The sequence below is a fragment of the Paramormyrops kingsleyae genome, chromosome 5, assembly GCF_048594095.1.
Source record: "Paramormyrops kingsleyae isolate MSU_618 chromosome 5, PKINGS_0.4, whole genome shotgun sequence".
Taxonomy (NCBI): domain Eukaryota; kingdom Metazoa; phylum Chordata; class Actinopteri; order Osteoglossiformes; family Mormyridae; genus Paramormyrops; species Paramormyrops kingsleyae.
Window position 1 is genome coordinate 1,200,147 of NC_132801.1, and position 70,869 is coordinate 1,271,015.

At 45.4% G+C, this 70,869-nt stretch overlaps 5 protein-coding genes across 11 annotated transcripts in view; all 5 read left to right on the top strand.

The window, feature by feature from the left end:
* dennd1c (DENN domain containing 1C) overlaps positions 1-3,899 on the top strand; it is a 19,943-nt gene extending 16,044 nt beyond the window's left edge. For 2 of the 5 annotated variants that reach the window (XM_072711802.1, XM_072711805.1), the window contains 2 exons: positions 23-227; positions 348-3,899. In XM_072711802.1, coding sequence (XP_072567903.1) covers positions 23-227; positions 348-1,202 — 1,060 coding nt within the window. In that variant the 3' untranslated portion in view covers positions 1,203-3,899. The remainder of the gene's footprint in view (positions 1-22; positions 228-347) is intronic. The other 3 variants (XR_011991648.1, XR_011991649.1, XM_072711804.1) reach the window with 3 other exon arrangements.
* Positions 3,900-10,851: 6,952 nt separating this feature from the next.
* c3a.1 (complement C3a, tandem duplicate 1) lies at positions 10,852-39,737 on the top strand. The gene is made up of 41 exons (XM_072711806.1): positions 10,852-10,965; positions 13,638-13,833; positions 14,139-14,301; positions 14,524-14,594; positions 14,794-14,882; positions 14,961-15,043; positions 15,158-15,245; positions 15,351-15,456; positions 15,749-15,869; positions 16,212-16,327; positions 16,587-16,733; positions 18,892-19,101; positions 19,348-19,542; positions 19,911-20,060; positions 20,165-20,294; positions 20,469-20,540; positions 20,954-21,151; positions 21,554-21,671; positions 22,022-22,110; positions 22,206-22,345; positions 22,425-22,637; positions 23,702-23,762; positions 23,857-23,943; positions 25,971-26,174; positions 26,331-26,406; positions 26,496-26,655; positions 27,095-27,193; positions 31,481-31,631; positions 32,230-32,393; positions 32,529-32,687; positions 32,895-32,954; positions 33,861-33,945; positions 35,240-35,288; positions 35,958-36,048; positions 36,929-37,018; positions 37,115-37,220; positions 37,388-37,477; positions 37,631-37,711; positions 38,438-38,521; positions 38,838-38,976; positions 39,230-39,737. The coding sequence occupies exons 1-41, from the start codon at positions 10,889-10,891 to the stop codon at positions 39,366-39,368; spliced, it is 4,947 nt and encodes a 1,648-aa protein (XP_072567907.1). The 5' UTR covers positions 10,852-10,888; the 3' UTR covers positions 39,369-39,737.
* Positions 39,738-42,952: 3,215 nt separating this feature from the next.
* On the top strand, positions 42,953-65,792 carry LOC111840961 (cAMP-dependent protein kinase catalytic subunit alpha-like). Of its 3 annotated transcripts, XM_023806345.2 has the most exons (11): positions 42,954-43,709; positions 46,521-46,582; positions 46,671-46,843; positions 48,341-48,469; positions 51,269-51,367; positions 51,453-51,535; positions 52,674-52,800; positions 58,989-59,084; positions 59,437-59,559; positions 59,898-60,062; positions 64,120-65,792. In XM_023806345.2, the coding sequence occupies exons 4-11, from the start codon at positions 48,407-48,409 to the stop codon at positions 64,243-64,245; spliced, it is 882 nt and encodes a 293-aa protein (XP_023662113.2). In that variant the 5' UTR covers positions 42,954-43,709; positions 46,521-46,582; positions 46,671-46,843; positions 48,341-48,406; the 3' UTR covers positions 64,246-65,792. The 3 variants fall into 3 exon arrangements, with proteins under 3 accessions (XP_023662111.2, XP_023662113.2, XP_023662114.2); XM_023806343.2 differs by lacking the exon at positions 46,671-46,843 and having other exon boundaries at positions 42,953-43,709; XM_023806346.2 differs by lacking the exon at positions 46,671-46,843 and having other exon boundaries at positions 46,521-46,607.
* LOC140590962 (uncharacterized) lies at positions 54,976-56,768 on the top strand. The gene is made up of 2 exons (XM_072712793.1): positions 54,976-55,906; positions 56,006-56,768. The coding sequence occupies exons 1-2, from the start codon at positions 55,134-55,136 to the stop codon at positions 56,469-56,471; spliced, it is 1,239 nt and encodes a 412-aa protein (XP_072568894.1). The 5' UTR covers positions 54,976-55,133; the 3' UTR covers positions 56,472-56,768.
* A 132-nt stretch (positions 65,793-65,924) lies between the features above and the next one.
* LOC111840960 (sterile alpha motif domain-containing protein 1-like) overlaps positions 65,925-70,869 on the top strand; it is a 12,209-nt gene continuing 7,264 nt past the window's right edge. Inside the window, exons 1-2 of the mRNA XM_023806342.2 lie at positions 65,925-68,190; positions 68,896-69,268. Of these exons, the coding sequence (XP_023662110.2) occupies positions 67,114-68,190; positions 68,896-69,268 (1,450 nt within the window). The 5' untranslated portion in view covers positions 65,925-67,113. The remainder of the gene's footprint in view (positions 68,191-68,895; positions 69,269-70,869) is intronic.

Consider the following 70,869-nt stretch of genomic DNA (forward strand, 5'->3'; position numbering starts at 1 on the left):
TGCGTGTGTGGGCATCATTCAGTACACCAGATACTCAGCAGAGCGTGACAGATGGCGCCCAGCCAGATGATTTGGACAGCGAGCTGGTGCCAGACCCAGAGGAGATGGACCTCCTGGGGGAGATCTTTGACACCCTTAGCCTAAGGAGCTCCCATGATCGAGGTCTGATCTATGCCACCCGCAGCCTAGACCTCTTTGGCTCCGACACCACCGACTTCATCACACGGGTAGAGTATCTGAAGCGTGGAGGCCCAGAATGCATTGCCTGCGATGAAACCCTCACACGCAAAGGTACAGTCTAATGGTGGTCAGGCTTCTGAACTTTTCTGTGCTCATACTTGTTGCAGCACAAGATGACGACCCCAAGCCAGGAGAGTCTGAGCCCCTCCACTGGCAGGAGCGAGAGTTTGCAGAGCTGGGGGCAGGACGGGGACTTAGAGGAGGGGGAGGAGCATGAAATGGAGGAGGGGCAGGATGGGGACTTAGAGGAGGGGCTGGATAACAGTCTCGGGAAGATGGGGAAGGGAGATGAGCTTGCTGAGGGGACAGAATGGGAGGCTGCTCCTGCAGGCAGTTTGGGGGTCGCCTGGGAAACAGGCACCAGCACCGAGTGGTGTGAACCCTGCAGGGGGTGTGGGGAGGGACAGGACTCACTCTCAAAGCCAGAGACTTATCAAACGGAAGGCTGTCCCTTAGCGCAGGAAGTGGAGGCAGAGACCAGCAAAATCTCTGCAAGGATGCTGAAGCAGCCAGTCCCTCCAAGTCCACAGGGGGAGCCAGTCTCTTCAAGAGCACAGCAGGAGGAGCCAGTCACTCATGTTGTACAGGGGGAAGAGCCAGTACCTTCAAGTCCATGGGGGGAGGAGCCTGTCACTTCAAATGTACTGGGGGAGGAGCCAGTACCTTCCATCCTACAGGAAGAATCAGTCCCTCTAAGCCCACAGGGGGAGGAGCCAGTGTCCCCAATACCCAGGGTACAGGAGACAGTGGCTCTGTTCCAGGTAAAGGCCATGAAAAAGCCAGTTGATATGTGGAGAAACACCTGTAATGCTTCTCCCAATGGGAGGCCGGAGATGGCAGCCAACCTTGAGGCTGCCGATGATATGGCAGCACCAACCAGGAGTGAGACAGGGACTCTGGGGGAGAGTGAAAGCTTGCCTCTGCTCAAGGTGTCAGAGCTGAAGAAGAGGTTTGAGGCCTAACATTGTGCCTGTGGCCTGATCCCATAACCAAGGCCTGACACCACAACCAAGGCCTGACATTGCGCCTGTGGCCTGATCCCATAACCAAGGCCTGACACCACAACCAAGGCCTGACACCACAACCAAGGCCTGACATTGTGCCTGTGGCCTGATCCCATAACCAAGGCCTGGCATTGTGCCTGTGGCCTGATCCCATAACCAAGGCCTGACACCACAACCAAGGCCTGACACCACAACCAAGGCCTGACACCACAACCAAGGCCTGACATTGCGCCTGTGGCCTGATCCCATAACCAAGGCCTGACACCACAACCAAGGCCTGACATTGCGCCTGTGGCCTGATCCCATAACCAAGGCCTGATACCATAACCAAGGCCTGACACCACAACCAAGGCCTGACATTGTGCCTGTGGCCTGATCCCATAACCAAGGCCTGACACCACAACCAAGGCCTGACATTGCGCCTGTGGCCTGATCCCATAACCAAGGCCTGATACCATAACCAAGGCCTGACATTGTGCCTGTGGCCTGATCCCATAACCAAGGCCTGACACCACAACCAAGGCCTGACACCACAATCAGAGCCAAAACCTGTCCCCAGACAGTAGGCATTTTCCTGCAGATTTTCCAGTGTCATTGGTGATGAATACTGTTGGCATTAAACCATTAAGTATTGGGAAGGGTCTCTGGCTGGCTGTCTCTCTGCAGAGAACCATGGATCAGACATGATCTGCTGGATTCAGCTCTGCACGATGCGCAAAAAGCAGTGACACCTGTTTACCGATCATTCTTGACTTAATAAAAATATGTTTTTATATAGGAATAAAGGTTAAAAGTTCTGACTGACTGTCTGGTAGTTCGTAAAAATCTCTGACATCTGACCGCCATCTGATTGGGTTAAACATACAGTCACTGCTCTCATAATCTGCCCTTTCTTGCATAGTTTTGTACTTCATGTTAAATAAATAAATGTATGTAATTTTCTATTACATGCTTTATGTTAGATCACATTAGAATGATTGTTAAATCATTTAATCTTGATCATAATTGAAGAACTTGCTTTGATATGGTACATGACAATCTTCCTGCAACAGGAAAATCCTATAGGCATTTTTTAAGGATCATTATGGGAAGGTTTCCTAAATTAACGAGGCCCGATATTGTTAGAGGTAACAAAATAGTGAAAACCAACTGTAGTTATTTCTATACCTACTTTACTGAAAATTTTAGTGAAGTCATTTAAAGACCAAGCAACTATTAATTTCATGATGCTTCAGGTTTGTGGTGTTACCATCCACTATTGACGCTCCGCATGGTTTGCACTGAATCTTGTTTTCTTTCACATTTATCCATGTCGGTAAGGTCTTTTCTTGCCTAACGCTGACTGGTACAGATTAGGCCAAGGGCAGTGTCAAATTTTTCATACCATCACACTGTCCAGACCTGTCCAGAATACTATAGTATTCAATTTTTTAATAGTAATTTCAAAGGCAAAGATATTCCAGTATTTCAAAATCTTGCTGATGAAACTCACTGAGCAAAGGGGTTTCAGGGTCAGCACCAGTTTGTCCCAGTCTTTTGTGTGCCCTCCCCATTTGGCCAGCAGGTGTCGCTGGCCATCCTGTCCTCCCTGTTGTCAGCCTTTGTGTTTTCCCTGCTCCCTGTTGGCTGCATGGCTCGAGCATGCAGCTACCTGTTAACCCCTCTGTTGTGTGTTCGAGTCCCACCTCCTCTGCTTTTGTATTTTGTTCCCTAGTGTTTTCTCCCTGATTGGTTTATTGTTTCACTCCTGCTGTGTCGTTACTCAGTTTAGTTTCTGTATTTAAGTCCCTGCCTTAGTTCAGTTCCCCAGTGGTTCATTGTATGAATGTCTGTATGCCAGTGATGTTGAATGTTGTGGTTTTTTTCTTGTATCCTACCTACCTGCCCGCCCGCCCCTTGTTGCCCTAACCCATTTGTAATTAGTCTTTCTTTATCCCCTTTTATTATTGACCCCTCGTGGTCTTATTTTGTTTTGTAGTGTTTTCCCTCATATTCAGTTCTGTTAATAAACTCTTGTTGTCCTGTGAGTTGCAAGTGGGTCGTCCACCTTTCTGCCTGCACCGTGCCTTGTTCTCGCACCAGAACTACCCGGGTCCGTGACATTATCCAATCATGCACAGCTGCGATCAGCATTAGGGTTTCAATACTTTTACGGCACCGAATGAATCACTTACATACCATTGAGTTTCAAAAAATGCCTTGTCATTGAGTACCAAATTTTTACACCTAAAGAGTAAATCTCATCCACATCAGTGAATCAACATCTGTCTAGAGAGGGTGAAGGAGCTGGAATTCATACCAGTATTAACACACTCATTCATCAGATTTGATATTTCTGCTCAACTTAACTGTGTGCTTTTTGTTTGTGGTACTGATTGTTTTTTTACTTTTCATCTTGTTAGCACAGGTGCCACCATTTAAAGTACTGTAAGCATATGGCCCTGACACAGAACACAGGGTGGTACCACCGGACTACCGAAAAGTGTATCCAGTCTAAAAGATTCGGAAATCTGGTGGCCCAGTGGACCACCATATGCATTCACAATTTGTAAGTCCCAGAACTTAAGTTAAATATTTTTATATATTATGATACTGTGCTGAGTGTGTAAAAAAAAACCAAGAAACTGAAAAATAAACTGAAGATTTGTGTTGTAATATGCAAATGTAATTTTCTTTTTGTTAAAATTAATTTTGAAAAGTGGTATTGAAAAAAGTATCATCCAGGAACTGGTATCGAAGTTAGGGTGTCAGCACTTGGACCAGTATCAAAAACATTTGAAGTACATCCAGTCCTAATCAACACTAACTAAAGATACTACTTCTGATTGGATCTGTTTCAGATTCTCCTCTTCCTGACATTCTCATTTTTTATTTGTTAAGTTTTATTATCTTCTGTTTTTAATCGACAACAACAACAACATTAATAATAATAATCATCATTTACATAGCACTTTTCATACATAAACAATCTCTATTAAGAAGAAAAAAAATTTTTTCATGGTTTTTTCAATGAAATTAATTTTGTCTGGGATAGATCAATGCAATCCTGCACTATAAAAGTGACTATGTATGACAACACCCACTAAGGAGTGGTATTGGTAAGTCTCCTAAATTTCAGAGCCCGAAAAGAGTTATATGGGCCCACCCTCCTATGAGCCCCCCACCTTCAGGGGGAACCATTGGGATTGGGTGCAAGGTAAATCAGGTGGCAGTCAAAGGCAGGGGCCTCAACGCACCAATCGTCGGCTGCCAGATTTGACTTTAGGGAAATGGAATGTAACCTCTGGTGGGAAAGGAGCCAGAGCTGGTGCAGGAGGTACAACCCACGGACCGGGCTTGGAACCAAACCCCTGCAGAGGGGTTGGACTCCATTCCACCCCGGAGTTGCCCATTGTGAGAGACACCGGGCAGGTGTGAATCTACTCATGGTCTGACTTTTATCTGTGCTTATGCATCGAACAACAATTCAAAGTATTCAGTCTTCTTGGAGACCTTGGATAAGGTGCTGGGATAGAGGCTTGGGGGTACAGCTGCAGCAGGGCCTCAGAGGCCAACATCACATATGAGACGCTGGTGCTCAGCACTGATATATCCAGTCTTCTTAGAGACCTTGGATAAGGTGCTGGGATAGGGGCTTGGGGGTACAGCTGCAGCAGGGCCTCAGAGGCCAACATCACATATGAGACGCTGGTGCTCAGCACTGATATATCCAGTCTTCTTAGAGACCTTGGATAAGGTGCTGGGATAGGGGCTTGGGGGTACAGCTGCAGCAGGGCCTCAGGGGCCAACATCACATATGAGACGCTGGTGCTCAGCACTGATATATCCAGTCTTCTTGGAGACCTTGGATAAGGTGCTGGGATAGGGGCTTGGGGGTACAGCTGCAGCAGGACCTCAGGGGCCAACATCACATATGAGACGCTGGTGCTCAGCACTGATATATCCAGTCTTCTTGGAGACCTTGGATAAGGTGCTGGGATAGGGGCTTGGGGGTACAGCTGCAGCAGGGCCTCAGGGGCCAACATCACATATGAGACGCTGGTGCTCAGCACTGATATATCCAGTCTTCTTGGAGACCTTGGATAAGGTGCTGGGATAGGGGCTTGGGGGTACAGCTGCAGCAGGGCCTCAGAGGCCAACATCACATATGAGACGCTGGTGCTCAGCACTGATATATCCAGTCTTCTTAGAGACCTTGGATAAGGTGCTGGGATAGGGGCTTGGGGGTACAGCTGCAGCAGGGCCTCAGGGGCCAACATCACATATGAGACGCTGGTGCTCAGCACTGATATATTCCTTTGGGTCACTCTTCCCAAACCAGTCTTCTTGACCCCCAGAAGGTCAGTGCATCATTGGGTCTGTCCCATGGTTGATCTCGTTCTGTCTTTATAATACAGTAATATCAAACTCCATCAGAAGTCTGAGGTTCTCTTGTTTGGAGGAAAGAGCACGGATAAGTCTGCTATAATCTCTGCGCTCTGCTCTGCGAGGCTGAACACAGCTTTCCTTGTTGTTCCACCTATAAATAAAGTTTCAGTTTAAAATACCCAGAACCTACATAGACATAACACAACATGGCTACGGCTGCTGGTGAGGCTGTACATGCCATTTTTATCTGCTATGCTTGTCCATTAATGTGTCGATGCATGTTCGGACCACCCATGCTCTCTGCCTTCCTTCCCACATGTCTGGATTGTGCCCATCCAGAGTCCTAATTCAGTCCCATTGCAGGTGAGACGTTACAGGAAACACCTGTGTGAAGAGCAGTGAATACCTTTTTGCTTGTGTCTCCATACTTATGCATCAGAAAATTCAATCAATAACCAATATTCTTCTAACACTGGTAGTGACACTTGCCAGCGCCTCTTAGCCAGTCAGAGCTATAATGCAAAACAAAGTGATCATCATGAAACGTATCCATTGGGTTCTCCCAGTCGCAGAACACTGTTCTTAGGATGCATTGTTTGTCTTCTTTTATTGCCATTTTGTGGCTAACAACCTTAAGTTGTTTTCTTTACTTGGTTGTAAGGTCTTTTGTGCAATTGTTTGCCAAACTTGGGATTCATTAAGTATAAGCCCAAGATAAGGGGAAAAAGTCAAATGCTGAAGTGAAACATTAAGGAAAAATCTTGAGTGTTTTGTGCAACTGGTTTTATTTTAAAGAAACCTAAAGTCTGACTTTAAGGAAAATCTCAACTCAACGTGACTTGTGCAACCAGCCCCTGGTCTTTATGAGCTGTTTGCTGGTTTTCATTCCAGCTGTGGTGATTATTAATTAGATTTAATCATCTTGCTATTGATTGACTTCTTTTCATTTTTGATGATCAGAACATCAACAGAACACTAAATGTAATGAGGCAAACAAGTCAACTAACCTCAAAAATATAGTGTCCCTCCCCAAATCATCAACCAGAACACAAAACGCAATCATGAGATTACCAGACACCAGTACATCTACCCTAACAACAGACAGCTTAGACAAACAGTGACTGTGATGAAGAGCTGGAATCCCAGAAAGCTTCAGAGCTACAGTGTTAAACTATTTTGAGTGTGAACCAGTCGCTACGTTTGAGGTGCTACTTAATTTAGGTGGCTTTGTCACCAGTGGCTTCATTCCATGATGACCTTTTGAGCTTTGTCTCTGTGTAACTCCTGTGGTCTGCCATTGGGCTCCCGTCAATTAATCATTTCCACAGTAATCTTGGACCCAAGCATTTTGTGGGTAAAAGCCAGCCTTGCGCAAGGTGTTGTGCAGAAAGGGGGTTTCCAGCTGGAATTGAATTTTGGGTATTGAGAAACAGAGCACTTATCTCAGCAAGCTCAAACAAATCAATAGAAAGCATGAACAATTTGGGAACATTCTGAAAAACAGCTTGGTTCCCAAAAAATCCGCTAAGTTTTGGAAGTCTGACCAGGCCATAACTGAAGGGAATGTAAATGTATCTACATATATATATATAGGAACCCACACTACAGGATAGCACAGAAAGAGGAGAACTTGTGACTGGACAAATGGGGACCGGGGTGCTGGGGGGCGGTGGGGCACGGGGTTGGTCAGTTTTCACACACCACTGAGGTACATGTGTGGCTCTGTGAGTTAGCAAAGAACAAACAAGAGGAAGTCACACTTTGCATGTTCAGCTTCATATTTATTACTTTTCAAACAACCCCACAGAGATGCGTTTTGGTGGAGTGCCTTCTTCATTGTGTCATTTACAGTGTGTGTATTTTTGGTGTAGTGCCTTCTTCAGTGTGTTATTTACAGCATGTGTATTTTTGGTGTAGTGCCTTCTTCAGTGTGTTATTTACAGCGTGTGTATTTTTGGTGTAATGCCTTCTTCAGTGTGTTATTTACAGTGTGTGTATTTTTGGTGTAGTACCTTGTTCAGTGTGTTATTTACAGTGTGTGTATTTTTGGTGTAATGCCTTCTTCAGTGTGTTATTTACAGTGTGTGTATTTTTGATGCAGTACCTTCTTCAGTGTGTTATTTACAGTGTGTGTATTTTTGGTGTAGTACCTTGTTCAGTGTGTTATTTACAGTGTGTGTATTTTTGGTGTAATGCCTTCTTCAGTGTGTTATTTACAGTGTGTGTATTTTTGGTGTAGTACCTTGTTCAGTGTGTTATTTACAGTGTGTGTATTTTTGATGCAGTACCTTCTTCAGTGTGTTATTTACAGTGTGTGTATTTTTGGTGTAGTACCTTGTTCAGTGTGTTATTTACCGTGTGTGTATTTTTGGTGTAGTACCTTGTTCAGTGTGTTATTTACAACGTGTGTATTTTTGGTGTAATGCCTTGTTCAGTGTGTTATTTACAGTGTGTGTATTTTTGGTGTAGTACCTTGTTCAGTGTGTTATTTACAGTGTGTGTATTTTTGGTGTAGTACCTTGTTCAGTGTGTTATTTACAGTGTGTGTATTTTTGGTGTAGTACCTTGTTCAGTGTGTTATTTACAGTGTGTGTATTTTTGGTGTAGTGCCTTCTTCAGTGTGTTATTTACAGCATGTGTATTTTTGGTGTAATACCTTCTTCAGTGTGTTATTTACAGCATGTGTATTTTTGGTGTAATGCCTTCTTCAGTGTGTTATTTACAGTGTGTGTATTTTTGATGCAGTACCTTCTTCGGTGTGTTATTTACAGTGTGTCTATTCAAACCTTAAATAACCACACTCATAATCCCAGCCCCTGTACTTCACTGGCCCTTTAAGACATCTGAGCGTAATTGCAAATGCTATAATAATGCTGTCAATATGCTGAGAAAAATGTTTTATACAACCTTTTACACAATACCAAAAGCTTTAAGGTATGGGCACAGTCACATGTTTATCCACATTTGTTGGTTACCTGTTGACGTGTCCTTGTGGTTTATATTATGTAGGGCAAGCAAAGCGACAACTTAAAACAAGAATTTGTGTACATAAATATGCCATTAGGGACAAAAATTAATTGTCTTCACTGGCAAGACATTTTAATGCAACTCACTGAGAGTCATGAGTTTGGAGATTAACCAGACTGCCAGAGAACTGCATTCTGAAAAGGAAGGTTTGGTATATTATGGTGGTGCCCTAATGATTAGGGAAGCATGCTTGTGATTGGAAGGTTGCTGGTTTGAATCACAGACCAGCAAGGTACCCTGCACATGGTACCACCCCCATGCACTGCTCCCCGGGGACTGAATTAGCTGCCCCTTGCTATGTCACAAAGTTACACATGGGACATATGCAGATGACACATTTCATTGCTGTGTGCTGCGGTGTCAACAATGACATTTAATCACTTTCACTTCATTTTTCCCCCAAATACAGCCACACTGAACATAAGAAATTTACAAAGGAGAGGAGGCCATTTGGCCCATCAAGATCATTTGGGGAAAACTTAACTAATAGCTCAGAGTTATTAAAATCTTATCTAGCTCTGATTTAAAGGAATCTAGGGTTCTAGCTTGCACTACACTAGCAGGAGGACTATTCCATACTCTGACTACATGCTGTGTAAGAAATGCTTTCTCAAATCCATTTTAAAATGGCATGAACGAGGCCTTTTACCTTACCTGCTTCTTGTGATGTTAATCTTTTTTCATCAGATGTGTAGCAGTAACATTATTATTGTGGTATTTTTGTGTGAAGATGAACTGTCATAAAGGTATCTGTCTTAATGTTATGTGTTGATGTCATTATGCTGATTTTGTGTAGGTACGATTCCCTACAGCACTGGCTGTTTGTAGGACTCTGCACAGATTATGCCCAGTATTACACTTCTTGAATTGACATTGGCTGTTTTGGTTTTTAAGTGTGGATATTTAAGGTTTGAATGCAGACATTGTAAATTACACACTGAGGAAGGCACTACGCCTAATTGCATTTGTACGGAGACATATTGAAAGTAATAAACATAAACCCAATCATGCAAAGTGCAGCCAATTTTTGTTTTTTATTTTACTGACTTAATTATGGTGCAGCATTCTGAAAGTTGAAAAAGACTGGGAGTGAAGCCCATCTTTATTTTTGAATTACAGTGGGCTACAACACTATGCCTGTCATCAGAAGGTTGGCAATTCAAACCCTGTGGTTGGCAGAGTGATGTGACCATTGGGCGCCTGGGCACGGCTCCCACCTGTTGAGTGCTCCACGAGGGCCTGGCTGACCCTGCATTCTCAAAAAACTGATTATTAAGAATGTGATGTTACTGTTCTGTAGACAATGCAAAACCTCTCCTGCGGGTTATTCAGTAACATTGAGGTGATATTTGCTTTGCACAAAAGGTTCATCTAAGTAACTAAATGTAAGAAACTTTGATTTGAAGGCATGTATTTGTATAAATGGATTAAATCACTTCTGATCTGTATTATTTACAGAGAAAAAAGAAAGAGATAAGATAAGAGGCTCTTCTGGGAATCCAGTCAGATACAGGAAATCAGTCACATATCCAGGCCAATATGGCCAAAGGAAGGATACGCAGGGGCAGATGTACAAAAAACATGCCGTCGCTGGTCTGCAGCTCGCGCACGCTGTGCCCAGTCATTTACGTCGGATGTACATTAAAAACAATAAAATGTTGGACATGCTGAATCAGCGAAAAATCTTTGAAGCGGCTGATCTCACGAAATAATTGAAGTTGCTTCAATGTAGATAATTTATTCATTTAACATGTAAAAAATTGGTTTAGCGATAAACTAAATTCTAAACTAAAAAAATAGTGTGCTTCCTTATCTGTGTTATCTGTCATTAAAAGCTGCCTAGCTTGCTTTTATTAAAAGATATTAAGGCCTGACAACTGAATATCAAGCATGAGGCTAACTTCACTGCAGTGACTGAGGAGGAGCCGACAGAGAAGACACACAAACCTCACGCATTCTTTACCGCTTTTCCTTATGTTGTCCGTTATTCAGTAAGATTGATCGTTATCGAAACTCCCTCCTGATTGGCTGCCTCCCCAGAGTAAACACCTCATCAGCTCTACAATGCTCCAATAAGAAAGCTGCAATGGCTCACTTTCTGAGATTTGTTAAATGCAATATCTTTGCTGGGAACAAAGGGGTGTTTACTCTTGGGGGCTGGATAAGCGAAAGAAGGGGGGAGCAGGTTTGTATAAAAGAGAAGATGAGGAAGGACAGGCACTCTGTCTCCAGGCAAGCAAGCAGGCAGGATGCGGGCAGCGATGGACCTTCTATGGCTGGTGTCTTTCACCCTGATGCTACCGGCACTCTATCAGTGCCATCCACTGTGAGTAAACTGCTTATCTGGATACTCATCAGTACAGACATATTGTGAATACACTGCCAGTCTGGATACTCATCAATACAGACATATTGTGAGTGCACTGCCAGTCTGGATATTCATAAATACAGACATATTGTGAGCATACTGCCAGTCTGGATACTCATCAGTACAGACATATTGTGAGTACACTACCAGTCTGGATACTCATCAGTACAGACATATTGTGAGTACACTACCAGTCTGGATACTCATCAGTACAGACATATTGTGAGTACACTGCCAGTCTGGATACTCATCAATACAGACATATTGTGAGTACACTGCCAGTCTGGATATTCATAAATACAGACATATTGTGAGCATACTGCCAGTCTGGATACTCATCAGTACAGACATATTGTGAGTACACTACCAGTCTGGATACTCATCAGTACAGACATATTGTGAGTACACTGCCAGTCTGGATACTCATCAGTACAGACATATTGTGAGTACACTGCCAGTCTGGATATTCATAAATACAGACACACTGTGAGCACTGTTGGGTAGGTTACTTGGATAGAATACTGAATACATGCTCTAACATGCAATTTGTAATATATTCTGTTAAATCACCCGAGATCATGTATTCTAAATACTTTGGACTGCTTTCCAAACTTGTTCAGAAATATAATGGACATAGGGGGAAAAAAACAAATTACATCAAATTCATTTAAAATTTATTTTAAATTCAAAGGCATTTAATACACTGACAATTAATATTAAACTGCACAATAATTCAAAGTGCATCAATAATTTTCATTAAACTCTATGTAAAATAACACAACTAAAAACAAGAATAACATGTTGTTAGAATGTTTACTCTGCAGCCACATGAAACGTTTCAGTCTCATGTGGGTGATAAAAGTGGTCTGCTAATGCCATTCTGTGCAGAAAGGCGTGTTGTCAGACAGATTTCAGATCAATCTACATGTCTTTTTTCCACATGCTTTTATGGATATTCAGATATCCCTAAGCAGGGGCAGACTAGGGACCCGAGGCTGACATGGTTCTAAACAAAAAAGTAACGATGTGGATGCAGCCTCATTAAACCTCAATGTATGTGTAACCGTGATGGAATACAGTTACATGTTTTTACATGTACAGTACTGTGCAAAAGTCTTAGGCAGTCCAAAGAAATGTTTAAAGCTGTTTATCTGGGTAGCAAGTGTACTTTGGCTTAGAAGAAAAAACACAATTTAACATTACAACATGTGCAAATTAAGAGTAACACAATAAAAACTAGTAATAATTTCTTTTGTTTCCTAAAAAGTTACTGATATCTAGTTGGATGGCTAGATGAACACCGCTTCAGTTTCCAAACTTCTCCTCAGGGGCACCTCAGCCTTTCCATGATTTTGTTAAATTTCGGCAACAGCTCAATTAAATAATTAAATAAATTGGTTTAAAAGTCAGTGACAGATTGACTAGCTGTATGAGGTATGCTAGTGGCCAAGTCAAAAAATACATGGCTGCACTGGACGGTCACTGCAAATACTGGGGTGATTTTAGCAGAGGTTCTGAAATGGCTACGCTGACACACTTTGACAGGCATAATATCATAGTTTTACACCAACACGAGGATAATCTAAACATCATTTTCTTTTCCTTTTGCACAGTACTGCATATCATTACTGCCCAGCCCTGACTGAGGGCACTGTCTGGATAATCATACATACGCACATTAATGTACTTCTGTAGTATGAGTAGGACATTTGAAGCATATTCCTGAAGTTTTTAATAGGTCTAAAGGGTGAATGTCACGGCTTAAGTACAGGGAAATAATGAAGGACGGATTAATCAACATCTACAAATGTAATCAGTTTTTTGTGTTTGACTTCTGGAAAAAGTTTGAACTTTGATCAATTATTTGGCAACTGCCCCTGCATTTAGTTGCAGCAAGAGTTAAAGGGGTTCTTCTAAAAGTTCAGCCTGCAGCCTGATTGGCCAGGGATGATGAAGTTATTCTCCAATCACCATTTCCTATCACACACTCCTCTGTGCCTGAATGTTTTTACTGAGTCAACAAAGAGGACTTACAGACCATCTACTCTGTACGCTTGACATTCACACAGGGACATATCTAAATAGCATAAAATAACTTGAATTAGTAGTATTTATTACACAACGTGGCCTTTAAGATGAGTGCTTTTGCTAACAGGAAACTTGCAGTATATGCAGTTTAAGCCAATTTCTTCTAAGACAGGTGGTCTTTGGTCCGCATCTGCGCCATAATACAATTATGCCCCCCCCACCTACCCAGTGCACTGGGGGCAGTGTGAGTGGACCTTGCCTTTGTATTGCTGATGGAATTTTCCACAGGGAAGAAAATAGTTGGACACCCCTGTTATAAAACATCAAACAATAACTATGTCATTGGATCCTTCATCTTGGACTGTGGTTTGAGGCTTGTTATTGATGAGAGTCGGTTGTGTGAGTTTTGTTAATATACGCTTGTTGAACCCTACAAGTGACAGACTCACCACTTCACCCACCGACCGTCACGCACGCTCACAGTCTACGATAGCTCCTGGGTATCTGTGTTATGGACTGTCTGCATGTGCTGTGAGCACAGCCTCTCCTTTCCCTGTGCTTCTCTTGGTTAACGTTGCCTGCTTGGCCCTCCCTTTGCACAGCTACATCATGAGCGCCCCCAATCTGCTGCGTGTGGGCAACAAAGAGAAGGTATTTGTGGAGGCCCAGGAATACACTGGAGGTAACATTGAGGTGGAAATTTCAGTGAAGGACTTCCCAGCCAAAAACAGGGAGTTCTTCAGCAAAAAAACCACTCTCACCTCTCAGAATAAATTCCTGGATCTTCAGGAGATTGAAGTGAGTCCATTTTCTTTATTCTCAAATAATATGCATTTCATGAAATTAGAAAGTAATGCCTGGATCTAGACCAGACTTTCCTCCTCGGGCTTCAGCTCTGCTTAATGTCCTTTGTACTCCTTTGAAGGACTTGCTCTTACTCACCCTCATTTCCATGTCAGTCATCAAATGTTTCCTGCTGAATGTCAGCCACAGTATTACCTTCCCTTCTTTTCTTGTCCAGCACCCGTTTGTTATACATTTTCTGTCCTGTTATGCATAAAGGAAGGACCATCTTATAATGATGCATTCTTGCTTCACTCTAGATCAGAGAAGATGCATTTGATAGAACATCAACTAAAAAACAGTATGTGTACTTACAAGCAAAGTTCCCCCAACATCAACTGGAGAAAGTAGTTCTTCTGTCCTTCCAAGCTGGCTACATTTTCGTTCAGACCGATAAAACCATCTACACACCAACCAGCACAGGTAAGCTGAGAGATATATTTATTATAAGAGCAAAATAAAAGCAGTTTTTTAAATTGTGTTCAGAAATTGTGAAAAGTAGCCAAGGATTTGAAATTTAAAAAATATTGGGATTCAATGCAAACAAGGCAAATACTTTTGGCCATATTGTTTTAAAAGCTTAATAGTTGTGTAAGTTGATGTTTGCCCTGGTTACTTATGAAAAAATAAAACATAATGTTTCAGTTCACTACAGGATCTTCACCCTGAACCCCAGCATGGAACCTGTTGACAATGGTGTTTCAGTTGAAATCATGGTAAATAATTGTTGTCAGAATTGCTGCATTATATCTAAAACATTCTGCAGTCTATCCCCTGAATATCTAATGAAGTAGTACAGTTAACATCAATGGGTCCCTGCCAAGGACCAGCATGGACTAACTGCTGTTTCCACTCACACTCTGAGTCTGTAACTAACTGCAGTCGGCTTACAGAGAACCACTGTGTATCATTTAGACCCCTGATGGAATAACGATTGACAGAGTCCAAGTGCTTCCTGCCAAAGGTGTCACATCAGGAACCTTTAAACTGCCAGAAGTGATCAGGTCTGTGCTCTGAATGCCAAAGCATCATGCTCCCACCCCCATGTCCAGTACGTTGACCTCTCTCCTCTCACATTGCAGCACTGGCACATGGAAGGTGGTGGGGAAATTCCAGAAGACTCCGCAGATAAATTTCACTGCTGAGTTTGAGGTCAAGGAATATGGTGAGTCAGTCGTCCATGGGAGGAATACACCAGCCATATGTAGAACTATATAAAATAAAGAGCTGTCACTGGTTGCATGATGTTTATTGTGTTTTTTCTCCTGCATTCTTCTAGTACTTCCAACATTTGAGGTCAGTCTGGAAGCCAAACGATCATTTTTCTATGTGGACGATAAAGAACTGCTTATCGACATAACAGCCAAGTAGGAGAGTTTGATTGGATATCAATAGAATCATTTTTACATTTATTCTTTTGTCTTTGACATATTTCTGTGCTCTTCAAGCTGGTCTCTCATCTGGCCCTGAAGGTACCTCTACGGGAAGGAGGTGGACGGAAAGGCGTTCGTGGTGTTTGGGTTGATGACTCCAGAAGGAGAGAAGAAGAGCCTTCCGGGGTCTCTCCAGAGGGTGGAGGTCAGTTCTTCTGCTCCATGAGAAAAGGCTTCCTTCCTAAAAGCTTTCTGCAGAGTATCTGAAAATATAAAACCCTTCTGGTGACCCAGTGTCACCCAATTATGAATGCACCTTGAGTTGGGTTTTCCATAGCATTAGAGTAATGGGACACACAGCCTAGCGTCGCTGATTCTGGGAGATGGAAATCTCTCAGTGCTGCTTAACTGAGAACTGGGAATCTCCCTGGGCTTCCCTGCCCTTCCAGCCTGTTGGCCAGCAGAGCGAGTGACCCGTCTGTCCCCCCCACCGACAGATCACCGCAGGGAAAGGCAGTGCTACGCTGAAGCAGGAGCACATCTTACAGGTCAGCCCCAACATGCAGCAGCTTGTCGGATCATCCATATACGTGTCCGTCAGCGTCCTGACCAGTACGGGTAAGCTCACAGCGCCACCTAGCACTACACTGCTGTACTAACAGATAGCGCTTAATGCGTCAGTATGTGATACTAAATGACGAAAATAATGATTTAATTATATAGTAATGGTGGGTGAAACATTTGATGCATATTGATTGCTTGATTTAAATGAGACTGTGGTTGGTTCAGTACAATCATTCCTGTTTCACTTTCCATGAGCAGCTATCTGGGCATTTGGGTATTATATCTGAGCCCTGACAGTCCCTGTAGCTGCCGGTGGCGTCACATTCATATCAGCTGTGTAGGATCAGGCTGCAGGCTCAGAGCAACCTGCTTAAGCTCACCTCCCATCTCTCCAAGGCACGGAGATGGTGGAGGCGGAGAAGAAGGGCATCCTCATCGTCACCTCGCCCTACACCATTCACTTCCAGAAGACGCCCCAGTACTTCAAACCCGGGATGCCGTTTGACATTATGGTACAGCGACTGTCATAACCTTCACCCTTTATTGTTTATTCTGTATTTTGTATGAAATCCAATGAAGTTTTCGGCATATTTTTAAGCGAAACATTATATTTATGAATAAAAATACACATCGGTTTTAAAACCTGCAGAGTATTTATGCAGTATTAGATCACCATTAATGTGATACTATGATACACCTCTGTGCTGCCAGACGTGTCCTTTCCGATATCCAGGGCACCATTATGAGCTTTCCTCTGTTGTCCCTTAAAAGGTTTACGTGACAAACCCAGACGAAAGCCCTGCTAAAAACATCCGGCTGAAGGTTTCTCCAGGAGACGTGCATGGCGATACCAACAGGGACGGCCTGGCCAAGATCACCATCAACACTGGTGGGGGGGCCAATGACCTCAAAGTTACTGTGAGTCACCGTGACCGCAAAGGGGAGTGCAGAAGCAAGGCTTTCTCTAATCACCAGTAACACCAGAATTACCACCCCTCAGAGAGACCTAGACACAGAGCTGGGCTAGACCAAAGGTTCTGGTCCACTTTCTCTCCAGGGGGGCAAACTTGCCTGAACATCAGAAGTTCAGTCTGGTCACATTGTTAATTTCATTTTGAACCAAGACCAGAATACAAACATTCATCCACCCATAAATGTTAATCCAGCAGAGGGTCCTGGTCAGCCTAAAATCTATGCCAGCCATGGAACAAAAGAAGCAGAAAACAAAAAGTAGAGATAGCCATCTATTCTCCAGTTACAGACCAAATTCTGTGCCTTCCGAATTCTCAAAATTTAAAATAAACTATTTGTGCAAAGGCTTGACAATTTTATAGAAAAACACAATTTGTTCAGTGACCATCGGTTTGGTTTTAGAGTAAATAGGTGCACTACGATGGCAGTTATGCAACTGGTAGAAGAGATATCCACTGCAATGGATAACAAAGAATATACAGTGGGGGTGTTTCTAAACTCAAAAAAAACATTTTATACTTTTGATCGTGGCTTATTAATAATAAAAAAACGGAGAGATATGGTGTTACAAGGATAGCATACTCTTGGCTAAGAAGCTACCTTGACGACTGATATCAATTTGTAATGATAAATAATGTAAAATCAAATTTGTTCAAGGTTACTTGTGGGGTTCCACAAGGTTCAGTGCTAGGCCTTAAATTATTTATATTGTATATAAATCATATTTGTAAAGTGACTAAATTGTTCAAATTTGTTTTATTTGCTGATTACAGTAAGATGTATTGCTCTGGGAAAAGCTTGGAACGGCTTCTGAATACAGTGGAAACAAATGAAAGTTTTGAAGAATTGGTTAGATGTTAACAAATTAGTATTAAATATAAGTAAAACAAATATTATAATATTTGACAATCAACAAATCAAAAACCAAGTTAAAATTATAATTGATGATATTGAAATAGAGTTTTAGGAGTGACAATCGATCATAAATTATGTTGGAAAGCACACATAAATAATGTAAAAACTAAAATGTCTAAAACTATTGCAATATTAAACAAAACTAAAGATATCTTGAATTAGAATTCATTATACACACTGTATTGTTTACTCGTAGTTCAATACATACTTCTGTTGTAGTTCCATACGTAGTTCTCTCATTGTTCTAACTGTGTTGAGATATGGGGCAACAAACAAAACCAACACAAATCCAATTTTTATGTTACAGAAAACTGCTAGAAGAATTGTAAATAGATCAGATTATTGTGAGCCAACTAATGCACAATATTTACAGAGTTTGGTTATTCAGGTCCAGAGAGTAAAAGTCCAGACCAAGATTTTGTTTCAGCCAACCAGTTCTGCATAAAGTCAGTCACAGAGTACTCAACTGGTTGTTTGAAACAAAATCCCAGTCTGGTTTTTATTAAATTATATATGTCACGATCAAGGTGTGAGAATCAGGAAGCAGGAGCAGGGAAATGGATAATCAGGGAATACAGGGTTTATTAGGAATCAATCCCAATAAGACACTGGAGACACACAATGTTAATGACTGGACTGGGGAAACATATTCGAATGCGGACTGAAACACACATGACTAATGGCAGGAAACTTATAACAGCTGGTAAACATAGGGATTCCACAGGAGGTTAACGAGGGGGCGTGGCACACAGGAGGATCGGAGAAGCTGGGCGTGACAATATATTTTAAAAGTTTGTGACTTTTGATTTATATAATGCACAAATGATGAACAAAGCACAAAATACCTTGCATCCTGACTGTATTCAGAGGTTGTTTGAAATTAGAGAGAGCAAATATGAATTGAGGGAGTGCTGTGTGTTTAAAAAAGGAAGCGTGGGGGCAATTATAAAACAAATGTGTTTTTTGTCAAAGTGATAAACTTGTGAAACAGTTGTGATAAGAAACTAAGAATGTGTAGTTCACTCTGCAAATGAAAAAAAAATGTTTAAAAACAATTATAAAACTCAACTTTAGAGTAAGTGAAACATTTGAAACTTTTGAACTATTTAGTATTGTAAATGTTAAAAAATAAGGTGCAATCAATCATAAAACTAATCACTTAATGCTTAAACTGTGTGTTTTTGGCCAGGTGCAAACAGAAATGAATGAACTGAAACCACAGCAACAGGCAAGGAAGAACATGGTGGCCCAGCCCTACCTAACATATGGGAACTCCCAGAACTACCTGCATATCGGGATCACCTCAGCCGAGCTGGGAATCGGCGACAACCTGCTCGTAAATCTGAACCTTAAGAACAATGCAGGGGTCCAGGATCAGATCAGTCACTTCACATACCTGGTATGCATATACCGTTCTTCCACTCGCATTATTAACAATAATCAGTTGTAGGTCTATGTGTTTTGAAATGCCATATTGATCTGACATACTTGGAATGTTTGTATATAATCTCCAGGTATGGTATACATCTTAGATACTTATTATATTTATTCGCAGCCCATTATGCTGCTGTTGCATTTAAAGCCCCAGTTGACTTGACATGACACCTGAAATATTAATGCAGGTGTTACATTTGCACCTGCACAGGTAGTGAACAAAGGACAGATCGTCCATGCGGGCAGACAGGAGAGGCAGAGAGGTCAATCACTGGTGACCTTGTCACTGCCGATCAGGAAAGACATGATCCCGTCATTCCGACTGGTGGTTTATTACCACCTGGGACAAGCAGAGGTGGTGTCAGATTCGGTCTGGGTGGATGTGAAGGACACCTGTATGGGGACGGTATGTGACCATGATGCTATTTAAGCGTGTGACAGCCTGTGCGTAGGTGTGTGGCTGCATACATTTTTTGTGTTGTTTCCAGGTTATTGTGCATCATCGTACAAGACCTGCACCAATCACATCTGTGTAATGTGTGTGATGGTCTTTCAGTGACCACACTGTATCAGCTGTGCCTTTGTTGTGTGAAGAATACGTACTATCTGTTATCGCCACCGCATCACCGATGTTTGTTACGTCGCATTGATGTTTTTTCAGTGACATTGTTCGGTCACTGATGTTTCTGCTATTCTGTCAGTGTTTCTCTGTTCGGGATGTTATTGCTGTTTCAGTGATACCTAATGACTTTTCCGTTCTTTTTTGGCCAAAAGCTCAAAGTCACCTCGAAGAAGACAGAATATCAGCCACGTAACAAGTTCACTCTGAAAATTGAGGGTGACCCTGAGGCCAAGGTGGGGCTGGTGGCCGTGGATAAGGGCGTCTACGTGCTGAACAGCAGAAACAGACTGACCCAAAGCAAGGTAACACATCAGCTCAGTTTACCGTCAGCATACAGATTCACATGCATCTCAGTGGTGCTTGTGGGACAGTCACGCTGTCTGCTGCTCTGTGCTGTCTGACACAGATCTGGGACACAGTGGAGAAGCACGACATCGGCTGCACGGCAGGAAGCGGGAGGAACAGCATGGACGTCTTTTATGACGCTGGGCTGATTTTCCAGTCCAATGCTAATGTGGAGACCAAATCCAGAACAGGTGCTGCTCCGTCAGAAATGCATACTGAATATTAACATGTGCAGGGGGTGACTTTCTACACCCATGTTATAAAGGTTAGCGCTCCTGCTGTACGGTCTTGGTGCCTCGGGCGACTCTCTTAACATGCCCCCTCGTCTCTCTACCGTCCTCCCCTTCTCTGCTCTCCCACTGCAGAGCCTCACTGCCCCGCCCCCCCAAAGAGGCGGCGCCGCTCCATCACCTTGCTGGACTTGAAGACCTCGTTGGGTAAGACCCGCCTTTGGCATCTACTCCAGATACACATTATTAGACACAGCTGGGATGTGTACCCTGCCCGCTGTGACCCATGATAAATATGATGCCTGGTAACCTGCCATACTGTGGGCAGTGTGTGTTTCAGTGTGGTGAGGTTGTTTGTCCATAATCAGAAGGTCATCAATTCATATCCTGTGGAATCCACTGTTGGACCCTTGAGCGAGACCCTTATACCCCGCAGTTGCTCCCCACCTTTGCAATGATATGTTATTTGGATAAAGGCATCTGTTAAATAAAGAAAGATGTGCAACTCTGTGAATCCACCTGCTACCCTGGAGGCTTCTGACTGTGCAGCATTATGTCTCTGGCCAGAAGAGGGGGGGTCTTTTGACCCCATTTACACTTTTGGTTTTGATGCCCCTCAGTCAGCAAATACAGCACGCAGCTGCAGAAGCAGTGCTGCGCAGACGGCATGGTGGAGAACCTCATGGACTACACCTGCGAGCGCCGCGCCGAGTTCATCATCGACGGGGCCGAGTGCGTCAGCGCATTTCTGCACTGCTGCAAAGAGGCTGCCACAAACCGGCAGAAGGCCGCCAATGAGAACCTGCTGCTGGCCCGCTGTAAGCCACACCCCCAACCTGCTGACTGTGGCTCCGGGCCGTGTGCTAAAAGCTCTCAAATCTGGCTTTGCCACCGAGTCTCAGCATTTCATTAGATTAGACAAATTTCATAGAATTTCTGAATGGGGAAATTCTTATGCATATCGCCTCAGCTGCAAACACGCAGTGGCAAACAGGCAAGGTGTGAAGGCAGTGCCATGTGTACATTTTGTGAGGACTTCCAGTTTTATAAGATGGTGTCAGTAGTAATTTGCAGCAGTTACTTTTGGATAAAGAGGCTGTTTTTGTGTCCATTCGTGTTGAGGAGATGCAACAGAAAAGGAAACTAATTGCATAGTTTAGCTGAGTCTGTAGGACACGTTATCACAGACATCAACTCGCACCATCCTTGTCTAACTGCAGCAGAAGATGATGACAACTACGTCTCGGACAGAGACATCGTGTCACGCACACAGTTCCCTGAAAGCTGGTTGTGGCAGGAGGAGACACTGCCAGCGTGCCCCAATGGAAAGACAGACTGGTACGACCTACTGCCTTTCAGTCCCACTCAGGATGAATTATCAGCCATTTATTAGTCTGTGGCTGCACAGCCCTTTGATTTGACTGTATCAGTTATCACTCTTTGGCTTGCAGACCTTTGATTGCACTCTATCAGTTACCAGTCTGCAGTTAAGCAGCCCTTGATGTGACTGTATCAATTATAAGTCTACGATTGCACAGCCATTTGATATGCTCAATCACCATATAACTGCATCCCATCTGCATCGCTGGGGCAGCCAAACTGCCTGTCTGTAGCAGAAACACACTGCTCTGTAACTCAACAATTCCTTTCTGTTTTTCTTCATTTTTTCGTGTTTGTCTCCCATCCAGTGCTTCTACATCAATGGAAATTACAAATTTTTTGAAGGACTCCATTACCACCTGGGAGGTCACTGCTGTCAGTCTGTCAAAAAAAAGTGGTAGTGTATCTGTCCATTCTGGATCACAAATGCATATTTCAGGGACTATTTATCCACATTAGAAGCAGAATCACAAACACACTCCCGCTCTGTAGGAATCTGTATGGCGAGTCCCTTTGAGATGAAAGTGATGAAGGACTTCTTCATTGACCTGAAGCTGCCCTATTCTGCTGTGCGAAATGAGCAGCTGGAGATCAAAGCTGTACTTTACAACTACATGGAAGATGACATAAAAGTAAGGTCTTTCTGTAGATACTCTCCACTCCAGACCCCCCACCTGAGACCTCCAAGATAAACATGAAGCATCTCCACAGGTTCGTGTGGAACTGATGGACACTGAGACAGTGTGCAGTGCAGCCCACAAGAAGAGGAAGTACCGGGAGGAGGTGATGGTGGAGGCAATGTCCTCCAACTCTGTGCCCTTCGTCATCATCCCCATGGGACTCGGGGAGCACTCGATTGAAGTCAAAGCTTCTGTCTATGACTCCACCTACAGTGATGGTGTGAAGAAGGACCTGCTGGTGGTGGTTAGTGCCCTTCTCCATCTGAGTCCCACATCTGTCCATCAGCATCTCAATAACATTCATTACATGTTGGTAGTACGATTAACAGCTAGAAATTAGAACTTATTTCTGGAAAAATTGATGCTAAGCAGGGGAGTAGTTAAAAATGAATGGATTGGGGGGCTGAGTCTTATTTGCGGTGACTAAGAAAAATTTTAGGTGTACAGCTCCCCTAAAATATGCCTAACGATGCCCCTGATGCTAAGCAAGACTGAAAAGGACCAACAAGCTCAGATAAGCAAATGCGACATACATATCTGTTTGATGGTTGGCATGGGGGCTCTGAGGGGCGTACTATTACTTTGCAGCTTCAGCAATGGGGGGGTTTTGAATCCCACCCCCTGCTCTCCCCGGCTTGTGTGGGTTTCCTCCTGCCATCCTGAGACATTCGATTAGACATACAACCTGGCATCTTAAAATTACACATAGTGCATGATGTGTGTTCTTGATTTTGCCGACGATGCTGTGGTCTTAGCAGAGTAAATGGTGGCTCTGATCGGGGCTCTCAAGAGACTGAGTGAAGAGTCTGAGTGTCTGGGATTGCGGGTGTCTTGGATAAAGACCAAGATCCAGGCATTTAATGACTTCTTAGGCACGGCCATCAGTAGTTTGTCTGTCTGCAGGGAGAAAGTCGACCTTGTCGAGAGATTCACTTACCTCAGCAGCGACATTCATGTCTCTGGTGACTCTTCCTATGAAGTTTGCAGACGGATTGGAGGAGCATGGGGAGTGTGTGGAACTGGAATTGAACTAGAACTGGAATTAAACCCAGGTTGCAAGAATGGGAATTTTGTAGGATGCCAGTACACTAGTGGTGCTTTAAAAAGTCACGGTTTTAAAGTTTTATTCTTTACTTTCATAAATGAGTTTCTCACTGTCCAGTTGTTGACGTCACCTGAGGACGTCACCTGTTGGGTCTATAGTCCGACTGCGTGAAAAACGTTCACTCTCCTGTTGTCTGAATCAGTTCTTTATGCCAGACTTCAGCTGAGCATGTTCCTCTTGGGTTCCTGTGTTTGTTCTGACAGCCTGAAGGGATACACATCAGGAAGGAGATTAAAACAGTCATTCTGGATCCTGCTACACACAGTAAGGCTTTGACCTGGATTTCTGTTGCTGTTAAAAGCCCTAAACACCTGTTAAGTGAATGAGTGTGTGACAGCCTTGTGCTTGATCATTCCAGAAGGGAATCAGATGGAGACAGTCAAGGGTGCAGATCTGAAGAATAGGGTGCCTGGGTCCCCTGCTGAAACATTCATCAGCGTGACTGGTAAGGAGTCCACCCAGAGCCCTCTGATGACCTTCTGTGATAAGGGTGGTGTTGGGTGATGTATTCTAACCATTTGGTGTATGTTCTCGTATGTCCTGTTATTTATTCTAATGTACTGTGGCAATATGTAAACCCTTTAGGATTACCTCATTTTATGCATAAATTGGTCATGAAATGTGACACAATTTTTATTTAAGTTACAATAATGAATGAACACACTCAATTTTAACTAATGAAACACAGACTATTGTATTGTTCTTGTACATATTGAAGACATCATTCAAACTTTCACAGTGCAGGTTGGAAAATATATGTGAACCCCAAGGCTATTCACTTCAACAAAAGCTAAATGAAGTCAGGAGATGCAAACCTGGAGTCCAGTCAATGAATTGAGATCACAGGCATGGGTTACAGTTAGTTTGGCTTGTAAAAATCACTTAGTTTTGAGTTTGCTGTTCACAAGTAACATCAGTTGTTGTGAACGGTGTCTTGGAAAAATAACATCTCAGTATGCCTACACTCAATAACATCTCGGCATGTCTACACTCAATAACATCTCGGCATGCCTACACTTAATAACATCTCGGCATGCCTACACTCAATAACATCTCGGCATGCCTACACTCAATAACATCTCGGCATGTCTACACTCAATAACATCTCGGCATGCCTACACTTAATAACATCTCGGCATGCCTACACTTAATAACATCTCGGCATGCCTACACTCAATAACATCTCGGCATGCCTACACTCAATAACATCTCGGCATGCCTACACTCAATAACATCTCGGCATGCCTCACTCAATAACATCTCGGCATGCCTACACTCAATAACATCTCGGCATGCCTACACTCAATAACATCTCGGCATGCCTCACTCAATAACATCTCGGCATGCCTACACTCAATAACATCTCGGCATGCCTACACTCAATAACATCTCGGCATGCCTACACTCAATAACATCTCGGCATGCCTACACTCAATAACATCTCGGCATGCCTCACTCAATAACATCTCGGCATGCCTCACTCAATAACATCTCGGCATGCCTACACTCAATAACATCTCGGCATGCCTACACTCAATAACATCTCGGCATGCCTACACTCAATAACATCTCGGCATGCCTACACTCAATAACATCTCGACATGCCTCACTCAATAACATCTCGGCATGCCTACACTCAATAACATCTCGGCATGCCTCACTCAATAACATCTCGGTATGCCTACACTCAATAACATCTAGACATGCCTACACTCAATAACATCTCGGTATGCCTACACTCAATAACATCTCGGTATGCCTACACTCAATAACATCTCGGTATGCCTAGACTCAGTAACATCTCGGTATGCCTACACTCAATAACATCTCGGTATGCCTACACTCAGTAACATCTCGGTATGCCTACACTCAATAACATTTCGGAATGCCTACACTCAAGAGTTGTCATTTTATGACTAATTAATGCAGAAAACCAAGTCATTCTAAAGGGTTCACATATTTTTTTTTGCTGCTATATGGCTGCCAATTGAGTAGAAGTTATATTACATTTACAAGTATCTTTTGCAGATGATTTAGTCCAAAGCAAGGTAGACAATATATCACAAGCATAAAGCTGTCAAGGAGCCAGATCTGGTGTAATGGCTGATAGGGCAAAGCTTCCGGTGAATAACCAAGAACAAAGTGAAGATGGTGTTGGAGCAGGAACCATACCAGCACTGCTAAAACTATTAGAAGCTATTCAAATAACATCAAGGAGACAATTCCTACAAACTCAAGTGCAAAATATAAAAAGAAAGCATCCAGTATTGCCAAGGGAAACTAATAGAACTATCAGTGAAGCAGCGATAGGATGAGGTTAGTTGATATGCTTCAGGTTGAGATGAGCCTTAAGATGTTTCCTGAAGGTTGTGTGGCATTATACTGTCCAGTTACATTTAGCTGGGTGATACCATGTGGTGTCAGACTCAATATAACAGGGCCCCAGCTTCACATGCTGCATCACTCGCTCAGGTGAGCAGATTGGCCAGACCATCTACCAGGTCATCAGCGGCTCAACGCTTGGGAACCTCATCCAGCAGCCATCAGGCTGCGGGGAGCAGAACATGATTGGCCTCACAGGACCAGTCATCGCCACGCTCTACCTGGACAGCACAGGCCAGTGGGAGAAAGTGGGAGTGGATAAGCGAGAGACGGCCATCAAATACATCCGCACAGGTGTGTCAAACACAGGCTTCACGCTCCTGAACTACATCACCCTAAGCAGACCTCAGTCTATTTCTCTTGAACATTGATAAACTTGTATGGATTTCTGGTACTGAGACACACTAAGAGACATCAGATCCAACAGTCTAATCATTTCATTGTGCTCAGGTTACATGCAGGAGTTGACGTATCGCAAGGAAGACGGATCATACAGTGTTTGGAAACATACACGAAGCAGCACCTGGTGAGCAGTGACTGATTGCACTATCAGGCCGTTCCATCCTTGACCAGAACTCCATTAAACTCAATACTCTGCATCATCCCACCCCCCAGGCTGACAGCATATGTGACCAAGGTGTTCGCCATGGCGTACCCTCTCATCAGCATTGAGGAGAACGTGATCTGCAGCGCCACAAAGTGGCTGATCTTGAACGCACAAGAGCCTGACGGCACCTTCAAAGAGCATGCCCCAGTCTACCACGGAGAGATGGTGGTATGTGATGAGGAGCCATCTGACCAAAGATACATTAGGAGCAAGAAAAACATTTTCTCAAAACATACACATAGCACGCATACAACTATCTGCTCGACATACACAAATTATGTCTAAATAATGTAATACTCATTTATTAATTGACAAGTCGTCTGCGCAAGATGCGCATAGATAAGTTGCCAATTACCAGATGAGTTGAGTATTACATTAATTAGACGTAACTTATGTACTGCATGTTGGGCAGATGATGTGCTATTAGGGAATCTTCTTGTAAGGACATTTGAAATTGAGTATGTTTATGTTTGACTTGTTTGATAACTCACTGTGCAGACAGGAGTCATCATGTGAAGAACCTACTGAACCTCCATGCAGCACATTAGCTTTTAGAGGAGTTTGGAGGAGTCTGTTTTGTATCGGTCACAGTGTATCTGATTCACAGGGAAACGTGCGAGGGAAAGACGCTGATGCATCGCTGACGGCGTTTGTCCTCATCGCGATGCAGGAAGCGCGTCCCATATGTGGAGCAGACAAAGTCAGCGTGAGTACACCTGGGCATCAGCTCCCCCCCCCATTGTGACTTACACCTGGGCATCAGCTCCCCCCCCCCATTGTGACTTACACCTGGGCATCAGCTCCCCCCCCACATTGTGACTTACACCTGGGCATCAGCTCCCCCCCCCCCATTGTGACTTACACCTGGGCATCAGCTCCCCCCCCCCATTGTGACTTACACCTGGGCATCAGCTCCCCCCCCCCCCCCCATTGTGACTTACACCTGGGCATCAGCTCCCCCCCCCCCCCCCATTTTGACTTACACCTGGGCATCAGCTCTCCCCCCATTGTGACTTACACCTGGGCATCAGCTCCCCCCCCCATTGTGACTTACCCATGAACCTCAAAGATGTGCATGTGGGGGAGGGCAGGACTGTCCTGCTCATATTCAGCCCAAACTCAAAGAGTCACACAAGGCATTACGTCACATAAATTTACAAACAAGAGGAGACCATTCGGCTTGTTTGGGGAGAACTTAAGTAATACCTCAGAGTTGTTAAAATCTTATCTAGCTCTGATTTAAAGGAACCCAGGGTTTTAGCTTATACTACACTAACAGACAGACTATTCCATACTCTAACTACACACTGTGTAAAGAAGTGTTTTCTCAAATTCAGTTTAAAATGTTCTCCTGCTAATTTCCATCTATGGCTAGGAGTTCTAGTATTTAAACTAATTTTGAAGTAGTCATTTGGCTGAACAGAATCCAGACCTGTTAGAATCTGATATAACTGGATTATGTCCTCCCCTTAGTCTCCTTTGCTCGAGGCTAAACAGATTCAGCTCATCTAACCTCTCCTCATAAGCCATTCCTCTAAGACCAGGAATCATTCTCGTAGCCCTCCATTGCACCTTTTCTAAGGCAGCAATGTCCTTCTTAAGGTATGGTGACCAAACCTGCACGCAATATTCTAGGTGGGGTCTTACCAAGGAATTATATAATCGTAGCATCAGCTCCCTTGACTTAAACTCCACACACCTAGAGATATAACCCAACATTCTATTGGCCTTTTTTATTGCTTCCCCACACTGGTGAGAGTGGGACATGGAAGCATCAACATACACACTAAGATATTTCTCGTAATCAGCTTTATTTCAGTGGAACCCATAAGATACCTGTATTTTATATTTCTGCTCCCTGCATGGATTACCTTACATTTATCTGTGTTAAATTCCATCTGCCAAGTATCAGCCCAGTCGCTAATTAAATCCAGATCCCGTTGTAGCCTCTCTGCTGCTAGATCAGTATCTGCTACACCACCCACCTTGGTGTCATCTGCAAATTTAACCAGTTTACTGTATGTATTGGTGTCAATATCATTAATGTAAATTAGGAACTATAGTGGTCCTAAAATTGAACCCTGTGGTACCCCACTATGAACGCAGGCCCACTCTGACATTGTGCCTCTAATAACTACCCGCTGTCTGTTAACCAGTTTTCGATCCAAGCTGCCACAGTTCCTAAAATCCTTGCAGTGTTGACCTTAAGCAAGAGCCGTTTGTGGGGGACAACATCAAAGGCCTTCTGGAAATCTAAGTAGATCACATCATAGACCTTTTTGTGATCAATTTCTCTTCTAGCTTCCATAAAGAACTTCATTCATTAAACAGGATCTACCTCTCCTAAATCCATGTTGGCTATCCCTCAGAATGTTATTTGCATCCAGGAAATCTACCATTTTCACTTGGATTATAGCTTCCATAATTTTTCCAGTAATGCCAATTGAACTGATTGGCCTATAGTTTGCTGGATTACTTCTATCCCCTTTTTTGAATATCACATGGCATTACATCACATGGCATTACATCACATGACATTACATCAAATGGCATTATTTCATACAACATTAAGTCATACTGCATCACATCCCACATCATCACATCATACAGCATTATGTCACATGGCTTTGTATCACACGGCATTACGTCACACAGCATTACATCACTATGGGTCAAGCAGTCATTTTTCTGCACAAAATACATTCTTTGCCATCAAGCAATGCCTTGCTGCATTTTGTCCACAGAAAGACAAACTCGAGTTACATTTTGTCCACTAAAGCATGAAGATTTCTCTTTCTTTAAAAAGTATAGGCCCAGGAGTTTTTTCTATTTTTATTACCTTTAAATTCAAGTTAAATTACATTACATGGGTCTGCAAAATCAATTCCGGCGTTCCATATTCTGGTCATTGGAAAATACTACTCCTTCCATGGGATCCACAAAAGCATTGTGTGATTCCAGCAAATCAATTTTTCCAGAAAACTGGCTTTTATGACTCTAAATAATGACTTTATTTAATTCATGAAATCCATTTTGTCCACAAAATAACTTTCTACTGTCCACAAAATGAAACATTCCTTTAGATTTTTATGCACGAAAGAAAGTGAAGTCTGAATGTAACTCAGGTTTGTCTTTCTTTGGACAAAATGCAGCAACACATTACTTGATTTATTATTATTATTATTATTATTATTATTATTATTATTATTATTATTATTATAATAAAAATCAACAACAACACATTTTACTTACAGTATATGGAGCTTTTACAGGATCTCAAAGAAGCTTACATAGAATAAAATAAGATAAGACAAAAAAGACGAAACATATTCTGGATGGGGAAGATTATATGTTTGAGCAAACAAACAGGTTTTTAGCTTGACTTTGAAATCTGAAACTGAGATCGACTGACACACAGCAGTAGGGAGGGAGTGGCACAGAATGTACTGAGTGCTTGACTCTCGGAGCCCCATACATCACATGGCATTATTTCATACACCATGAAGTCATACAGCATCATACAGTATTATGTTAGATACGGTATTACGCCATACACAGCATTATGTCACACGGAACTACACTACCATTCAAAATTTGGCATCACTTAGGAATTACCCATGGAATCATCACTTCTCAGAACAAGAACAGACTGATGAGTTTCTCAAGAAAGTTCTTTGTTTCTGGCCATTTTGAGTCTTTAATCGAACCCACAATTGCTGATGCTCCAGATACTCAATCCAAAGGAGGCCAGTTTTATTACTTCTTTAACATAATTTCAGAAGGGATTTCTAATGATCAGATTTGCCTTTTAAAATTATTAACTTGGATAAGCAAACAAAACATGCAATCAGAACACAATACTGATGTTTGCTGGCCCTCTGTACCCAGACGTAGATATTACATTAAATATCAGCCATTTCCAGCTACAATAGTCATTTACAACACTAACGAGGGCAGTGGTGTCTTAATGGTTAGGGAAGATTGCTGGTTCGAATCCCTGACCAGCAAGGCACCACTGAGGTACCCTCAGCAAGGTACCACCCCCAAGCACTGCTCCCCGGGTGCTGAATTAACTGCCCCCTGCTATGTCACATATGGGTTAAATGCAGAGAACACACTTTGTTGTTGTGCACTGTGTGCTGTGACCACTAATCACCAAATTCTACATTTCTGTTTAACTACTAAATGACACTAAATTTGTAGTGTACGTCACATGGCATAATGTCATACACAGCATTATGTCACACAGAACTGTCATATGGCATTGCATCATACAGTATGACATCATGCTGCATTACATCATACTTTGAATGTAACCAAAAGATGGTGCCAGTTACGGCTTCATAATATCACATCGTAATGTACTCGAACAATACCACTCGTAATGTATGCCGCAGGCCCTATAATCACCAGGGCTTTAGATGACAGGCAGAACATTTGGACAGCCGGCAGCTTTTCACTACTATACGGACATTTACTTAGATGATCTGGCTGCTGAGCTGTTCCTTTCACCAGCGTCACTTCAGTGCTTATCACTTCCATGACATTATTATGACATTAACCAAAGTTAATAAATATAAGGATACACCAAATACATATAGATTACTTATTTACAGTATAGGCATCACAATATGCATTTCATTAATATTTTACGTGTACGACTAATCTGCTTACCAAAATGTTTGCGTAAATAAACATCTGTATAGTACCGAAAACCTGGCATCCGGCCAGATGTTTTGCTGGTCATCTGAAGCCCTGGTGATTACTGAGCATGCACCATATAATCACAAGTACATCACAATGTGATATTGTGCAGCCACAGTGCCAATGAATTGCTCTTTATCACAGAGTTAGGTAGCTGAATTCTCCAGGATGAATGTCACATTCATTCATTGCTTAGCTAAATAGGCGAAACTCGGTGCCAGGCCTGCACTGTTGTTATTATTTAATGTTTGTTTGAGCGAAAAAACAGAAACAATGTTTCTCTTTCCAGAGTCTGCCAGATAGCATCAAGAAAGCCCAGAACTTCCTGACCGGCAGAATCGGCACCCTAACCAACCCCTATGCTGTGGCCATGACCTCCTACGCCCTGGCCAACGAGGGCAAGCACCAGGTGGACACCTTGATGAAGTTTGCATCCAGAGGTACAGCTGAACTGGAGCATCACAAGAAAGAGGAACATTTAGTAGAGGACATCAAAACATTCAAGTCACATGTTAAATAATATTGTCATATGCACAGTAAATGCCAGAAAATCTTACTCTGCATCTCCTTCCAGGTACCGGTAACCACGAATTAAACAAATGATTAAGATGCAGAAAGCAGAATACAATTAAATTGCAAGTCAATATGAAACAAGTACAATCAATTCTGACAAAAAATATGTAAACATAGTGCAATGTAAACATCAAATGTAATGTAAATATTATGAATATCGCAAAGGAGTGGATTAGTAAGAGGTGGATAACTGGCCAGTCCTATATGCAACAGCAGTGTGTCAGCATGAGGTACAGTACTGTTCCGTGTGTAGTTACCATTATTATTACTGTATAATCATTATGCACTGTACTCTTATTTTTCTGTCTTACCTACAAATTCGACTGAAAGACTGACTTGGGGAACGGATTGCATTCATAACCTAGACGCTGCCTGTACTAAAATTCCTTATGCTAATTGAGTGTCAGGTTAGATAAGTTCCGTGTTTAGCCTAATTACACAGTGATCTTTTATGGGGCCCTGTAGATAAAACCCACTGGCCGGTCATTGGGAGCCATCTCTTCACCCTGGAAGCCACTGCATATGCGCTGCTGGCTCTGGTCAGGGCCAAGGACTTTGATAAGGCCGGGCCCGTGGTGGACTGGCTGAACAAGCAGCAGTTCTATGGCGGAGGGCATGGCTCCACCCAGGTATAGACCAGCAGGCCTCGCCGAATCATTAGAACCACACTTGTGTCCAAATCGATGACGTCAAACATAATAAGTTCAGTTTATCTATGTACTAGATGCAGCCAATGGACTGTCGTCCTTTTGTGTCGTCCCCAGGCCACTATCATGGTCTTCCAGGCCGTGGCTCAGTACTACACAGATGTGACTGATGTGAAGGACATCAACCTTCAGGTGGATATCAGCATTGCAGGTCGCAGTAAACCCCTCGCATGGACTTTTAACAAGGGCAACGCCTACTTAACCCGCTCCCTGAAGGTGAGACACAGGTGGTACAGAGCTCAAGAAAAAGCTTGTATATACTGCCAGCATTTTAATGGAAACTGAGGGATAGAGCTCGCATATAGTGTCGTGTGCATGAAAGTGGCTGGACATTCCCAGAAGGATGCTGTCCAGATAGCTGACCACGTCACGCTGGCTTTAAGTCCCCTGATGTGCATAGTAAGGCAAACTCTGTGTCTGCAGGTCAACTATAACCAAGATCTCAACATCACAGCCAAGGGAGTCGGGCAGGGGGTCGTGTCGGTGAGTCTGCATGCGCCACCTTCTGTGAGGGGGAGGTAGGAGAGTCTCCATTGGGTTCACATCAGATCCAGAAGTTCAGAGGGTTCATCCTTCACACAGAGTCCTGAGCAGGCAGACCCAGTGTGGCCCGTCCTCATGCTGTCACAGTGTGACATATGTTTACATTAAGGAAGATCTGTTAAGGTATTAAGGCTGATTTTATAATTCACTGGGAGGGTCTCAGCTTCCTTTACACTAACCATCGACCCTTTATGTAAAAAGAAAAACAAATGTTATGACACAGTGGAGGGAGGAACCAGACACAGCCGTGGGTGGGATTGCGAGAGGTTTATTCACAATCTGAGACTAAACAAAAACCAAGGAACCAAAACTAAAGGACCTTGAGGGATCAAACATAAGGGAGACCAGGGCTAGCAGAGAATGGGATCAGGAACATGGCAGCAGACAGGGGAGGTACTCTGCATACTGGACCATAGCATACTGGCCCATAGCGTACCAGACCATAGCATACTGGGCCATAGCATACTGGGCCATAGCGTACCAGAGCATAGCATACTGGGCCATAGCGTACCAGACCATAGCATACTGGGCCATAGCGTACCAGAGCATAGCATACTGGGCCATAGCATACCAGACCATAGCATACCAGACCATAGCATACTGGGCCATAAGGTACCAGACCATAGCATACTGGGCAATAGGGTACCAGACCATAGCATACCAGATCATAGCATACTGGGCCATAGCGTACCAGACCATAGCATACCAGATCATAGCATACTGAGCCATAGCGTACCAGAGCATATCATACTAGGCCATAGCGTACTGGATCAATGCACACTGGACCACATCAAACCCGACTGTTGCATATCAGGCCAGTTACCAGCAGAACCATTCTTACCACAGGTCATGACCATGTACAATGCCTTACCTGCTGAAGAGAAAGTGGCCTGCAAGAACTTTGACCTACAAGTGAAACTGACAAAAACAGGTAAATAGAAATATTATGCAGAAGGGAGACATACTTTGGCCTATACTCCTTATCTGGACCTTTAACACCATAGTAAAATGTGTAATCCATCCAATTCTATTCATTTACATTTTACATTTACATTTACAGCATTTGGCAGACGCCCTTAGCCAGAGCAACTTACATAAGTGCTTTAAGACTCTACAATGAATTTCCCGATACTAGCTCAATAAAAACCAAGGCTATGAATACCATCGATCTAATACTCTGTTGGGAAAGTTTTTTTTTTATATATAAAAGGAAAGAACTGAGTATAATGCCAGAAGTGCTAATTCAGGGGGAGCGCAGTCTATCCCAGGCAGCACAGGGCATGAGGCTGGGGGACACCCTTCATGGGACACCAGTCCATTGCAAAGCACATGCACACATTCACACAATGTATGTGGGTAATATAGAGACACCAATTACCATTCCTGCATGTCTCTGAACTGTGGGAGGACAATGGGGACACCAGCAGAAACCAGTACATCATGAGAAGAACATGCAAACACACACAAACACACACATACATACATACATAGACACACACACATACAGACACACATATAAACAGATGCACACGCACGCTCAAACACATACATACATGCACAGACACACATATAGAAGCAGGTATGCATATAAACACATGCACACATACACACACACACACACATACATACACACGCACAGACACGTATATAAACATATGCACACACACACGTGCAAACACATACATACATACACAAACATACAGACACACATGCACACACACATACATACACATGCACAGACACGCATATAAACACATGTGCACACAGAAACACAAGCGCGCACACATACATGCACACACACCCCCAGCCCTGAAGGTGGCAGCAGAGGTGTTCCCTATAGCTACCCCCAGCATAAGGGTGCCTCAGCTTATTGTTTTCACTCATAACTTTGTGTAAATGGGTAACATCCCCCCTTTTGACTTCTGGTGAGGACATGGATGCTGTAGATGCTATGGAGTTTTCCTTAAAGATCTTCGTCTTGGTTGCCTTTGGGGTTACATTTGCGAGATTTTATTCAGTCCAATGTGTGACAACAAATCATGCATTTCATAATTAGAGAACAAATGTCTTTTAGTCATCAAGTGTCGCAATACAAAAAAACCAATAGTAATAATAAACATATAGTAATAAATAATAGACTGTAAATTACTACCTTAAACTTGAGTGTTACTCAGTACAATTCTGTATAATACTCATTGTAAAATATGCACTTCTTTTCTTCTTAGCGACAAAGCAGGACTACTTGGAATCGTACAAACTTGAGATCGACATGACGTAAGTCACCATGTTTCGTCAGACAGTGCAGCATGTGTTGTCCAGTCTTATTATTATGGCATTTCTTATAGCATTTTAAATTGAACTTTAATATCAAACGGAACATAGTAAAACATTTGTTGATTCAGAAGTATTGCAATGGCAGTCTTTGAAATGGCATTAACACAGCAGCAATGGGAATGGAGACTTTGTATTAATGGTACGTGAGTCACCGGAATGGAGACTATAAATGGTACTTGAGTCAGAGGAATGGAGAATCTATATAAACGATATGTGACTCATAGGAATGAAAACTGTATAAACAGTACATGAGTCACAGGAATGGAGACTGTATAAACGGTACATGAGTCACAGGAATGGAGGCTGTATAAATGGTATGTGAGTCAGAGGAATGGAAACTATAAATGGTATGTGAGTCACAGGAATGGAGACTGAATAAACGGTATGTGAGTCACAGGAATGGAGACTGCATAAATGGTATGTGAGTCAGAGGAATGGAAACTATAAACGGTATATGAGTCACAGTAATGGAGACTGTATAAACGGCACGTGAGTCACAGGAATGGAGACTCTGTATAAACGGCACGTGAGTCACAGGAATGGAGACTCTGTATAAACGGCACGTGAGTCACAGCAATGGCCTCAGTCTCTTTTTGTTTTGTTCCCTAGGTACCTGTCTAAAGACAGAGATGCCACCATGACTGTTCTGGACATCACCCTCCTCACTGGCTTTGTAATAGATCAGGATGACCTGAGAAGGGTAAAAGGATCATAACCGCAAACTGGTCTGATACCTGCCTTTTATAAGGTGGAGCTTTTGCATAATGTGACTGTCTGATAGGGCAGCGCGGTGGTGCAGGGGCTGGCACTGTTGCCTCACAGTTAGAAGGATCTGGGTTCGATCCCTGGGTCACCCAAAGTGCCTTTCTGTCTAGAGTTTGCATGTTCTCCCCGTGCATTCGTGGGTTTCCTCTGGGTGCTCCGGTTTCCTCCCACAGTCCAAAGACATGCAGATTAGGTTGACTGGCTACTCTATATTGCCCATAGAAGTGAGTGTGTGTGGCTGTTTGTCTGTGTTGGCCCTGTGGTGGACTGGCGATCTGCCCAGGGTTTCCCCTGCCACTCGCCCGATGATGCTGGGATTCGCTCCAGCTTCCCCATGATCCTGATTGGATAAAGCAGTATAGATAGTGTACGGATGGTCTGATATCCCATCTTGTGTGAAGATATTGGAAAAATATAATTTTTTCAGGCAGGATCTTCCAAAATCTTTTCACAGTTCTTTTCATTGTTTTTCAAGACTATTTTGCGAGTTACCGAAAAGTAACCATATCTGTTTTGGAAAATCCAAAGAACTTCCATATTACCGATGTCAAATTCTATGTAGGGACCAACTCTTCCATGTCGTCCAGGCCACTACATTGCCAAATAGGGAATGTGTTGCATGTTGTGCATTGTACATTGGGACACTAACGATCTCTCCGTAAATGCAGATCGTGGAAACATTTTAGATCTTCATGATCTAATATCGTCAAATTGCACACCCCTAGTAAAGAGTACCTAAGGATCGAGGGCTGTGTACAATGTTCATGGTCCTGCCGCTCAGAATTGTGGGTGATGGCCTTCTCTCTGTCCCACAGCTAACCACAGGAAAGGACAAGTATGTTCAGAGGTTTGAGATGGACAAGCAGCTGTCTGAGAAGGGCTCCCTCATCCTCTACCTGGACAAGGTGTGAGGAGTCCACAAGCGTTCCTCGGGGTCCTGCTCAGGTTTTTGCATTTCGACCTGTGTCGTGACACATCTGCCACACTTCCTGTTTCTCCAGGTCTCTCGTAAGGTGCCTGACAGAGTGGTCTTCAGGCTGCACAAGGACCAGAACGTGGGCATCCTCCAGCCAGCTGGCATCACCATCTATGAGTACTACTCCATGGGTGAGTGCCAGCCCTGCACCTACAACTTATCATCTTCATGCCTTTGACCACCCTGTTTTTCTCAATCATGGTGCAAAGAAGTGTCTGCTGGAACCAGGACTTGTGACCTTTAAGTCCAGAGCATCAGCAGGCAGCCTCACTCAATGCAGCTGCTGCTGTTGTTGCAGAGAATCGCTGTACGCAGTTCTACCATCCAGAGAAGAAGAATGGCAGCCTGAACCGCATCTGCCATGAAGATGTGTGCCGCTGTGCTGAAGGTATGAAACGTCACTCATGAGTAACACTGAAATGTTTTAACCATGAGTTTCCTGTTCAGTGCAGAGTATGAGTGAGTCTGGAGTCCATTCTGATCCTTTTCCATTTTTATGGAAAATTGATGTATGGACGGTAACTCTGTGTTGCCCCCTTAGAGAACTGCAGCTTACAGAAAAAACTTGGAAAAGAAGACCTGGACCGCTACACAGAAGCATGTAACGCTGGTGTCGACTACGGTACTAACCTTTTGATGTGTGCTAAGTTCACACTACACCATTTTAGCCCAGATTTTCCACTCAACAACAGTATCTGGAGATCGCCAACCAAAGCCTTAGATCAGAGGCAAATTGGTCTTTGCACAGTGCTGGCAAATCGGCACTCAGTCACTGTTCATGAACTGTTCCAAGACGCAATCCGGCAGACTCCTCGGCGTGTCACAGATGCCCATCAAATATCTAGCAGCCGAAGTATCTGGACCTGTCAGTGACTCCAAATTCTGTGGTGTAAAATGTGTTGTGACCCGGTTGCAACTGGCAATGAGTGTGGCGATGAGCTACAGCCAATGATTTGGCAAAACATGGGGTGAGAAAAGCCTGGGGGAGGAGTTACACATCTTCAACAAGCATTTCCTGCTGCTGCTTCTTGCATGTGTTTACATGACAAACGGAAGTTTAGAAACCAGATAGACTCATCAATGATTCCTCCTGGTTAAGGATCTTGTAGTATGTGGGCCCCTGTCGCTGATCAGTCATGGAATGTGCAAACCACAATGATTTCAAGATTCCCAATGACTAGCTAAGTAGTGCAGTGTAAACAGTACAGCAAACAGACGTCTTTGAGACTCACGCAGTGTAAACGTAGCATTACGTGGTGTTTCATCAGTTATGGAGGGCTACATGGACACAAAGTCAAGCATGTGGGCCCGGGGATGTGTGCTCATGAAGCTCTCCTGGTTTTCACAGTTTACAAAGCCACGGTGCAGGATGCTGAACTCTCTCACACCCTGGACCGTTTCATCCTGCAGATTGTCGAGGTGATCAAAGAAGGTACAGCCTGACCTGGTCCCAAGCCGGGCTTCTTCTGAGTCTCACACAGGATGTCGCTCTGTGTAATAATAATAATAATCACTTTATTAATCCCCGTGGGGAAATTGTTTTTTACGGCTCCCTCAACTCGTTCATTGTAAGCAAGCTGTCCGCAAAGGGCAGCCACCCATAGCGGCGCTCAGGGTGCTGGGGGTTAAGGGCTTTGCTCAAGGACCCGCAGACGTGCCAAGGCTGGGTTTGAACCAGCAACCTTCTGATTACAGGCTTAGCCCACTGAGTCACACGCTGCCTGTCTGCTTATTTTCTGTCTCACCAGGCACCGACACTGGGGTTCAGGGCCAAAGACGGCAGTTCATTTCACATCCCTACTGCAGAGACGCAATTGACCTGCAGGTGGGCAAGACCTACCTGCTGATGGGCAAGTCGGAGGACCTCGTGAAGAGTGACAAGGAGAGGTGGGGGCCGTTCTCACATCCACACTTTATATAGCTGTTGAGTAAAACCAAAGATGCATGTAATTATCCAGACCCCAACCGCAAACCTGCTGCTGCCATGAGCCACAAAACTGGCTGAGTAAGAAAGAACTTCCATCATCAAGCTTATTCACTGTTTCATTTAATTTATGCCGCTATGTAGAGCACTCCCGATAAATGATGCCGACCAATGTGGCTCTGAAAGCTTGCTCTGATCTGATTTTTTCTGCTGCAGCCTCTACATGCTGGGAGGAGGGACGTGGATTGAGTACTGGCCCACCAACGAGGACTGTCAGAAAGACGAGTATCGGCAGACCTGCCTGAGCATCGCAACTTCCACCACAGACCTCTTAACTTTCGGCTGTCCCACCTAAGCTGTCACCTGTCCGTCTGTGTGTATGCGTGTTTGCCCATGTGTTGTCCTTCACAAATTTCATGCCTGAGATCATGCCGGTTCCTCAGCCGTGCATCACCTGCTTACACGGAACAATGTAAACAACAGCATCTTTCGGATCCCACATAGCTTTTAATTAGAACTTTCCTTGTAACCTACAATCAAGTTTCAGTTCAATTCACCCTTGGCTGTGTTTTGATATTTAGACTCAAAATGGCTAAAACACAAGAACAAAAAAAACATGAACATATGGAAATAAAATTTTCAGTCATGTAGTATTCTCCTGCAATCCAGTGAGGAATTCAATATGAAATTTGTTTTCTGAACACTTCAGAATGATTGTCCATGCCAAGAAGATTCACAATATTTGTGGAGAAAAATCTGAAATAAAAAAGCAGTATTACATGACCTATTTATGCCATTTATTAAGAATAACACCCGTCATCTCTCCACATCATGACGTTAGCCTGGGGTAGGGGTCTGCAGGCCCTAACGATCCACAGAGTCATCAGTGTCACTCACAGCTGGAGCATCTGGTAGGACCTTCTTTGGTGAACAGGTCTGTGGGGAGAGGCCAGACAAATTATTATCCAGCTAACACCCCCAGGGAAACGTGCCAAGAAGAACCATGGACCCTGACGAGAATATGGCTACCCGAGATGGCCTGGGGGTGAGAACCTGCACCAGCAACATAAGCCAGCCAGGCTCAGCCCTAGATGCCCACAGGGAGCCATCTTGTGGGCTCACTATTGTGATGAAAGGCTCCACTTGCCTAAGTTGCTCCTCTTGCTGTCATCCCTGCTCGAAGTGCAGGGTAACCTGAAAAAATAAGGAACCGTATCTTAAGGTAGTTGTAGGGCTCCCCTGGGGCACTGAGTGACACAAAGACCTGGCTGACTCCTGCTCCATGTCCTCAGGAGGCCTGCCTAGGGGGACGAGCACCTCACATGTCCCAACCTCATTCATGTCTTGGACTTAATGAAATGAAGTAGTGCTTCCTTTGCTTTAATTGTTTGCTGGTGCCTGGGAGACTTAACTGTCTGGCTTTGTCTATTTTAAATAGCATTTTCAGTAGTCAAAATTTTATGTGTTAAATAGACTAATAACAGCACACATCAAGTTTATGCTTGTCTTGAAAGTCAACTGACTTCATTTACAGAACGCTGACAGAAGCAGGTGCACACTGCCATCTAGTGACCTTAATAGGAATTGGGTTTGATTTAAGGATGAACTAGCAACTAGAGACCTGCGCGGGACGGATTTTTCAGTCCCGCTCCTGCCCGCTCCCGCAAGATTCTGTCCCGCTCCCGCAAAAAAAATATATATTATTTTCTCCCGCTCCCGCCCGCAGTATTCAAGTTTTGTCCCGCTCCCGCCCGCAAAATCCCGCAGGTAAACATATAAGTAGTTTTATTTTTACCGCATCTTCCCGCTACTCTGTTATTTGTTTCACTTGCTTCCCTTTTGAGTATATATAAAAAAGAAACGGAAAATAAACAAATATGTTTCGTTTTATTTGAGTTTAATTAAATGGAATGATGAACATGGACACGAACGAGGAGCTTTTCAGAACATGCCATCCCGTCCAAGCACCAGGCTGATTACTTCTTGGGGTGTCCGGATACGTCCCCCGGCACTCAGAGCGCGGCAATTGTAGTTTCTGTAGACGATTCGCCTGTAAATTGTTATTATTTTTATTTAGTCGTTCTTGTTGCTTTTGTGCAGTAGATAAATGAGTATTTGTTTTTAATAAATTAATTTGAAGATTTTAAGATTTTTGCGGGAGTCCTGCGATTAATTCTATTCTCCCGCAACCCGCACATACAAGAGGACCTTACCGCCCGCACCCGCATCCACCCATCAAATCTTGTCCCGCGGTGCAGTCGGTGCGTTGGGTCCCGCGGGAGTGCAGGCACTACTTCACACCCTTCTGTTCCGATGACAATGCAAATTCTTTGACTTCGTAATATTTCATGTTTGCTGAAGGACAGCAGAATTTTCATGGCTTTTTAAATTCCAGCACTGATTAGGACTCGAACTACAAAACAAATATGTTCAGGCTTCCATTCAAGAGATGAGTCTGTGCTGATAGTCGGCCTGTTAATCTGTTAATTACTTAATGCACTTCTGGACTGCGCCCAAAACAAAGATACTCTCTTTAAAGTGTGGCTATTCACTTCTCCTTTTCCAGGAGTCAGTCTCTGGTCACATTACTGAAATCTTCAGCTTTCTTTCATGAAAGTCTGGCCATAGCTGTATGTATGCTCTACGGTCAGCAAACCAATGCCGCTTGGAGTTCGCTGTGTCATGTGAGAAATGTCACTCCAAACGTTTCTCATGTGTCACTCCCTGATGGTGGAATGAGCTGCCAAACCATGTCCGGTCATCATGGTCCCTCCCCACCGTCACGTGGACCTGTACTAGCCTGACACCACTCCTCATTCTCTGAATGTTGCACTTTCTCATGCTGATTTAAAGGGTTATAGTGTTATTAAGTCCTTACTTTGGTGGAAGATGTTGTGTAGCTCATGCTCCAACACTGCTTGTACCTGCACCTGGGCATTCATTGGAAGTTGTGCTTAGTCGACTCCTTGACAGCTGTATGTTTGTAAAGTGCTATTTGCCTCATTTGAATGTCGCTTTGGACAAAAGGGTCAACCAAATAAATGCAAAATGTATGTGATATAAGTTACATGGTTCCAGCATAAACTGCCTATGTGTTGCTCAAGACAGCAAATGGGGCAGCAGCCTTTGAATAAAACACAACATACTGGACACGACTTGCTTTGTACCACGGCTTGAACCATCTGTGCATACTGACTAGATCAGGGCTCTTCAAATCTGGCCCTCGATTCCAAATCCAGGCCTTGTTTTCAGTTCTCCCAGGTAGTTAGTTTAATAATGACTGATTCTGATTGGTCAGAGGCTTCACACCCGGCTCACAGATAGAGGAAGGCTGGAAAACCAGCAGGGCTCAGACCTCGAGGACCGTGATTTGAATAACCCTGGACTAGATAATAAGCCGTTAACACGGAGGTTCCCATGCAGGTGGGGGCGGAGTTCTGTGGCTTTTGTTTCATTCATAAAATGCTGCAGCAAGGCAGCACGTGTCTCCCTCTACTCTTCCATTTTAGGTGTGACGGTCAGGTCTTACACAGGTTGCTAGGCAACAGCATCCAGCACAGAACAGAGAGACCAGTGCGGCACATCCCTGGCTTTTTTCAACTTGCTATCCACACCCAGTTTATGACTGATCATTTGCTCAGCATCTCAAGCTATGACTTTACACTCACCGCGTCGAGTCTTAATGTATTACATTTTTTTTAAGTTTCCAGAGTATTTATTATGTCTTTCACATATGTTTCACATTGAAACGTAGGACTCGCTCTGGGAATAGCAGCAGCGCAGTTTGCAAACCCAGCCGACAGATGAACGCAACCTGCACAGACCGCCACCTATTTGACATTCCCCTCGCGGCTCCATCGCGCGCCTCACATTCTGGACCGCCTTTCTAAAAATAACCCCATGCTGACGTCACTCGGCCAATCAGGGATTGGTCAGGCAGGGGGGTGTAACCCGAGGCAGCTAGCGGAAACTCCTACAAGTGGAAGGTTTCCGTGCAGGACCGCTTATAAATCCAAGTGACCTGGCTAATGTTAGGTCCACGGTAACAAGTAGATGTCTAACCAACAAGAGGGAAACAACTAGTGACGTTATTCGGCGATATAACGGGGCGGGATTGAAAAAGAAAGAGACGTTGACATAGCGATACATAACGATGAGCGTCCAATCGGCAGAGGGGAACCCCTGTCAGTCATCTTTGAAAGGACCAATGGGATGTCCCTAGAGGCGGGTTTTCTGTGAGGCCGGAGTTCCGTCTGCTGTATGCTGAAGATTTGGTGGGGGGGCTCACTGTTGACCCGGGCCATTATTCATCGGATTTAGAAATAAAACAATCACTCGGAATCGGAACGAGGAAAAACCGCGGTGTAACGCTGCGGGAGTGGCGGGTTTTCTGCTGGACGGAGGGACGATCGGAGGAGCGGCGATCAGAACCAGGCTGGGCTCATCGAATCCGAGTCGGCGGGGCGGGAAGGAACGGCCGGCCGGGTAGCAGGTGCTGGGGCGCCCTTTGACCACATGCATATAAGCGCGCTGACCGCAGGAGGAACCGAGAGCGACCCGAAAGTCTGGACCCGGTTCGGGACTGAGCGGCGGCAGCCGGAGAGAGTGCCCGCGGGGGGGTGCGATCATCCAGCCAGTCGGCCTGCAGTCATGGGCAACACGCCCACCGCCAAGAAGGGTGGCGAGATGGAGAGTGGTAAGAAGCCGGTCCGGGACACGTCCGATCACATTTCCGCTGCGCGGCAGCAGGGGGCGACCCTGGGTGGAGGGGCAACGGCGGTAAGTGATGGGGGAGACCTGGTTCGGCTCTGTGACTGCCAGGCCAGGGTCCGGTGGTCCCGTGGGTCGAGAGGGTGCATGGGCCTGCACTGCCGTCCTGTAAGCGCTGTGTGAATGTGGGGCCACACACACACACACACACACACCCCCCCCCCCCCCCCCCCCCCTGCGCAGTATCTACGTGGGCTCTGCCCAGTCCAGCCAGTCGCTCTTTGGTCTTGGGGGAAGCTGAGAGAGGATCCCTCTGATAGTTGGGAATGCGCAGTCGCAGTGGCCTACCATGTTTGTACATACACCTTCACATAAAGCGAGGACCCCCCCCCCCCCCCCCAAAAAAAAAAAAATCTGCCTTTTGCCCATAGCCTCCAGGATAGGCTCCAGACCCCTGCTATAGGTATGTCACAAAAAATTTCAAAGTTGTTGGATTTTTTGTTGGCTTGATAAGACCTTTCCAATGATACCAAGAACTTCTTTCTGTGATGAATGGCAAGAAAGTTATAGGATATTTTGTAACGCCAATTAAGGCTTTTTAACGTCCACTTAGTAACAGATAAAACAATGGAGAACCATATTTGACTTTGTGACCTGTTTATGGTGTTCAGAAAAATTAGCATAACTCTGTTATTGTTTATCAGATTTTAATAAACTAGGTATCATTAGAAAGCTTATTCCTTGCCTAACAGTCTCAGATACACTGAAAATAAAACAAATAATTCTTTAATTTATTTGTCTGTCAATTAATACTCACCGGAGAATGTATGTAGTGAATAATACAAAGAATGTCTTTTCAAAGAGTCCACAGCATCAAATTAAAAAGTACTTTGTGTTATCATTATAATACATTCAATAATAATACATTTGAAAAGCATTGTCCATAGTAAAGTATCAAAAGGTACCGGTAAATATGCAGTATGTGCCCGTAAAGAACTGTCTGATCTCCGGGAGTTGAAGAAAAGAAGTCTCTGAGATGCTGCCTTGCTATGCCAGCCCGTGCCGGTTGTGGAGGATTACGTTCTCTCTTCATGTTAAAGGTAACTGCAAAGACAATATGCAACTATTTCTAGCCTTTCCAACCCATTCAAAATTATCAATCATCTGTGTTACAAAGCAAGCGATGGGTATCTACTCCATTTTATTACAAGAATATATATTCATAAACACATATAACCTAATTTAAAAGCCTTCACATCATTTTAAAGCTGTAAATTCCATGCTGAAAATCATGCTATTTTCGGCTCTTGCTGCACTGTTCACCACAAAACATGGCCGGCTCTCGCAGCAGATCCAAAAAAGTGAACTGCTGATCGATACATTTTGCTCAAAATACGCCTAAATACAATAAACTAACTAAGAAATATAATTATCATAGTTTGAAGAATAATTCTGCTTACCTTTATTGTCCCAACGAAGGTTTTAACGAGTGAAATTTTCGGTAAGATCGGGAGGAAATTTCGAAGTTATCAGAAAGTCAGATGACCGTGTTTTGAATGGAAATCCCCAGATGAAGGTGTGTTTTACGTTATCAGAACGGGTTACCCTAATAGACACAAAAATAACACAACAAAAAGGCAAAAACTATTGGGATACCCTGGTGCTCTGGGGAATGGCGACCAAATTGAAAACGAGGCTGCCTGCCAAAGCCCCTATGGCGCAGAGCTGGTGATTGTGACATACCTACCTGCTACCCTGCATAGGTCAAGCAGTGTCAGAAAATGGATGGATGGATGATGGATGGCTTTGCAAAATACACAGTTTGCAATGTTATGCCTCAATGCTGCCTTTTGCTGTGGTAGTGAACTGGCCAGGATTGTTTCACTGAGATACGTCGTAGGCCTGGGTTCCGAAATCTTTATGCCACCTGTTGTTCCGAATCAGTGTCTGTTGGCTGTGTCCGTCTCTCTCTCTGTGTCCTGTTTGCTCTGGCTGTGTCAGGCTTTGGATCTTGGTTCTGGGACTTTGTCAGGACAAGCTGACCTCTGATAGGCTCCCCTGCAGATTGCTTTTTCATTCTTGACACAGCTGGTCTTTGCAGGTAGGCCCGAGGGGACCAGGGGACCACGCAGACTGGGCTGGTGGGGGCACTTAATCTTTCGCAGTTTTACCCACCCTTCCAGCCACTGCTCAGGAACCAGCTGCTTTGTGCAAGATTTTCCTCTTTTTCTAACTGTAGAGAAGTTTTAAAGCATGTCGCTGCTTTCGTTGATCATTACCTACATCTCGGTGCAGTGCGGCGTCACTCCCGGAAGGACGTTTTTTCTTAGTGCCGACAATTTTGCGCAAAATAACTGCTTGTTGTGCTTCTTATGTAATTCTACAGCTATATTATGTAATATGATTTCAATTACAGTACCATTTTAGAATAATTTAGTAAACCTAATTTAACTAATAAATTACTGACCCATATGATAAAATGGGGGCGGCATGGTAGTGCAGTGGTTAGCACTGTTGCCTCACACCTCTGGGTCTCGGGTTCGAGTCTCTGCCTGGGTAACGTGTGTGGATTTCCCATCATGCTTTGTGTCGTCCTCTGACCTGCCCTTCCTTTTGGCCACATGGCTGGTATATAGGGAGCTGGCAGTGAAATGGATTAACAAATAGCTTATTTAACATGTGGCAGCATCAGGCCCCATGCAGCATACAGTGTCCCATCTTGGCGTTTCTTAGTGTTCAGGCGTTACTTTACTTCATTCATTACTTATTTCATTGTGTTGTTTGTGTTTTATTCTAGTGAAAGAGTTTCTTGCCAAGGCCAAAGAAGATTTTCTCAAGAAATGGGAGAACCCAGCACAGGTATGGGAGTGTCTGTGCTACACAGGTATGTGTGTCTGTTGCTGTACAAGTATGTGTATGCCTGTGCTGAACCCTTGTGCATTTTTAGGAGCTGTGCATAGAGAGGATGGTGAATGACGTGCCATGCCTGAGCACTGTAGAGCCAAGGTCTCCAAGTGACATTCCTGTACAGCCGAGAGCTGTCCCCGCTCCCCAAGTGACGTCCCTGTAGAGCTGAGAGGCATCCCTGGTCTCCGAGTGATGTACATGTAGAGCAGAGAGGTACCCTTGTTCTCCGAGTGATTCGTCTGTAGAGCCAAGAGGCGTCCCCAGTCTCCGGGTGATGTGCCTGTAGAGCCAAGAGGCGTCCCCGGTCTCCGGGTGATGTGCCTGTAGAGCCAAGAGGCGTCCCCGGTCTCCGGGTGATGTGCCTGTAGGGCCGAGAGGCGTCCCCGGTCTCCGGGTGATGTGCCTGTAGGGCCGAGAGGCGTCCCCGGTCTCCGGGTGAAGTGCCTGTAGGGCCGAGAGGCGTCTCCGGGTGATGTGCCTGTAGGGCCGAGAGGCATCCCCGGTCTCCGGGTGATGTGCCTGTACGGCCGAGAGGCGTCCCCGGTCTCCGGGTGATGTGCCTGTACGGCCGAGAGGCATCCCCGGTCTCCGGGTGATGTGCCTGTACGGCCGAGAGGCGTCCCCGGTCTCCGGGTGATGTGCCTGTACGGCCGAGAGGCGTCCCCGGTCTCCGGGTGATGTGCCTGTACGGCCGAGAGGCGTCCCCGGTCTCCGGGTGATGTGCCTGTAGAGCCAAGAGGCGTCCCCGGTCTCCGGGTGATGTGCCTGTACGGCCGAGAGGCGTCCTCGGTCTCCGGGTGATGTGCCTGTAGAGCCAAGAGGCGTCCCCGGTCTCCGGGTGATGTGCCTGTACGGCCGAGAGGCGTCCCCGGTCTCTGTGTGCTTGTAGAGTCGAGAAACGTCCCTACTTTCCAAGAGATGTGCCTGTAGAGCCAAGAGATGTCATATGCCTATAGAGCAGTAAAGAAACACTGCTCTATCAAAGAGAGACTCTTACCTGGGTTACTTTGCTACCTTGTTAATGTTTCCAATCAATAGGCAAATTATTTATTCCTGCACCAGCTTGCCAGACAACTTGCCATCTAAGAATAACAAAACATGAAACGTCACCCATGCTGTTTTTAAAGTAATGTTCTCTCATTGTCTGTATGCACTTTGAGGTTTTCTCTGTAAAATGTAAAGTGCATTACAAATTAAATTTTTTATTATTATTATTATTATTATTATTATTATTACCCAGCTGATTCTTTTTGACTTGAGTTCCTCATTCCTGATTGATGCTGTTGTACATTTTAATCAGTGTATGGGAACACTGTTATAAAGAAGAACACACTCAGTCTTTCCACATAGAGAGGGTCTGTAGGACTCATCTCAATGTGCCTTTGAGCATTTGTGTGCTTGTGATGGAATGGCCCACACTGACTCACCCACACCCCCTGGTGGTTCTACAAAGCAGAGCTGGAAGACTAGAACCTAGTACCGTCTGAATTAAGTATGTGTGCAGAAATAAACACACCCGGACTCTCAGGGAGCCCTGCGGGAAACAGCTGCCCTGCTGCTCTTCCGTCTGCTCTGTCTGCTTCTGCTCCCGGCTGAATCCTCAGATTCTGCCCTAAATGGCAGACACAATATTCCATTCGGTCTTATTGAGTTTCCACATTTTTCCATTTATGGTTATGCCTGTTCTCTGCTCTCTACCCCCCGATTCAGAACACAGCATCTCTGGACCACTTTGAGCGGTTAAAGACTCTGGGCACCGGGTCATTTGGACGGGTCATGCTCGTCAGACACAAGGAAACAGGTCAGCATTTTGCCATGAAGATCCTGGACAAACAGAAGGTGAGGAGGGCAGGGCCTTCTGGGGGGGTGGGATTACCTGGGTGCATGCCGGGGCAGCTAGTTATGTGGGGGGTAGGGTTACATGGGGGTGTGTCTGGGCAGCGTGCTCCAAGGGGGGAGGGGTCACCCGGGGGCATGCCCAGGCACTGAGCCCCATTCCTGTACCTGTGCACGAGGTACACTATACTGCCAAAGGTATTGTGACTCCCCTCCAAGTAGTACTGTGCGGTATAAACAGTATACAATATAAATTTGGCCAACGGGAGAGATTTTGATTATACCGCCCTACCGCAGAAATTTCCCCTCCTCACCAGCAAAAATGACGTAATCAAATTGCGTCAAATAATAAATAATTTATGATTTATATGATTTATATGAAAAATATTTATATGATTATTGCTGCACCTGGCAGCAGAGTCCTGCACGGGTCTGATTTTGGCAAACCGCACCCGCCCGTACCCGTCATACTTAAACCCGTATCCGAACCGTTATCCGACAGAAATAAAATAAAATTCCGACCTGCTATAAATAAATACCGACACCTGATCCGCACCCAAATTCAAATGTGTTAATAAAACTAAAATGATATAAAATGTACATTAGCCTACCCTGCACAGTATCGGGTTTTATAGGCTACCTACGTGCACTGTGCATTCTCCTTCGATTACCTGATTGGAATTCCTACGCGAAGGTGAAAACTAGCGTTTGGTGTGGTGCTTTATATTACTGTGTAAAAAAGGATATCGTCCACAGTCGATGGCCTCAGCTGACTCCGCTCCCGGATGACACATCCGGCATATGAGAGATCTCGCTCACCTGCGGCACTGGATGCCGGGATAATGAGACTAAATCTCGCAATATGAGCAATATTGGGAAACAAACGGTCCAGCTCTCTCCAGCAAGGCAAGACGTCAAAAGAGTTGTTTTCGTTATCTGAGAAAACTCCCACACGTCGGACTTGATTTTAGTGGAGGTATTGGCCACAACTTTAAACTCCCCACCTGCTAATTTTCTTTTCAACTCCTCAGCATCCATTTCGAACAGCTGCAGGAGATCGCACGCGCTTTTTGAAAATGAAAGTGGGAGAGATTTCCGGGAATGCGCGTGCAGACATAAACTGATATGGATTTTTCGTTTTATCATCTTGAATGCAGGGATTTTTTGTGTCATTAAAATATAGCCCTAGGGTATTTTCTGTTGGCACATGATGTTTTGAAAACCGCAATTTAGACCCGCGCTATCCTGCATCTGACCCGAACCGAACCCGTATCCGACACAGTAGAATATTTTTCACCCGTTTCATCAAAATTTGCGGGTCACCTGTCGGGAACCCGAACCCGTGCAGGACTCTGCCTGGCAGGACCTTTATGGGACAGATGGTCATACTAATATATGGAGTTATGGCACTAGTCTAATTGTATTACTTATGTAGCTTTTGGTTCTGTGTCTTGTTTTCTGCTTACCTACAGTTTACAAAACCAACCTGTGTTTTTAATATAAGATAAAACCAGTGAAGTTACTTGAAATGTTTTCATATTTTTTCCACAATTGCAGATTTGCACAATAAATATTCTACGTTCACGACTACTTTGAAATGTGTTAACAGTTTATTATACAACTTCCTGCTGCAATGCCTTTGCTATGGACATATGTTACCCTTTCAAAAACAGGTATATTGAAGTTTACAGATCAAATTACATACCGCAATATATACAGTCTACCGTCTATGGTTCAAATTATACCACAACATGAATTTTATGCCATATCGCACAGCCCTATCTCCAAGTCATTCTCCAACTCAGGTGTTCCAATCACTTCCACAGCCACAGGTGTATAAAATCAATAAGTCCATTCATGAAATTTCCTTGCTACTAAATATTCCATGGTCAACTGTTAGTGGTATTGTAACAAAGTGAAAGCATTTGGGAACAACAGCAACTTAGCCACAAAGTGGTTGGCCACGTAAAATCACAGAGTGGGGACAACGCATGCTGAGGCACACAGTGTGCAGAAGTCGCCAACTGTCTGCAGAGTCAATAGCTACAGGCCTCTAAATTTCACGTGACCTTCAAATTAGCTCAAGAACAGTGCTCCCAACTTTGTGGGAACAGTTTGAGGATGGTCCCTTCCTGTTCCAACATGACTGCACACCAGTGCACAATGCAAGGTCCAAAAGGACATAGATGAGCGAGGCTGGTGTGGAGGAACTTGACTGGCCTGCACAGAGCCCTGATCTCAACCCGACAGAACACCTTTGGGATGAATTAGAGCGGAGACTGTGAGCCAGGCCTTCTCATCCAGCAACATTGCTTGACCTCACAAACGCTCTCCTGGAAGAATGGTCAAAAATTCCCATAAACACACTCCTAAACCTTGTGGACATCCTTCCCAGAAGAGCTGAAGCTGTGGGCCAGCTGCAACGGTGGGGGTGGGGGGGGGCATAGCCCCATCTGCTGGGACCTCAGTCTGACACTTCGTTAAACAGCTTTTCCGCTTCACACAGCTTGCTCTACTCAAAGGTACAACAGATGGCCCCTTAATCAATAGGCCAGCTGCTTGTAGATCCGTGGAGGGTTTGGCCGGCGTGACCTGGCTGTGTCCCAGGCGGCCTGGGCTCAGCTGTCCTCCCCCTGTCCTGTGGTGGCAGACAGAAAGGCACGTGGCTGGCAGGACACAGCACCTGCCCCCGCAGCTCTCAGCTCTCTCAGTTGGCTGTGCTGAGGGTGGGGCTGAGCTGAACGAGTGACCCCAGCTTCAGGTGGCCATGCCCTGACCGCTCCCCCCCCACTCCCCTGGCAGGTGGTGAAGCTGAAGCAGATTGAGCACACGCTGAATGAGAAGCGGATCCTGCAGGCCATCAGCTTCCCCTTCCTGGTCCGTGTGGAGTACACTTTCAAGGTAGTATTTGTGCCTGTGTGTGTGCATGCCTGTGCACACCTGTGCCTACATGTGCATTCTACTCACTACCTCACCACCCTCCCAGGACAACAGCAACCTGTACATGGTGATGGAGTATGTGCCAGGAGGAGAGATGTTCTCACACCTGAGGAGGATTGGCAGGTTCAGGTAAGCTTGGTGGAGGAGACGTGATGGTGGTGGTGGTGGTGGTGTTGATGATTTTGATGATGATGATGATGATTATGACGGGGTTTCTGATGCTCAGTTGACATGTTGGCCTGCAGAGTACGGCATTTAATTAGTCTCAAAACTCACGCACATGAAAACCACGCGTGCGTATGCACTCATGAGCAGAAATCACATCCTCTCTACAGACCATCACCATGCACTCACGTCTGCACAGCACTCATTCACTTCACAGGTTGAGTTTTGAGACACTGGAAGCGGGAACAGTGCAGATTTCTCCACTTCATTGATCGGTCACTGAATCCTGTGATTGACTGTTTGCTTTGGAAGAAGATGAAGATGATCACTGACCAGTTGATGAGAGAACAGCCAGTTTCACACTTTGTCATGATGTTGGAGCAAGAAAGTCTTACACTAAGTAAACATCTTTCAGAGATCCTATTTTAATATTGCATGTTCCAACTGCACGCTTTTAAAGTCTCAAAAATCAACCTGAATGAGTGTTGTGCAGACGTGAGCACATGGAGAGGGTCCAGCGAGAGCAGGTGCGTGGAGAGGATGGGTTTTCTGCTTGTGAGCGCACATACACGCGTGGTTTTTATGTGTGCGAGTTTTGAGGCTAAATGCTATAGTAGAGGGCCACTGCTTTGGTATGTCTGGCTCACTGTGGCTTTTCGAGGTGCTTTCTGGAGCAATTGAGTCTGTGGTCTGTGTCTTCATGGTCTGCTGCCAGCTACAAAAAGTCCGTCTGTGAGGAGCTGGGAGCTCCTGTGTGGAACATAGGTGGAACATGACACGAGGTGAACATGCAACCTCAACCCGCAGAGTTGGGATTCGAACCCCCAACTATGAGTGAGGCAACAGTGTTGGCAGTGATGATGACATTCTTTACATTTATTTACTTAGCAGGCACTTTTTCTTAAAGCGACTTATACGTGAGGATCCGAGAACGGGGTCAGACAATGCTCATGCGGTTACGGGTCCTGATCAAAGGCCTGGCTGTGATGTGATTACTCTGCTGGCCAAGGAAGTTGACCCCATGACCTTCGGGGCATGGGCACAGATCCTCCGTGTGCTGGAATATGCAGTGACCCTAATGCGGCCCGATTTCCTCTCGCAGCGAGCCGCACGCCCGCTTCTACGCCGCGCAGATCGTGTTGACGTTTGAGTACCTGCACTCCCTGGACCTGATCTACCGGGACCTGAAGCCAGAGAACCTGCTCATAGACCAGCAGGGTTACATCCAGGTGAGCTCACCTGCTAACTAGGTGTTCGTCCGCCAGCCTGCACTAAGCCAGATCACCAGTGTGACGTGCTCTGCACCTGTACTATGAACATAATAATGACTAAAAGTACAGATGCATACTACAGATCCAGCCGCTTAAAATTTCCCCACTTTCCATGACAGGTCCTTGACAGGACCTTGACTGGCTCTTGGCTGGTCCTTGACTGTAATGAGATCCCCCACGATGATGTAATGAAAAAGGGGGCCGGCATGATCCACCCCTCAACTCTCTGTGTGTAAAGTACTTGCAATGATCTATCCATCCACCAGGGAGAGCAGTAATCTGAAGTGACTTACCTGAAATCAGGTAAGATACCTGAATCAGGTATTGTAACTACACTGCAAAAAATGAAAATCTAAGCAAGTACAATTTTCCTATATTTAAACAAAATTCCAATTTCATTAATAAACTTACTACACTGCAATAAATGGCCTGTGAAATTTAGAAATAGTTTCTGTTGTGAGGCAAAGATGGCCTAAAACTGTCAAAATGTGTTTTTAGTCAGTTTATTGATGAAATTAGAATTTTATTTTACTTCCCTCTTTGGAGATGAGGCGGTCCCAAGATATGTCCAATACAATAATTACAGGTCTAAACAAAGTATTAAGACTGATATTGTCAAGCAATGAGAGGTATATGAAAATTAATCAGATTTGAAGCCCATTAAGCTTGTTTGGCACAAGATGAAAGATTTCATCCGCAAGGAGGCCAAGCCAGGTACAAAGCAGCAGCATGTCCAAGAGTTATTTTGGGAGAAGAGAGTGACCCAAGATGTTTGTGACAGACTAATTACAGGTCTAAACAAAGTAATAAGGTTTACTGTGGAGAATAAAGGTGTGTTCTTTCTTTCTGTCTGGCTAACAGCCGGATAGGCTGCTGGTGGCTGCGCATCCACGGGGGGGTGATGTGTGAATGTGTCATTAACTTCTCTGCTTGGCCACAATGAAACAATGAGACAGATGAGACAGATGTTTGAAGCGGTCAAGGTGAGGTTATTTTTTTAACATAAGAAACACTGCTTTCAGATCATAAGAACATAAGAACTATACAAACGAGAGGAGGCCATTCGGCCCATCAAGCTCGCTTAGGGAGAACTTAACTAATAGCTCAGAGTTGTTAAAATCTTATCTAGCTCTGATTTAAAGGAACTCAAGGATTCAGCTTGCACTATGTTATCAGGAAGACTATTCCATATTCTGACTATCAAGCCAGTCGGTTAAATAAACACTACTAAACAGTCATTACACACTACCAGTCAAAATTGTTGTTGGCATGTAAATTAGAAACCAGAAGACTATAGTGGAAAAAAAGTATGATCGTCTACCAAAAACATTTATACACTGTATAGTCATGACTGACATGCTGAGGCTGGTTTTGAACCAGTGATCCGGGGAACACAAGCACACAGGCTTAGCCCACTGAGCCACACAGGGACCCTGGAAGTGCATGAAAGTTCACGATAGCAAATACCCTGAGCAAGGAACTGCCCACAAGCACAAGAAAAGTGGTGGGGCTGGGGGCTGGGGGCTGGGGGGTCAACTGAATGTGTGAAAGTCATTAACATCTCTTTTGACTGGTAGTATGTGTGTGTTTGTGTGTGGGTTTGCATAGATCACATTTGAGGACCAAATTGCCCCCAAAGTGTAGTAAAACCTGAAATTTTCCTACTTTTGGGGACATTTTTTGAGGTCCCTATTTGGATAAACACTTTTAAAGCCTCTGGTCACAAATTTTTCTGAACACATACAAATCGAATTTCAATGAAAAAGTTGGCCAAAATTTCACATCTGTTCACGACTATACGCTCGGGTGGTGAACAAAAGCACTGGCAAAGTCTTGCATTTCTGAAAAGTTTCAATACGCAGAAAAAGGCTAGTCACATTAGAAACGCTATTTCGTGAAGTCTGGTCCACCATCTAAACGGCTAAACACACCAGAAGCCCCTGAAATAGAAGAAATCACAAGACAGAAAACACTTTAACATCCCTCCATCACAGAGCCAGACTCGCCATCAAAACTGTAAGCTCCTCTAAACCCAGCTTATTGTACCTTGATACCTTGTACGTTGCTTTGGATAAGTCTGCTAAATGCTTTAAATGTAAATATAAATATTGTACAGTGTAAAGCTATGTAGCAGAAATGACTTGGGGTCAGTAATCCAGGAGACATGGAGGTGTACAGTAAATATCCATTGTCTTCCCAACATCAGTCACTGAATGGTATTAAAAAAGCACTGGAGAGTTCAAAGCATACAATTCTCACAGTCTATCAGCACCACCAACATTCAGATGTAAATGAGCTTCAGATGTAAATGCACGCTGGCCGACCAGATCACCCCCCCTGGAAAGAAAATATCCCTATTCCCTTTTATTGTCCTTGGTGATTTTAACAGAGTGAATCTACACCAGGAACTTCCTAAACACAGACAGCATATCGACTGCCCCACCAGGGACAACATCACACTGGACCACTGTTACACCATTTTAAAAGATGCCTATCGCTTTGTCCCCCGGGCAGCTTTAGGACATTCTGATCACTGTATGGTCCATCTTATTCCAATTTACAGGCAACAGCTTAAACGTGCCAAGCCTGTAGTCAAAACTGTGAAGAAGTGGACCAATGCAGCAAAGCAGGAACTGCAAGACTGTTTTGACTGCACTAATTGGACTGTCTTTGAAGCTGCATCTGATAATCTGGATGAGCTGACAGACACTGTGACATCATACATCAGTTTTTGTGAAGATGTGTGTGTCCCGACCAAGACCTTCTGCACATACAACAACAATAAACCATGGTTCACTCCCAAACTGCAACATCTTCACCAGGCCAAGGAGGATGCCTACAGAAGTGGTGACAGGGCCCTGTACAGGCAGGCCAGGAACACGCTGACCAGGGAGATCAAAGTGGCAAAAAGAAGCTACTCTGAGAAGCTGAAAGAACGGTTCTCAGCCAATGACCCTGCATCAGTGTGGAGAGGCCTGCGAGATATCACCAGCAACAGACGACCCCTACCCCCCGCTGAAGCAAACAAAGACCTGGCAGACGAGCTGAACAACTTCTACTGCAGGTTTGAGATAAACAGATTCACACCCCCCACCCACCCCACTCCAGAGACAATAACCCTCATCACACCTCTCACCCCCCTATCCTCCCCCCTGGAACTCAGAATACACGAAGCGGAAGTGAGCCGGCTGTTCCAGAAACAGAAAACCAAGAAGGCCCCGGGACCAAACGGTGTATCCCCCTCCTGCCTCAAAACCTGTGCTGATCAGCTGGCTCCCATCTTCACCCACATCTTCAATAGATTTCTGGAGTTGTGTGTAGTTCCCTCCTGCTTCAAACGCTCCACCATTATCACGGTCCCCAAAAAACCCACCATTACAGGACTGAATGACTACAGACCTGTCGCCTTGACGTCTGTGGTCATGAAATCCTTTGAACGCCTGGTTTTAGCCCATCTAAAGGACATTACAGGACACCAGCTGTACCCCCTGCAGTTTGCCTATCGGGCAAACAGGTCGGTGGATGATGCAGTGAATATGGGGCTGCATTATATCCTGCAACATCTGGACCGTCCAGGAACTTATGCCAGGATCCTGTTTGTGGACTTTAGTTCGGCTAAACGAGCATAGATTTTAACGAGCAGTTAAAATCATTTCAGATCCGTCACATCCTGGACACAATCTTCTCCAGCTACCCCCCTCTGGCAGACGCTACAGATCTGTTTACAAAAACTGTTTACACTATACCTCGCACCTTAAAATTGCACAGTGTTACTCACCTGTGTATATTTATAATATTTATAATTTTTCACATTTGTATTGTATGTGTGTTGTATTGTACTGTATTTGTACAGTATTTCTTGTATAGGGTATTTTGTTTTTATAGTGTCACTTATTGTAGAGCTGGGTGATATGGCCTAAAAATAAAATCTCAGATTTTTTCACAAAAAATCTGATTTCCGATTTCAATCGATTCTCCCCCTACACAAAATCAAACTACTTTATTTAGCTTTTTTTTACTTTAGACCACACCTTTAGGGGCAGTGTGTGGCTCAGTGGGCTAAGCTGTGTGCTTGTAATCAGAAGGTCACTGGTTCAAGCCTAGCCTCAGCATGTCTGCAGCTCCTTGAGCAAGGCCCCAACAGGTGGCCTTCACAGACAACTTATTCTTCAAAGATCAAGGTCGGCCTTCACAGACAACTTATTCTTCAAAGATCAAGTTGAGGGAGGCATAAACACAATTTCCCCACGGGGATCAATAAAGTGTCAGTTATTATTGTGAGCACTTTTAGAAAGGTTTCTCTATAGCTTATTTTAAAACTGGCAACAACACAATACACCCTCAAACTTATAAATAAAAGTAATAAGTAATATTGTAATAATAATAGAAAAAAAACACATAATTTTATCATGTCAGCTTAGTATTAAGTAAATACTTTATGCCATTGGGTTTGACATATTATATTACAATTCCATATTACAGAAGTAGCAACACCTTTCTTTGGGCACGTGCCATCTTTTCCCCTGTCATTGCCATGTTGTTAGTGAATCTGCTACAGTGTTAATTTACCCATGAGGAATGGTGCATCGCATTAGTTCCGCATTTGGCGCTTGTGTGTAAAAAAAGTAATAAAATCGATTTCATGAAAACACATCGTCCTGAACTGTAAATTCGAATTAATCAATTAAATCGATTTATCGCCCAGCTCTAACTTATTGTTTGTGTACGAGAGAGTATCAAACTGCGGGAAACTAATTCCTTGTGTGCCCCAGCACACTTGGCGAATAAAAGCTGATTCTGATTCTGATTGCTGCAGCAGGTGAGGATCATGAACTCCCAATGACCTACAAATTCTTTAATCAATCAACAGTTACAGTATCAACAATCAATAGCTGGACAGTTGATACAGGGACAATGATCACAACACACGTCAGAACAGCCTTCCCAAAGCCAACAAACTGAACCCTATTGAAAATTTGTGGACTATGCTTAAAATAAAGCACTTTAAAACAAATCAATATACTGTAGGACCAAAGTGCTGTACAAAGGATAAATAAGAATAAGACAATAAACAAACCAATAAAGCATATTAAAATAAAATAAGTAAATAAAATAAATTAAAACAAAAATGAGCTTTTTTAAGTCATAGCAAAGACCATTCAATCATTTAACCCTGTAAAAAGAAAAGTAAAGTTTTTGTAAAGACAGCGCCATCTAATGGTATCACCCTGCGAGTGAATGAATGGGCGGGTTTATAGTCAAATATAGGCCCACCCCTAGAAGAAGGGGGGCTCTACCTTTCGGATGGTAATTGGAAGGAACTTGGCTGGGATTTGGCTGCCAGCCAGACTGGAGGGGAAATTTTAAGTGGCTGGATCTGTATTGCCTCTGTACTTTTAGTCATTATTATGTTCATAGTTTATTGTGTGTCTGTGTGTCATCGGTTGCGTTTAATGTTACTACTGTTATTTGTGTGCGTTGCTCCTCTATGCCTTTTAAATTGCCCCTCGGGGACAAATAAAGTTTTTTGAAATTGAAATTGAAATTGAAGTACTGGGTAAAAGCTATCTGTCATGAGATATCGGACATGTGAACAACTGGGAGAGAGAAGCAGAAAACCATTATTACCTTCAAAGTTCCATTTATCAGCAGATGCTGTGGTCCAAAGTGACCAACTTTTTTGATTTCAATTAAATAGTAATACTTTATTGATCTCCATGGTCTCACCTACCCCATCTTGCTCTCCATGCGACACACACAAAAGTAAGTGCAAGCTTGGGGGTCACATCTCAGTCAGCTGGTGTGAAGAACCCCTGGAGCTGGGGGTTGAGGGCCTGGCTCAGGGGCTCAGCGGCGGCATCAGTCTGCCGGCCCTGGGATTTGAACCGACGACCTTCCGATCATGAGCACAAGTCCTAAGTGCTGTGTTGCACAGCGCCCCCAGGCGGCGTGTTTGGTTATTATCCTGGAGCAGTACTCCAGCTGTCAGCCCGCCCTAGCAGCACGTTTGCTGTGAGTCCTCACCTGCTGGGCTGCACCAGACGGGGGTGCGGGCTCAGGGGGCCTCGGTAGTGGCGTGACGGTGGGACCGCAAGCGATTCAGCCGGGTCTTGGTGAAGCTCAGCACGCTTTCCCTTCCTGCCAAGGTGACTGATTTCGGCTTCGCCAAGCGGGTGAAGGGCAGGACCTGGACGCTGTGCGGGACCCCTGAGTACTTGGCCCCAGAGATCATCCTCAGTAAGGTGAGTAATTGGTAACCTGGAGAGCATCGTGCGTCCATTGATACAAGCCAGCGTTCACAGATAGGCGCTCTGGGTGTCTGTGATGCGGCAGCTTCTGGGGTGTCTGTACAGGCCCTTCCAAGGTACAGACCTCCCACCCATAGTCTGGCCTCCGCTCTGCTGCTCTTTCTCAGAATCAGTTTTTATTGGCCAAGTATGGCAACAAATTTGACTAGGTGGTTGCTCTGAGAACCACAGAAACAAAACAACTTTAAATAAAGGTCAGCATTAAAATGTGTCATTCCTGAATCATTGATTGTGCCGCGATCTCAGGCTCACTCTCTCCATCCTTCCCTCGTTCCTCGGCTCTTAGGGGTATAACAAGGCGGTGGATTGGTGGGCTCTGGGCGTGCTGATGTACGAGATGGCGGCGGGATACCCGCCGTTCTTCGCCGACCAGCCCATTCAGATCTACGAGAAGATCGTCTCTGGGAAGGTTTGTGTACTGACTGGGTGGAGGGGGTGGGGGTTAAACAGAATAAGCTATAAAACTTCTGCGGTCTTGCGGAGAATATCAGACCCCAGATGAGGGACATCCTCCATATAGTAGGATGTCCCACTCTGGCCTTGTCTGCATCCCACCCAGACCTGCGGATGGTCACTCTCCCTCACAGCCTTGTTTTTAATGTTTGCTTGTCACTGGGGCTTAGGGTTGATGTGGTCTACAGGGAGAAGAACCAGCAGAATAGCCTGGGGTCTGTGCATCTGACCCTCCTTACATTCCTCTGCTCTGGTTACACCTTCCCGTGGATGCACCCCCACCCCACCCCACAGGTCCGATTCCCATCCCAGTTTAGTTCAGACCTGAAAGACCTCCTGAGGAACCTGCTGCAGGTTGACCTGACCAAGCGTTTCGGCAATCTAAAGAATGGTGTCAACGACATCAAGGGCCACAAGTGGTTTGCCACCACCGACTGGATTGCCGTCTACCAGAAGAAGGTGAGGGGGCTGGGTGCAGCTCGCTGTGCATGCCTGAACTTTTGGGGACATGGAGACTATTGAGGACTGTCATCTTCATCCACCTGCTTGCTGCCCAGGCCAGAAGGTCATGGCTGAGCCAGTGGGTAGAGCACAGGAGCTGGAGGGAGCAGCTTAGCGGCAGGGCCATGGGGGTGCAGATCACGTGAGGACTTGAAAGCCCGTTTCCACCAGTGCGGTGCCGGTGCTGGACTTTTTCCCAATCCGGCACTGGTTTCACGTGTTTCCACCACAAAAAAATGGCCTTGGGCCAGAAGAAACGGCTCCAGCACGGCACCACAGAAAAGCTGGGCTCAGAATGTGGCACCATGACGTCAGCGGTGGGGTGGGCTCTGGCGTCCAAACCTTCCCTATACCTGGAAAATTCAATCCATAACTGATATAGTTAGTCTAATAACAGCGGTGCAGGCAGTGAAACAACTTGCCAGCTTATTAGCGGAATAAGGTTACAGCATTTTTTTTTTATTTTGTGAAAAGTAAAATATCGATCTGCTGGCCAGATTTAAAAATAAAGTATAAATATGTTACAGGTCGAAAAAATGAAATGCAGTGTTCAAGTGGCGAAGAGATCATGAGGTGAACTGCAAAAGCAGACTCTCCTATTGTGCATTTCTTAAAAGGACAGCAGTAAAACAGCGAGCGAGAATAAACTCCTTACACAGAGACGGGGAACCTTTACGGAAACAAAAGTGGATACAGGCAATGAAGACAGGGCGGCAAAATAAATCCAAAAAAAAACTAAATACAGATGAACCTTTACTTTACTTTCACTTCTGCCTACGTAACATTTCTGTTGCGTTCTTTTTTTAAACCAATGGAAACGCAGCCTGGTTCTCAAAAGGCACCAAGCGAGAACCAGCCCAGCATCAGCACCGGCACTGCATTGGTGGAATGGGCTTTGGGAAGCCGACCCGTTCATCCACCCTGTGACCTGCTGAGCCTCCTGGGGGATTCTGGCTATTCTGTACCCTCTGAAAACAAGGTGTTCTTACTGACCATGTCTGATTATATCACTGCTACGTTGTGGAACATGGGCGGACATCCGGCATCCCAGCATGTATGTCCCAGCCCCAGTACTAGTGACACATCACAGGACAGTATCACTGTCACACAGTGACTTAACATGCCCGTTTATTGCTATGCTACCACCAGGCTGGTAAGGAGCCCACGATTGTCTCGATATCGAAGTGAAGATATCCATCACTGACGCGCCATGGCGCTCCTGTCCCTGGCAATGCGATGAGTCCGACTCTTGCTGCCTTGTGGGATATCACATATTCCTGTTACATTTGGGTCTTCGGATGGATTCTTCCACACTAAAGTTAGAATTACATGAATATTTTAATATATTATTGTGCTAGAGCCAGGACTCTGTCCCTGGAGAGAGTGCCTGTCCAACACGAGATGCCCCCCCAGAGCACCCCAGCACAGATATGTGTCCTACCATGCTGCCACCCATCCCTTATAATATTCAAATATTTCAAGTTGCCTCCTTTTCTAGTTTGTAGCGCAGTTTCTCCAGGATCCTTGGTCATTAGAATGAAAGTCTCCCTGGGAAATTTATGACGCTGTCAGATTCCAGCTGGGATCCACCTGCCAGAAGACAAAGAGCAAAAATGTTAGTGTTTCCATTAGCCAGCCTTCCAACAACGTACACCATACAGGGTTAGGGTGAGTCTGCGGCTGTCAGGCAGCAAGGGGGCAAGGTCCCCCGGAGGGGATGCCAGGTCCTCACGGGGCGCACACACACGCACACACACGCACGCACGCTTACTCACCACTCGCATTTAGAGATGCATATGGCCCTTTTCCACTGGCACCAAGAACCTAGCCGTACTGCAAAGACGATTTTCCACTGTACATTGTGCGAGCCGTACCTGCGCTGACATGGCCGTGCTTCCTAGCAGGTCGAAACCGTGACCAAACCGGTTGCATTAGCAAGAGAACATTTTAAAATGTATTTCAGAAAGCACTTCTTTACACAGCGTGTAGTTAGAGTATGGAATAGTCGTCCTGCTAGTGTAGCACAAGCTAAAAGCCTGGGTTCCTTTAACCCTGGGGAACCCAGACCACCTTATCATTATAGGAAAAATATGTCCATTGGCTAAAATGATCATACAGACCCAGTGAATTCAAAAACAGGTGTTTTGTAAAAATAACCCTTTCCCAGTCCATGTTATGAATGTGCCATATACGACCCACTGGACTGTTCGTGCTGTTCCAACTTGTTAATTTCACCTATGAAATAAGGACAGAATAGAAGGAAAAAAGAAATCTTTGCAACATTCTCATTTTCAGAATGCATTTATTGAGTTTTCCTTTTCATCATTCACCGTGTGCTGGCAATAAAACACATGCTTCAAACACGCCAACCCATCAAGAAACAGATCGAGTGAACAGACCTGCAAAAAGGTGTACTACACACAGAAAGTTTACCTGTGGTGGGTTGTAAGGTCTGGTGCTCCACCTGTATTCCCTCTGTTTTTGTCTGAGGCTGATGTTGAGCACATGGAACATGATCATCGCAGTTGCTAGAAAAGTTTCAAAACATCCAAAACCTAGTTGTACATGTTCTATAACATCTAAACATTATAACTGATGATGCAAAATTTCTGCCACTTACCTATTCACAGCTTGACAGGTGAATCTTTGCAGCATGTACAGCATATGGCCCATTGGGGGCCATATTAATTGTGGAAAAAATCTGGTTAATTCAGTCGTATATGGTACAATGGGCTGTAAAGCAAAAAAAAATTCTTAACTTTGATGAGTGGGTTGAATGTAAGGCAGAAATAAAAGGAAGGTGGTATATGACCCCGTGGGTTCCCAGGGGTTAATACAAATTATGGTCCACCTTCTTAAGATGGTAAGACATTTGTTTAGTTTTGTGGTTATATTTTGCTTTAAACTATTTTGTAGAGACCAGCTTGCTTGTGTCAGCTGGGGGTGGGACTGTGACAGAACTGGACAGTAGAGGGCACAGTTATTAAGGGACACTGGGCATGGTCGTGCCATACATTCCCAGATGTGTGTTCAGACCAGATGTGGAGGGTTTGTGCAGCCTCAGGCTAAAAAGCACCAGCATTTTTCTTTTTTGGAAAATTTGAGTAGGATGACCAAGCTGAGCTGGTCTTGGCGCCTCCACATCTCACTGGATGCCTGCTGTAACAGAGGGGGTGCTAAGGAGTTTGCGCATGCTGGTCTCTCTCGCTGTTGGTATACCAGTACAACTTTTCCCTGCCGTGTTATGTTTAATTGTTTTGAAAAACCTACTAGCGTAACGTTAAAAATACACCATTGTCTTAATGTAATATTTAGTGTTATACCGCTGAGTATGAACATGTTTACGGGCTCGCTGGTCTTCACTTATAGTTTTATCCTTGTGGCAGGTTGACACAGGAAGTACGAACTGCGTATCGGGCACTTTTCGGCGTTTCACTGTACGCAGCTGTGGTGCGCCTGCACTGTACAATTTCTATTGTTTGGTTTATTTTCATATGTCTAAGGAAGCACTTATGTATGTGTATATTTACTTTTTTAAACTAAATGTTCACTAAATGTCTGGAATTGGATCTATAGTGAGACGTTTCAAATACACGCGTAATATTCCTTGTGTTCCCCGGTTCTCATTCCACTGCGGCTTTGTCGCGGACGGAGCGCTGCTCCCGCTGTTTGGTTTGCAGCCCCTCTCTGATAAAGTTTGTGCCCGGCGCCTGTGTCCCTCCGGGGGCGTGATGTGCTTGGCGACCCTCCCCCACTGCCACGCAGAGACGCTCCTCATCTCGCCTTCGCCGTACCTCGCCGGGGACACTTTGGGGGGCGCTTGGGAAGTGCAATAATTAACAGAACTGGAAACCGGAGTTCAGAGAGGAAACCCTGCAAAGTCCAAACAGAGCAGGATCTGAATCCCCAGCCTTTGATGTGTGATAAGCACTGTGTCTCTATAATGATATTATTTAGCATCTGAGAGGATCTAATATGTTCTGTCTGTCTATCTGTCTCCCTCTTTCTCTCTCAGGTGGAAGCCCCCTTTATACCCAAGTGTAAAGGCCCAGGCGACACCAGCAATTTCGACGACTACGAGGAAGAGGAAATCCGTGCCTCCTTTACTGAGAAGTGTGGAAAGGAGTTTGCTGAATTCTAGATCCACCCAGAAGCAGTGGAGCGAGAGAGGAAGAGTGAGCTGGAGAGGGGAAAGAATGGAGAGAGAGAGAAGTTTAGAGTGAGAGCCTGAGGCAGCACAGGGAAGCGGCGGGAGACGGACACCATTCAGCCGCGTCTTCCCTGAGTTGTCTGTTCTGACGACGTGTCAGTACTGCGTTTCCCCCCTTGAGTTTAACGTGTGCGTGAGCTGCTGTGGGGCCGGCCGTGCGAGGGGTGGGCACCATTCACTAAGTTTGCTCGGTCCATAGAGGGCGCTTCAACGCATAGGATCAGAGGAAACCGGTCCAGTCTCAGCATCCATAGTGATGGGGGGGGGGGGGTCTGAAGACTCCAGATGTTACTCCAGCAGTGGCCTCCCAGAGCAGCACTGAACCGAAAAGAAATGCGAATCAGAAAGAAAGAAAGAAAATGGCCGTCCTACCTGCAATCCTGCAATTGAACTCAGCGAGGCAGAGCAGAGTGTGTCCGTCACTCCATCCATCTATTCATGCATCATCCATCCATCCGTCTGCTCTGCCTATCCAGCTGAGATTTGCAGTCCTCTTGTCTTCACACAAACATGTCACTAGAGATTACAGACAGAAAATTCTCAGTTTTGGCTGTGCAAATAAAGGCAGCTGATTTCTTTTTGAAATGCACATGCCCTGAGATACACAGTCATACATGATGAGAGCAGCGTATGTTTTTCATGAGGCCGCAGATGCTCTGCAGGGGCACCAGGTATCTTTCTCACAAAGTCTCACGGCCTTCAGAGGGCAAGCTGTATGACACAGGATGGGTTTTTGATTGCTACTGAAATTATGGTCCACCTTCTTAAAATGGTAAGACATTTGTTTACTTTTGTGGTTATATTTTGCCTTAAACTATTTTGTAGAGACCAGCTTGCTTGTGTCAGCTGGGGGTGGGACTGTGACAGAACTGGACAGTAGAGGGCACAGTGCTTAAGGGACACTGGGCATGGTCGTGCCATACATTCCCAGATGTGTGTTCAGACCAGATGTGGAGGGGTTGTGCAGCCTCAGGCTAAAAAGCACCAGCGTTTTTCTTTTTTGGAAACTTTGAGTAGGATGACCAAGCTGCGTTGGTCTTGGCGCCTCCACATCTCACCGGATGCCTGCTGTAACGGAGGGGGCGCTAAGGAGTTTGCGCATGCTGGTCTCTCTCGCTGTTGGTATACCAGTACAACTTTTCCCTGCCGTGTTATGTTTAATTGTTTTGAAAAACCTACTAGCGTAACGTTAAAAATACACCATTGTCTTAATGTAATATTTAGTGTTATACCGCTGAGTATGAACATGTTTACGGGCTCGCTGGTCTTCACTTATAGTTTTATCCTTGTGGCAGGTTGACACAGGAAGTACGAACTGCGTATCGGGCACTTTTCGGCGTTTCACTGTACGCCGCTGTGGTGCGCCTGCACTGTACAATTTCTATTGTGTGGTTTATTTTCATATGTCTAAGGAAGCACTTATGTATGTGTATATTTACTTTTTTAAACTAAATGTTCACTAAATGTCTGGAATTGGATCTATAGTGAGACGTTTCAAATACACGCGTAATATTTCTCTTGTTCCCTGGTTCTCATTCCACTGCGGCTTTGTCGCGGACGGAGCGCTGCTCCCGCTGTTTGGTTTGCAGCCCCTCTCTGATAAAGTTGCTGCCCGGCGCCTGTGTCCCTCCGGGGGCGGGATGTGCTTGGCGACCCTCCCCCACTGCCACGCAGAGACGCTCATCTCGCCTTCGCCGTACCTCGCCGGGGACCCTTTGGGGGGGCCATACAGCGGCGTGTCCGCCGTCTGTCTCCGCTTTCTCTGTCTTTAATCTGGGGTGAGCGCTGTCATGGCGCAGCGGCGCCTCAGATGGCAGCCTGGTTTGCGGACGGTGGGTGTAACGGTTAAAAATAAAACTCTCCCTCTGGTTTCAGGTGTACCGACTACATCGTGGCCAGTCTTTAATTCTTCATAATAAAGCTTAAGTGGTACGATTCTGCGAACTTAGCCTCAACCCCCCTGATACATTTGTCTAGGTATATTTGTCCCGATCAGTAACACTGTTTGGCATGTTGAAAACACCGCTTTTTGTTATATTTCAATAACGTTTTACGGAATAAAACGATGAAAGAGCGGAGTAATTAACAACCGGTTGTTACTGTCCTGGACTCATATTTTTGCTTACGTTTAGTCATAAAATTAGGCTTCCTCTAAATGCGGGTATGATGATGTCTGGTACCTTTCGGGAAATAGTATCATGCAACTCTTGTCTTTCGGCGCCCTAAATGATTTGCCCTTCGCCGCACGATGGGTGGAGAACATTGGGGCACGAATGTGTTACAAACAAAAGAATAACAGCCATCGGTAATATATCGAAACAAATAGGTGTCATGACAATAAATTTTTATTTGCAGAAATTATATCTGCATACGTTATCTAGCACTTAATTGTGCCGCTGTACAAGTTATTTAACCCGGTGATGTTGCGATGTTATATTTATGGCTTCTGCGGTTATTACAGATGTGCAGTAATTAGCAGCTCTTGCCAGTTATAGTAACGCCACCGATTTTTACCAGATTAACTTGTGGAAATAAGCTTTTTTTTAGGCGGATGAGTTGGCGGACGGCGCGGGTAAGAATGTGCGCAAATGTATAACTCCGTAATACCACCTTAAATGATCGCCGCACGGCCTATTAGGCAGCAGTTTCTTATCGTTCCGCGGTCCACCTTAAGCGCACGATGTGGGCAACGCAGGCGTACAGCGGGTCTTCCGCCTCATTTCCAGCCGGGCTCGGACCGGATCGGAGCGGCGGCGTCACTTCGGAGACGGCGGGACCTGACCGAACCCGCCCAGCACCATGTCCGAACCCAAGTATCGCGACTGGATTCTGGAGACTATCGACTCCCTCCGCTCCAGAAAAGCCCGACCGGACCTGGAAAGGATATGCCGGATGGTTCGGAGGCGGTACGGGTCGGACCCGGACCGGACCCGTTCGGAACTGGAAAAACTGATCCAGGAGCAGACGGTGCTGAAAGTTAGCTACAAGGGCTCGATCTCGTACCGGAACGCTGCCAAGGTGCACAGAAAAAGCCGAAAGAAACCAGAAGCGCTCGGGGAGCGGAGCAAGCATGCCGGCGGCACGCACGGTCCGACGGGCGCCGAGGAGACCGGCTGCTCCACCGAACCCCCCGAGCCGAAGCGTTGCTGTGACCTCCAGCCCAACATCCTGGCCATCCCCGGCCAGAAGGACGGGACGCCAGCGGTGCCGGCTAGCGGAAACGGCTGCCTAGGCTGCGGCGCAGCGGTTTGCAGGAGTCAGGCTCGCTGCGCTGCCGGTGCACCGCGAGACAAGAAGACAGCGCCGGCGGGGGGCAGCGCCACCGCGGCCGCCCGGGACAGATGCACCGGCAGTAGCAATGGAAGTGACGCCCCCGGCAAGATCAGGGCAAGCCGCGGCGTGGAAGGGGGCTCGTCCGGCCAGGGGGGCAGTGCCGACAAGGAAAGAAGAACTTGCACGCTGACAAACAGCAGCCACCTTCTGAGGCGCAAAAAGCAGGCATCACTGAAGCCCAAGCTGCGTGTCGGGAGGAGAGCTACGCCGGATGCCGGCAGCCCCGACCTGGGCGACCGCCTAGTGGCGTCCGTCCGGTCCCTGGCTGAGAAGAACCGGGGTGCAGTCGCCCGGGGTCACCCGCCGCTGGGCTTGAAGGAGATCCTGGGCTTCCTGGGTTCACAGGAGCGCCTGTCGCAGGAGAAGCTGACCCGCAGCAAAGTCAGAGCGGTGCTGGAGAGGGAGGTGGCGAAGGGTCGCCTGCGCAGGACCCGCTTCGGGAACATCACGCTGCCGATGCGCGGCGTGGGGGCGAAGCCGAAGCCCCCCGCCCGGCTGCTGAAGAGCGCGCTACAGGAGCGGCACACGCAGGCGGCCCAAAAGGTGACTTCGCGTCGGCAGTGTGTCCTGCGCCCCGCACGAACACTCCTCTCCCCCTCCTTTGGCGGCGCGGTCGCGCTATATAGGGCTTTGCCCGCCTCTTCGGTTTCGTAATTAGATGCTGTAGAAATGGACATGCAGAACGCAGGGGTGTGGGGAGCCGTGCGCTGCCCCTCGGTCACATGCACAGACTGCGCGGGCCAGGCTGCCCGTTAACGTGTGCACCGTTACTCCCGGTCCGGTGAAAGTTACGCGATCACGGACTCCCCGTGATTCTGCCGCGGACGCGTTTGGAGGAGGGACTGTCGGACCTCAGGAAAGATCGAGAGCGGTGGCGGAAACGGCAAACCCGACTCTGGCTTTGTCTAATCCGCTTAGATCCTCGGTGTTTAACACCCCTCGTGCTGCGCATCCAGTGGCGCGTCTGACTGCGCCCCGGCGCTTTGCTTTCGGTGTATCTCTCTGGCGGAACCGTCATCTTCATGTTTTATTGGCACATAGTAGACAAACCGTGCAAAAAAACAGGGCAAAAATTCGAAATTCTGGAATGGCTTACTTGAAAACTATTTTGAAGCAGCATTATATCTAAAATAATTCACATTTTAAGTTAAGTCAGTGCAATGTTCTGGTGCAGAGAAGGGGATGCCTTTTAGCATATGCCTGTCAGTTCTTCAGCATTTTCACATCTTTCTCCTGCTGTGCCTTGAGGTGGCGCTGAAGGAGGAGGAGCCCATGGAGCTGAACAGCAGTCAGGAGAAACAGGAAGAGGAGGAGGAGGAGCACCGTGAGGAGGCCCAGGTGGGAGGTGACGGTGGCCCTCTGTCACCAGCTGAAGGTGATGGGGGGGCAGCTGTGGGCCCGGCTCTCGGGCCGCCTCAGCCGCCGCACCCCGACGCCACGGCCCACCCCCCAGGGCCCTGCCCAGACACTGCCCCTGTGCAGGTAGAGAGGCCGCCGTCCCTGTGCTCCACACCCCCCCCCAGCTGCACAGCCTCGAAGCAGGAGGAGTACGGCCTGGAAATCTGCCCCAGTGACCTCTGCCCTGGAGAGGAAGCATGCACAGAACCCCCAGCTGACACAGGTACGGGGTGTGTGCCTGTGCCTGTGTCTGTGCCTGTGTCTGTGTCTGTGTGTGAGCCTGTGTCTGTGTCTGTGCCTGTGTCTGTGCCTGTGTCTGTGCCTGTGTCTGTGCCTGTGTCTGTGTGTGAGCAGGGTCTTCAGGTGACATAGGCCAGGTGAGATTCAGGTGAGCCCTCCCATAGCAACAGAAAACAAATTTTGTCAATTCATTGATTTTAAAAATTAAAAACATTTCAGCAGCACGGGGTACCTGGCTGCTGACCAGCTAGCTTGCATCTGTTTCGCAAGAAAAGTACCGAAATAAAACTAGTGTAAATAACTGTTATGAATTAGGTGATCAGTGGTCATTGTTGACACAGCACACGGTGCACCTCAGTAGTGCCTTGCTGGTCGGGGATTTGAACCTGCAGTCTTTCAATCACAAGTGCGCTTCCTTAACCATTAAACCACCACTGCCCACATGGAATGCTACCAGAGGTATTTCTTTTCTTACTCGCTCTTTTGCACCCTCCAATCAAATGGCGCCCTAGGCGATCGCCTACATCACCTATAGGGCAGGCTGACCCTGGGTGTATGAGAGAGAGAGTGAGTCTGCACAGTGAAGCTGTGAGATGTCAGGGCACAGGCTCGTGTTGTATGTGTGCCACATGGTGGCGCTGTGCTGTGTGTGTGTGTGTCCGTTTGTCCTGTGGGGCTTTGTCACATGGAGAGGAGCAACAACATTAACATCATTATCGACTTTGAAAAATCTCGCTCAACTGAAGGACTGATGCAGTGTGACTGATGCAGTGTGGGGTCACCACTGGGCCCCAGAGCAGGGCCCTTAGCCCCAGTCGCTTCAGGGACTCTGTCGACCCTTGTGAAACTTTGTCTCTGGAGTGTCAGCTCACCCTGTGCCTCCCGCTCTACAGATTCAGTGGGTGCTTGGATCTGTATTGAAACCCCCACCTCGGCCTTCTTCCAAACCCCGACCCATCGTTTGGGGTTCTTGCTGGTGCCCATGCACTGATTCGCTGGTGAGCGGACATGGTACCTGTGACTGCCACTGTGTGGTTTGCGTTGTTTATCACAGATGGTCACTCCTGCCCTGTGGATGGAGGCACCGGTCCTCCTGAGAGGGAGAGTAGATGTCAGACATTTCCGGACTTCACAGCAGAACCTAAACTCCTCTTCCTGTGGAGGACAAACACTCAGAGCTCTAGGTTTCTGTCGGTGTTTCCACATCTGTGTTCAGCTGATCCTTGAACATCTTGGAGGGCACTAGTTGACCACATGGCTGTTTTCTACAGGGTTCTTTGCACCACTGTCCTTGAAGGAGTGTCAGAGGTGCTCTGGGGGAGCGTCCTTCCATTCTTCCCGATGAATCAGATTTGATGTAACTGCCTGCTCACACTTCACACTGACCCTTATTTGAGGGCTATTTGTCCCCCTTGCGTCTTGAGCAGATTTCACCTGCGGGATCGTTCCCTTTGCGCCGTCGTTCCCCTGCCTCATGCCCCTCTATCAGGCCTCAGTGTCTCTGTCGTCTGAGGCTGTTCTCCTCACACTGGCAGTGACTTTCTGTCAAACATCCTCATCCTTCCCTGAAAGTCAGACATCTCC

Excerpts from the sequence above, each read along its gene's own strand:
- c3a.1 (XM_072711806.1), top strand. The coding sequence starts at position 10,889 with ATGCGGGCAGCGATGGACCTTCTATGGCTGGTGTCTTTCACCCTGATG. Across the intron at positions 10,966-13,637 it reads CTCTATCAGTGCCATCCACT|CTACATCATGAGCGCCCCCA; the intron begins GTGAGTAAACTG and ends CCCTTTGCACAG. Across the intron at positions 33,946-35,239 it reads AGTGAAACTGACAAAAACAG|CGACAAAGCAGGACTACTTG; the intron begins GTAAATAGAAAT and ends TTTTCTTCTTAG.
- LOC111840961 (XM_023806343.2), top strand. The coding sequence starts at position 43,529 with ATGCATATAAGCGCGCTGACCGCAGGAGGAACCGAGAGCGACCCGAAA. Across the intron at positions 51,536-52,673 it reads AGGAGGATTGGCAGGTTCAG|CGAGCCGCACGCCCGCTTCT; the intron begins GTAAGCTTGGTG and ends TTCCTCTCGCAG. Across the intron at positions 60,063-64,119 it reads TTGCCGTCTACCAGAAGAAG|GTGGAAGCCCCCTTTATACC; the intron begins GTGAGGGGGCTG and ends TTTCTCTCTCAG.
- LOC140590962 (XM_072712793.1), top strand. The coding sequence starts at position 55,134 with ATGAGCTTCAGATGTAAATGCACGCTGGCCGACCAGATCACCCCCCCT. Across the intron at positions 55,907-56,005 it reads CTGAACAACTTCTACTGCAG|AATACACGAAGCGGAAGTGA; the intron begins GTTTGAGATAAA and ends CCTGGAACTCAG.